At 45.0% G+C, this 72089-nt stretch overlaps 3 protein-coding genes across 3 annotated transcripts in view; 2 read left to right on the top strand and 1 right to left on the bottom strand.

Annotated features, from left to right (window-relative positions):
• The first annotated feature begins 46090 nt into the window (after window positions 1-46090).
• Window positions 46091-47657, top strand: LOC311130594 (small integral membrane protein 28-like). The gene is made up of 2 exons (XM_084163376.1): window positions 46091-46258; window positions 47125-47657. The coding sequence occupies exons 1-2, from the start codon at window positions 46148-46150 to the stop codon at window positions 47539-47541; spliced, it is 528 nt and encodes a 175-aa protein (XP_084019502.1). The 5' UTR covers window positions 46091-46147; the 3' UTR covers window positions 47542-47657.
• An 8063-nt stretch (window positions 47658-55720) lies between these two features.
• On the bottom strand, window positions 55721-58551 carry LOC311130221 (UPF0575 protein C19orf67 homolog; the record flags this gene model as incomplete). The annotated part of the gene is made up of 7 exons (XM_084162918.1): window positions 55721-55871; window positions 56059-56223; window positions 56462-56698; window positions 57378-57478; window positions 57842-57986; window positions 58195-58393; window positions 58503-58551. The coding sequence occupies 7 exons, from the start codon at window positions 58549-58551 to the stop codon at window positions 55721-55723; spliced, it is 1047 nt and encodes a 348-aa protein (XP_084019044.1).
• Window positions 58552-71932: 13381 nt separating this feature from the next.
• LOC311130338 (small integral membrane protein 28-like) overlaps window positions 71933-72089 on the top strand; it is a gene marked incomplete at its 5' end in the record, with an annotated part of 1725 nt that continues 1568 nt past the window's right edge. Inside the window, one exon of the mRNA XM_084163066.1 lies at window positions 71933-71953. Within this exon, the coding sequence (XP_084019192.1) occupies window positions 71933-71953 (21 nt within the window). The remainder of the gene's footprint in view (window positions 71954-72089) is intronic.

Here is a 72089-nt window from a genome sequence, read left to right as displayed (position 1 = left end):
AAGAGACAACACACAATATGTTAGCTCTTGGTGCAGCCACAGCTCTCGGGCACCTTGCTAGTTGAAGGTCAGGCAAAAGAGAACAGGTGCTGCATGCACACATTCAGTGCCTAACAACACACTATACAATACAAGTAAAATGATATACAACATAATTCTGACAAAATAAATGACATACCTGTACACGAAGAGACAACACACAATAGCTTAGCCCTTGGTGCAGCCACAGCTCTCGGGCACCTGCGTGAGCACATAGAAACTCACTGTCTAATCAGAGACTTCAACACATTAGTTCCCACAATGAGTTCATCAACCTGCCCATCAACAATAAGCACTGGGACTACATAACAGAAGCCATAAAGTTGAATTTTTAAGTCACACATGCCCACTGGGCTAGTTTGTTCCCACCACAACCCACCAGGATGATGTCTGAAGGAGCTAGAAAGTTCCCCTCTACCACTCCTGCCTCCCTCAACCGAGGTACAATATCTGCGCGCAGAGTAGTAGCCATGGACCCACTATCTAACATCCCCTTCAGCTCAACTTTATCCTGTACTAGCACAGTGGTGTAAAACAAACTGTCATTCTGAGTAATTCTCATTGTGTTCTGAAAAATGACTGTGTTGTTCTTGGGTACTGACTCACAAAAGTAAGAATAAACAGATTGGATATCATCATCAGTGGAGAAAAAATAAGAATGCCCCACATTGCCCTCCTCAGAACGGAGGCTTTCTAGTTTTCCTGAGACCTGCCAGTCTGTCCACATCCAGGGTTCTGTCGCTGCCCAGCCTCACTACAGTCAAAGCTCATGTGGCCCGGAAAAAAGCACTTGACGCACAGCTGGTGCATCTGACAGTGAGCTTTGGTCCAGTGATTAGTGCTTCCACAGACAGCGCACTCATGCTGACGTTTGTGGAACTGTTTACGGGGCCCTCTACATTTAACATGTTTAAGTCATTTAGCAGACGCTCTTATCCAGAGCGACTTACAGTTAGTGCATACGTTACTTTTTTTTTTCATACCCCCCGTGGGAATCGAACCCACAACCCTGGCGTTGCAAACACCATGCTCTACGAACTGAGCCGGCCATTCCCTCCACTACCCTAGGCGACGCTGGTCCAATTGTGCGCCGCCCCATGGGACTCCCGGTCGCGGCCGGCTACGACAGAGCCTGGATTCGAACCAGGATCTCTAGTGGCACAGCTAGCACTGCGATGCAGTGCCTTAGACCACTGCGCCACTCACAGACTGAGTATTGCTGAGTATTGCTGACCAGAGCCTTCTCTAACAAAGTCAAAACTTTCTTTAATGTCCCACCCTCAGATACAGATGGTGCCTGGTCTGGTTCACAGCCACATTGAGAAAAAGATGACACATTAGGTCTTTTCACAGGACCCACTCCCTCCTGAGGGCAGTCAAAAACAGCAGCAACCTGCTGTGAAAGTTGTGTTCTACATGCTTTACGTTCCCTTAACAGTTCATCCAACCGATCCTGTACCTCACTGGCTGTCCAGTCACGAATGGGTTTGCTCTTGAACACTTGGGCCAACTCTTTATCAGGACAGTTGCGTACAAACATGACTGCCAACTCTGAGCACTGATTGGGTAAGGTCCTGCCCTCACTCACAAGGTACTGTTCGGCTGCCTCTGCAGCTTTGTTAAGCCTAATCCAGAAATCTATTGGACCCTCATTAGCATATGGTTTGATTGAATAGAAATCAGCTAATGGCATACCTGAGTAGACAGTATCCCCAAAGTGTTGCTTGAAAACACTGAACACCGCCTTAACATCTGTGACAACAAGGTTGTTACGCTTCCAGACTTTGGTCACATCCCGTGCCCTCCCCATGAGCCTAGACATCACCTCCCCAACATTCCCAGACCCAGTGTAACCCCTCTTCTCTAGGTAGACTTCCATTAACTCCTCCCACTCCAGGACAGAGTACTTATCTGAGCCATCACCCCTAAAAAGAGGTGGAGCACTAACATCTGACTTCACAACCAGATTCAGCTTGGACGCATCAATAAAGGTTGACCCACACTGCTCAGGCAGGGGAAACTGCTGGGGTTGGTGAGGGGGACGGGCAGGAGAAAGACTTGAAACCCCAGGCTGCAGTAAACTCGCTCTGATAGATTCTCCAATCTCTGAACCAATCTGCTTAATAAGGTCACTAAGCTGACTCGGAGGCGTCCCATTATCACCGAGTACTGTGGATGATGGTACATCAAAAGACAGAGGTGGGATACCCTGGTCAGGTGGAACAAACAGCCTACCCCTCCCAGTGCTTGCAAACTCAGGACTAGCAAACGCTCTACTCCCAGGAGCTGACTGTACAATTGGTGTAAATGGAAGGACACCCCTCCCTCTACCCACACTAAAATCCCCAGCATAACACCTTTTATGGATTTGAGAATCTTCCATGGCTCAACAGAGCACTAAAATACAATGTAATTTAGTGCATTCAAATACCCAAAAAAATAAATGCAATAAACAAATTCATCCAAAACATACAAATAAGCACGAATACCTGTATCTAATGAATATGCTACATTCACTTTCACTGTTTACAGTATATATTCACTTACAGTAAGCCATCAACAAATTCACATGCGCAGGTCGTGCACCTCATCCACATGCACAGCTCCGGCGGTCGGCTTGAGCTGACCAGTCGGCAGGTCACGTAATTAGGACACTGCCACAACTGGAATTCTGATGGTTGGATAATTTTTATTCGACCTGCACACGAAGAGACAACACACAATATGTTAGCTCTTGGTGCAGCCACAGCTCTCGGGCACCTTGCTAGTTGAAGGTCAGGCAAAAGAGAACAGGTGCTGCATGCACACATTCAGTGCCTAACAACACACTATACAATACAAGTAAAATGATATACAACATAATTCTGACAAAATAAATGACATACCTGCACACCACGAGACAACACACAATAGCTTAGCCCTTGGTGCAGCCACAGCTCTCGGGCACCTGCGTGAGCACATAGAAACTCACTCAAACACTGCCCCAAATATTCCCGAGTTACAATAGGTACCCTAATTAGCGAGCTCGGTGAAAGTTGTTAACATACATCTTTATATTGTCCACATTGTAACAAAACCTGTAGTTGCGTAACAGCACTTTGTGTAACTTTACCACAGTTTTATATTGACAAATTACGGCGCCAAGGACAACATACCTTGCTAGTTGAAGGTCAGGCAAAGAGAACAATAAGAGGGTATATAAATACAGATAACCCGCGATGGACCAAACCAAAATATACACAACTTTTACAATTAGGTGTATTTGCAATATAGATACATAAAAATGTTTGTACACCAAAAAATAACATTAGCTATGCAGCTGTAATTAAATAAAGAAACCACATTGAATTATTATTATTATTAACTTATTAACATCCCCTCTTGACCTGGCCTACTTGAACTGTCCTTGTGTGCAATTTGGTGCATAATCTAGGGGAACAACATCACACTACTACACATATAATTCAAGTAATACCTTTATTGTCATTCATGCTCTTATTTTTAACCTAGTAATTTTGCAAAAGTGTAACCTGCGTCAATTCTAGGAAATATTGGAATAACGTGCTTAAGAGGAGCCCTGACACGCACAACAGGATAACACAACTACCACATTTTCAATTGACAATCATTGATTTAAATGGATGTGGTCAATAGATTTGTATAGGCATATATACAAATGTAATTTAACTTGTAAGCCAAGGTTGGATTAGTAGGTCTATGCAACATGCACCTGGATAACCGCGTCATGAATCGGAACGGGCTCCAACGTCCTCATATACACACTATGACAAAATAAAGATCTTAATATTTCACGAAATAAAGACATAGAAGAAAACAGGTTCTAGAAACTCAATTTCTCCATGGCAATAGAATGTAAACATGTAAATTGCGCCAAACATATCCAAATATCGCCTACAACTCAATTCTCAGCGCAGCATATTGGACGACTCCACAGGCATTGATCATTCGCGACTTTAAGTCATTCCTGTTATCTCTAGAGCATCCTGTATATTTATAGCGCTGCATTTCGTCCCCCTCTGACCATGGATAGGGTTGGGAGCATTCCTGAGTTCACTTATGGTCCCACTAAGGTAATCTTAGGAGATATTCCTTTTGGCATACTGTAAATGCCTGTGCATAATGTACCTAATAAAGCATAATTATTTTAATTATCTTCAAAGGAATTCTGTAGGAGCAGCCTTTATTTTCAGACTCTGCAGGCCTGCTGGGAGGAAGCATATTACAATAAACAGGTAAGATTCATCCCACAAAAAAAGTAACCACAGAAAAAAAGAGATAGATTTAATCCCAAAACAAGAGTTTTATTTCAAGACAGTTTAGAGAAGATGGTCATAAGAGTTTTTAATATCACTTGCAAATTGTGAGACATGAGCAGTTGTGAAATGTTGCGAGAGGCCCTTCTGAAAGCACATTATATGGTCTTTAGTGGCACGGTCTCACACCTTACCTCATCTTGCAGAAGAAGCTCATGGTCCACTATCTGCTGCTCCAGAGTCGAGGCCAGGTCTCGCCCCATGTCACCATGGAGCACATGAGCGACTGGCTGGTGTCTCAGGGCAAAAAATCCCTTAGGGAGAGGTGAGTACCACGTCAGCTCTCACCTTCACTGCCATTCTCTGTCACCAGCAGCACTCCAGGAGGTGTGGGTAAAATAAACAACAGATAAATAGGAAGCCAGGAAAGTTGAAATGCTTTGTGTTTTATTTGAAGGGTGTGGAAGGAAACCCTGGAGGAGGGGAACGAACTCGCTCGGCTGGTAAGAGAATGAGAGTTAGAGACTTAGACTATCAGTCAGTGAGCTCCTTTCTAGCCTTTCAACAACTAGTCAGTACAGCAGAATATATCTGTTGTGAAATTACACTAATGGGACTTCCTGTTTCCTACGGCAGACCTGGGAAGTAAACATCTGCCTAAAAATGATTGACATGGAGCACAAGGCTGTCTGCAAGCTCCGCCGCTCTATGCACACCACCTCTCCAGCTGGCGCTGACATGTGAGTTCCATGTACTGCCCCGCATACAGCTTGCTCCATTCATCTATACATCTGGAGCTATGCAGAAAATAACTAGGGCAGTGTTCTCTGTGTGAACATTGCACATCGTTTAGCTTTCTCTGCTGCTTTTTGTTGATTTCAGCGACCCCAAGGTCCACATCATCGTGGAGAGAGCTGTGGGGAGCATTCTGGACAAGCTGTCCAATAAGCCCTGTAGCAACCTGCTCAGCCCATCCCAGGTGGTGGTGGAGCTGGTGCCCAGGATTCTCCTGGCCCTGTGGCTTCAGCCAGAGGAAGGCCATTCAGATCACCCCATCCTCCTAAGCGGGATGGCTGTGAGTATGGTGGTGGCCGTAGGGGAGAAGCTCTCCAACACGTTGAAGGCCTCTTCTCCTCACACCCCTTTCTCCCGGGCTGCTGCTTTTGACTCTGTGAGGTCGATCCTCGGGAGAATCAGCCAGTCCTTCTCCCTGGATGACCTCAAGACCCCTTTTTTTATGAGCTCTGTCTGTGCCTTTGTGGCGGACGAGGTGAAAAGCTACTTCCAGCCTACTGCAGACACCCTGCGAGTTCCCCCTGTCCTAGTGGTGGCCTTCTCCGCCACACTACCAGCTGATATCCAAGCAGGTGAGTAGCACTCATAGAAAGCACTCTGACAGGTGCCTTTTGTCATGACATCCTGGTGCCTTGTAGTAGTAGAGCCAATCAGGATTTTAATTGTCACCCCTAACACAGATGCAGACCAGGCTTCTTCCCACCTGGAGGTTGTGGAAATCCCCCATAACACAGAGGCAGACCCAGCTTCTTCCCACCCGGAGGTTGTGGACATCACCCCTAACACAGAGAAAGACCCGGCTTCTGCCCACCTGGAGGTTGAGGGATTCACCCCTAACACAGAGTTTGACCCAGCTTCTCCCCACCTAGATGTTGTTGACATCACCCGTAGCAGAGAGGAAGACCCGGCTTCTTCCCACATAGTGGTTTTGGACATCACCCCTAACACAGAGGCACACCTGGCTTCTTCCCACCTGGAGGTTGCTGACAAAACCCGTAGCACAGAGGCAGACCCGGTATCTTCCCACCTGGAAGTTGAGGATATCACCCCTAACACAGAGGCACACCTGGCTTCTTCCCATCAGGAGCTTGTGGACATCACCCCAAACACAGAGGCAGACCCGGCTTCTTCCCACCTAGAGATTGCGGACATCAACCCTAACAAAGAGGCACACCTGGCTTCTTCCCACCTGAAGTTTGTGGACATCACCCCTAACACAGAGTCAGACCCTGCTTCTTCCCACCGTATGGTTGTTGACATCACCCATAACTCAAAGGCAGACCCAGCATCTTCCCACCTGGAGGTTGTGGACATCACCCCTAACACAGAGGCAGACCCGGCTTCTTCTCACCTGGAGGTTGTGGACATCACCCCTAACAAAGAGGCACACCTGGCTTCTTCCCACAAGGAGCTTGTGGACATCACCCCTAACACAGAGGCTGAGACGGCTTCTACCCACCTGAAGTTTGTGGTCATCACCCCTAACACAGAGTTAGACCCGGCTTCTTCCTATCAGGAGGTTGTGGAAACCACCCCTAACACAGAGGCAGACCCGGCTTCTTCCCACCTGGAGCTTGTGGACATCACCCCAAACACAGAGGCAGATCCTGCTTCTTCCCACCTGGAGTTTGTGGACATCACCCCTAACACAGATGCAGACCCGGCTTCTTCCCACCTAGAGGTTGTGGACATCACCCCAAACACAGAGGCAGATCCTGCTTCTTCCCACCTGGAGCTTGTGGACCTCACCCCTAACACAGATGCATACCCTGCTTCTTCACTCTTGGAGGTTGTGGACGTCACACCTGAAGAAAAGCCTCTCATGGTGGCCGTCTACGCCACTCTGCCATCTGACATCCAAGCAGGTGAGTAAGACTTATAGAAAGCACTCTGACAGGTGCCGTTCATCATGATAACATGTAAAGTGTTGGTCCCATGTTTCATGAGCTGAAATAAAAGATCCCATTCAACTGGCCAGTGTTTAGAACCTACGGTTTGCATTTATTTACATTCTGTCCCGCTTTTGTCCCTTTCCAGAGGATGTTGCTGTGGTCACCCTGGACGTCACCCCACACGTCACCAAGGACGTGACCCTGGATGTTCCATGCAGGGCGAGGAAAGGGGCAGTCCAGCGTTTTTTTTGCAGGCTTTGGAGGGCAGTGTGCTGCTGCGCTTGCCACAAGGAAGAGGAGGAACAATATTAATTATTCATTAGACCAGAAACAGGATTGAACCATAGACCATTAAATTCTTTGCATTATAGTTGCCTTCAATTCTGATTTTCTTCTGTTTAATTCTTAATTAATTTCAGAACATTTCTCTAAACTTTGTGGAGTAGGTTGTATAAATAAGTGGGAAACATCCCAATCCCAATTTTAATGCTTTCAATAATTAACTTATTACATTTTTTTTAGATGTATTATTTGACAAAAAAGTGGAGGGCGCGACAAAAAAACTTTAATCATCATAGAAAACTCTTGCTCACTATTAAAAATGCATTGTTTTATTCAAGCAAGGTTAAAAGATTAACGTTTCGGCCTAGTCTATGACGATATGCAAGTTGTGTTTGCCCAGTTAAAGGGGGACCCAGACTCACCCTGGTTCTTGAGGGTTGCAGACACTGAATAATTATCATTTGAAATAAATGGCACTTTTCAAGTCTTGACTAAAAATCTTTAATGAATATGAATTTAAATACAATTGACTTGAGGATCAGAGCAGGCAGGCTGACTGGCTTGCCCTGAAGGCCCTCTGCCTCTACCTCTGTGTGGTTAATCTCAGCCAAGAGGTTGTATGGGTTGTCTGTCTCTCTCTGGGTGTGAATCACTATCACTATGACCTCTCACTCCGCCTGCCCGTTGGCCTGATTAGAAAGCTTCCCCTCTCATTCCTTGTTCACAGGAGCAGGGGTGATGGTGTAGTGTATTAAAATTATGTCTTTGTTAAATGTTTTTCATGAAGAAATGGAAGGTTGATTATTGCTATCAAGAGGGAAGGTTTTAGCGTGACGTCACATATGACAGACAGGAAGTGGGTTGTAAGATACGGGGATTGAACAGTAGAGGGAGCCAGTCAACTCTTGGAAGGCTATATAAAGGGGGGAGCAACGACGGAGCGTTAGAATACAGCAAGATTTATTTGGGTCTGGTTCTCCGGACATTGTGTCCGTACTTACGCTGGAACCTCGTGGTTTGAATAAAGGCCTTTGAACACGATACAGCCTAAGCAGACTCCTTGATTGACGGTAACACCTACGAAAAACCTACACTACAATGGCATCCGGGGTAACCTCCTCCTCTCCTGTATCTAACCCATCTTTCTGGCTGTGAGTTCGACTGAGGTCACTCGTTCTCTCTCCCAGGGTGTTGGATAGTTTTCCTCCTCTGTGTCTTGTGTATTTTCTACATTGTAGAATAATAGTGAAGACATCAAAACGATTAAATAACACATATGGCATCATGTAGTAACCAAAAACGTGTTACACATATCAAAATATATTTCAGATTTGAGATTCTTCAAAGTAGCCACCCTTTGCCTTGATCACAGCTTTGTACATACAGAATAATACGAAATGTTCTGAGACCAGGTTGCGCTTTCACCTCCACCGGTAAGAGGGGAATAAGGCAACCTCAGAGTTACATTCAAGGATACTTTATTGACACACACGGATGAAATGGACATGGAAAGGTAGTGGAATGATAGTGGTCCTGTAATGGACAGATAACAGGGGTAATGAATATGCACAATAACTGATAGCACAAGTAGAGCAACAACGCTATTAACAAAGGAAGGGCTGTATTAATGGCATAATGCTACCTGCGGAGTATTACACAACACAGTAAAACACAGAGAGGCAACTTACAATAGGCAATGGTAGTAAATATAAAGAACAACAAGTAAGAATGATATACAGTGGGGGAAAAAAGTATTTAGTCAGCCACCAATTGTGCAAGTTCGCCAACTTAAAAAGATGAGAGAGGCCTGTAATTTTCATCATAGGTACACGTCAACTATGACAGACAAATTGAGGAAAAAAAATCCAGAAAATCACATTGTAGGATTTTTTATGAATTTATTTGCAAATTATGGTGGAAAATAAGTATTTGGTCACCTACAAACAAGCAAGATTTCTGGCTCTCACAGACCTGTAACTTGTTCTTTAAGAGGCTCCTCTGTCCTCCACTCGTTACCTGTATTAATGGCACCTGTTTGAACTTGTTATCAGTATAAAAGACACCTGTCCACAACCTCAAACAGTCACACTCCAAACTCCACTATGGCCAAGACCAAAGAGCTATCAAAGGACACCAGAAACAAAATTGTAGACCTGCACCAGGCTGGGAAGACTGAATCTGCAATAGGTAAGCAGCTTGGTTTGAAGAAATCAACTGTGGGAGCAATTATTAGGAAATGGAAGACATACAAGACCACTGATAATCTCCCTCGATCTGGGGCTCCACGCAAGATCTCACCCCGTGGGGTCAAAATGATCACAAGAACGGTGAGCAAAAATCCCAGAACCACACGGGGGGACCTAGTAAATGACCTGCAGAGAGCTGGGACCAAAGTAACAAAGCCTACCATCAGTAACACACTACGCCGCCAGGGACTCAAATCCTGCAGTGCCAGACGTGTCCCCCTGCTTAAGCCAGTACATGTCCAGGCCCGTCTGAAGTTTGCTAGAGTGCATTTGGATGATCCAGAAGAGGATTGGGAGAATGTCATATGGTCAGATGAAACCAAAATAGAACTTTTTGGTAAAAACTCAACTCGTCGTGTTTGGAGGACAAAGAATGCTGAGTTGCATCCAAAGAACACCATACCTACTGTGAAGCATGGGGGTGGAAACATCATGCTTTGGGGCTGTTTTTCTGCAAAGGGACCAGGACGACTGATCCGTGTAAAGGAAAGAATGAATGGGGCCATGTATCGTGAGATTTTGAGTGAAAACCTCCTTCCATTAGCAAGGGCATTGAAGATGAAACGTGGCTGGATCTTTCAGCATGACAACGATCCCAAACACACCGCCCGGGTAACGAAGGAGTGGCTTCGTAAGAAGCATTTCAAGGTCCTGGAGTGGCCTAGCCAGTCTCCAGATCTCAACCCCATAGAAAATCTTTGGAGGGAGTTGAAAGTCTGTGTTGCCCAGCGACAGACACAAAACATCACTGCTCTAGAGGAGATCTGCATGGAGGAATGGGCCAAAATACCACCAACAGTGTGTGAAAACCTTGTGAAGACTTACAGAAAACGTTTGACCTGTGTCATTGCCAACAAAGGGTATATAACAAAGTATTGAGAAACTTTTGTTATTGACCAAATACTTATTTTCCACCATCATTTGCAAATAAATTCATAAAAAATCCTACAATGTGATTTTCTGGATTTTTTTTCCTCAATTTGTCTGTCATAGTTGACGTGTACCTATGATGAAAATTACAGGCCTCTCTCATCTTTTTAAGTGGGAGAACTTGCACAATTGGTGGCTGACTAAATACTTTTTTCCCCCACTGTACATGTTACAAACTCACTTTGTGCGCGTACACTATCCCACGGTATCTCTGTGCATTCAAATTGTCATCGATAAAATGCAATTGTGTTCATTGTCCGTAGCTTATGCCTGCCCATACCATAACCCCACTGCCACCATGGAGCATTCACAACGTTGACATCAGCCAACAGCTCGCCCATACGCTGCTTTACAAGTGGTCTGAAGTCGTGAGGCCAGTTAGAAGTACTGCCAAATTCTCTAAAGCCACCTTGGCTTATGGTTGAGAAATTAACATAAACGTATCTGTTAACAGCTCTGGTGGACATTCCTGCAGTCCGTAAGCCAATTGCACGCTGCCTCAAAACTTGAAACATCTGTGCATTGTGTTGTGTGACAAAACTGCACATTTTAGAGTGGCATTTTATTGTCCTCAGCACAAGGTGCACCTGTGTAATTATCATGCTGTTTAATCAGCTTCTTGATATGCCATATTTGTCAGGTGGATGGATTATCTTGGCAAAGGAGAAATGCTCGCTTACAGGGATGTAAACAAATTTGTGTACACAATTTGAGAGAAATAAGCTTTTTGTGCGAATGGAACATTTCTGGGATTTTTATTTCAGCTCATGAAACATGGGACCAACACTTTACATGTTGCGTTTATATTTTTGTTCAGTGTAGTTATTAGGTTGGGAGATTGGGATCCTATCTGGGCTAGCTAAAGCCATCTTCATGGTTAGTAGTATGACAGAGAAAATATAACAAGACAAATTTAAACATCACAAATCTGAGGGGGCAAGTGACCCTGTGCCCCCTTTGGGCATGACGTCTCTGCTATCAACCACATCATTCTGTCTCCGTGAATATTCAAAACAGACACATTCATTCAGGTCTGGTACTGGTCCTACCATATAGATCAGGGATGGACAATTCCAGTCCTTGGGGGTCGGAGGGGTGTCACACTTTTTCCCCATCCCTAGCAAACACAGATGATTAAACTTATTGCATTCTAAACTGAAACCCATGAGTACTTGATTATTAGAGTCAAACGTGTTAGCTGGGGCTGGGGAAAAAGTGTAACACCAATCAGGTTCCGAGGACTGGAGTTGCCCATCCCTAATATAGATGCTCTGTTTGCACGCATCGAGGGATGTGGTGAGTGACAGTGGAGACAAGGGAGCACACAGAAACAGCTTTGTCCTTTTAGAAAGTCGTCATAATCCTTAAATAAATATGATATGTATGCAAGAAATGCAGAGCCACTTCCAAAAACATATTGACAGAGTCTAGTATCTAGTAATCTAATCAATTAGTTTTCAACCCCTTTGTTATGGCAAGCCTAAATAAGCTCAGGAGTAAAAATGTGCTTAACAAGTCACATAATCAGTTAGATGGACTCACTATGTGTGCAATAATAGTGATTTTTGAACGACTACATAATCTCTGTACCCCACACATGCAATTATCTATCAGGTCCCTCAGTCGAGCAGTGAATTTCAAACATAGATTCAACCATGAAGACCAGGGAGGTTTTCCAATGCCTCGCAAAGAAGGGCACCTTTTGGTAGATGGGTACAAAAAAAGCAGACATTGAATATTCCTTTGAGCATGGTGAAGGTATTAATTACGCTTTGGATGGTGTATCAATACACCCAGTCACCACAAAAATACAGGTGTCCATCCTAACTCAGCTGCCAGAGAGGAAGGAAAACGCTCAGGGATTTCACCATGAGGCCAATGGTGACTTTAAAACAGCTGCTTTGATAGGAGAAAACTGAGGATGAATCATCAACATTGTAGTTACTCCACAATACTAACCTAATTGACAGAGTATGCACTCACTAACTGTAAGTCGCTCTGGATAAGAGCGTCTGCTAAATGACTAAAATGTAAATGTAAAAGAAGGAAACCTGTACATGCATTGTGTTTGCAATCAGGCACTAAAGTAAAACTGCAAATAATGTGGCAAAGAAATGAACTTTATGCCCTGAATACAAAGCGTAATGTTTTGGGCAAATCCAACACAACACATCACTGAGTACCACTCTTCATATTTCCAAGCATGGTGGTGGCTGCATCATGTTATGGGTATGCATGTCATTGGCAAGGACTAGATACTTTTTTAGGATAAAAATAAACGGCATAGAGCTAAGTACAGGCAGATTCCTAGAGGAAAACCTGGTTCAGTCTGCTTTCCAACAGACACTGGGAGACAAATTCCCTCTTCAGCAGGACAATAACCTAAAACACAAGGCCAAATATTCACTGGAGTTGCTTACCAAGACGACATTGAATGTTTCTGAGTGGCTTAGTTACAGTTTTGACTTAATTCGGCTTGAAAACCTATGGCAAAAAAAAAATGGCTGTCTATATAATGTATATTGCATATATTTTACAATCCAGTTGTGCAAAGCTCTTGGAGATTTACCCAGAAAGACACAGCTTTAATCGACTCAGGGGGGGGGAATACTTATGTAAATGAGATATTTCTGTATGTAATTTCCAATACATTTGCAAAAATTTCAAAAGCGTGTTTTCACTTTGTCATTATGGGGTATTGTGTGTAGCTGCGTGAGAGAAAATATTATAATTGAATCCATTTTGAATTCAGGCTGTAAGAAAACAACATGTGGAATAAGTTAAGGGGTATGAATACTTTCTGAATGCACTGTATATCTGCAAGAAAGTGATAAATAAGTGACTGTTTGAAAGGGGGTCATATAAACATTGCCTTATTTATATTTGTACATATAACATAAAGTTAATTCTGTCTGAAATAGTCATGCTATAATGGGCGTCGTTTCTCAGACCAAATTTCCATTCTGGCTCAAACAAAGCAATCTGATCATGCTCCAGTCAAAAACAGCTATAGGGAATGCCTATACATTGTCCAATCTCCTTCCACACATTGATTTCATCTTTATTCAGAAAGAAACAAACTTGAAATTAAGTGTTGTTTCAGTGTCTTGTTGCAGGTTGTGCAATGTTCAAAAGTGTGTGAGAGAAAAAGCATTAACTTGTGTGTGTGGTGTCAAGTGTGGATGGTCCTATGTATGCAAATAGCCGAGATTGGATATTTCAGCACCATGGACAGCAGCGACATTGGGATAGCGAGATCTGTAATTCAGCAACACATGACACTGGATAGTCAATCAATCAATCAATTTTATTTTATATAGCCCTTCGTACATCAGCTAATATCTCGAAGTGCTGTACAGAAACCCAGCCTAAAACCCCAAACAGCTAGTAATGCAGGTGTAGAAGCACGGTGGCTAGGAAAAACTCCCTAGAAAGGCCAAAACCTAGGAAGAAACCTAGAGAGGAACCAGGCTATGAGGGGTGGCCAGTCCTCTTCTGGCTGTGCCGGGTGGAGATTATAACAGAACCATGCCAAGATGTTCAAAAATGTTCATAAGTGACAAGCATGGTCAAATAATAATCAGGAATAAATCTCAGTTGGCTTTTCATAGCCGATCATTAAGAGTTGAAAACAGCAGGTCTGGGACAGGTAGGGGTTCCATAACCGCAGGCAGAACAGTTGAAACTGGAATAGCAGCAAGGCCAAGCGGACTGGGGACAGCAAGGAGTCACCACGGCCGGTAGTCCCGACGTATGGTCCTAGGGCTCAGGTCTCTCAGTTGGCTTTTCATAGCCGATCATTAAGAGTTGAAAACAGCAGGTCTGGGACAGGTAGGGGTTTCGTAACCGCAGGCAGAACAGTTGAAACTGGAATAGCAGCAAGGCCAGGCGGACTGGGGACAGCAAGGTGTCAGCATGCCCGGTAGTCCTGACGTATGGTCCTAGGGCTCAGGTTCTCAGAGAGAAAGAGAGAACGAGAGAATTAGAGAGAGCATACTTAAATTCACACAGGACACTGGATAAGACAGGAGAAGTACTCCAGGTATAACCAACTAACCCCAGCCCCCCGACACATAAACTACTGCAGCATAAATACTGGAGGCTGAGACAGGAGCGGTCCGGAGACACTGTGGCCCCATCCGAAGAAACCCCCGGACAGGGCCAAACAGGAAGGATATAACCCCACCCACTCTGCCAAAGCACAGCCCCCGCACCACTAGAGGGATATCCTCAACCACCAACTTACAATCCTGAGACAAGGCCGAGTATAGCCCACAGAGGTCTCCACCACAGCACAAACCAAGGGGGGGCGCCAACCCAGACAGGAAGATCACGTCAGTAACTCAACCCACTCAAGTGACGCACCCCTCCTAGGGACGGCATGAAAGAGCACCAGCAAGCCAGTGACTCAGCCCCTGTAACAGGGTTAGAGGCAGAGAACCCCAGTGGAGAGAGGGGAACCGGCCTGGCAGAGACAGCAAGGGCTGTTCGTTGCTCCAGAGCCTTTCCGTTCACCTTCACACTCCTGGGCCAGACTACACTCAATCATAAGACCTACTGAAGAGATAAGTCTTCAGTAAAGACTTAAAGGTTGAGACCGAGTCTGCGTCTCTCACATGGGTAGGCAGACTGTTCCATAAAAATGGAGATCTATAGGAGAAAGCCCTGCCTCCCGCTGTTTGCTTAGAAATTCTAGGGACAATTAGGAGGCCTGCGTCTTGTGACCGTAGCGTACGTATTGGTATGTACGGCAGGACCAACTCGGAAAGATAGGTAGGAGCAAGCCCATGTAACGCTTTATAGGTTAACAGTAAAACCTTGAAATCAGCCCTTGCCTTAACAGGAAGCCAGTGTAGGGAAGCTAGCACTGGAGTAATATGATCAAATTTCTTGGTTCTAGTCAGGATTCTAGCAGCCGTATTTAGCACTAACTGAAGTTTATTTAGTGCTTTATCCGGGTAGCCGGAAAATAGAGCATTGCAGTAGTCTAACCTAGAAGTAACAAATGCATGGATTAATTTTTCTGCATCATTTTTGGACAGAAAATTTCTGATTTTTGCAATGTTACGTAGATGGAAAAAAGCTGTCCTTGAAACAGTCTTGATATGTTCGTCAAAAGAGAGATCAGGGTCAAGAGTAACGCCGAGGTCCTTCACAGTTTTATTTGAGACGACTTTACAACCATCAAGATGAATTGTCAGATTTAACAGAAGATCTCTTTGTTTCTTGGGACCTAGAACAAGCATCTCTGTTTTGTCCGAGTTTAAAAGTAGAAAGTTTTCAGCCATCCACTTCCTTATGTCTGAAACACAGGCTTCTAGCGAGGGCAATTTTGGGGCTTCACCATGTTTCATTGAAATGTACAGCTGTGTGTCATCCGCATAGCAGTGAAAGTTAACATTATGTTTTCGAATAACATCCCCAAGAGGTAAAATATATAGTGAAAACAATAGTGGTCCTAAAACGGAACCTTGAGGAACACCGAAATGTACAGTTGATTTGTCGGAGGACAGACCATTCACAGAGACAAACTGATATCTTTCCGACAGGTAAGATCTAAACCAGGCCAGAACTTGTCCGTGTAGACCAATTTGGGTTTCCAGTCTCTCCAAAAGAATGTGGTGATCGATGGTGTCAAAGGCAGCACTAAGGTCTAGTAGCACGAGGACAGATGCAGAGCCTCGGTCTGACGCCATTAAAAGGTCATTTACCACCTTCACAAGTGCAGTCTCAGTGCTATGATGGGGTCTACAACCAGACTGAAGCATTTCGTATACATTGTTTGTCTTCAGAAAGGCAGTGAGTTGCTGCGCAACAGCTTTTTCTAAAATTTTTGAGAGGAATGGAAGATTCGATATAGGCCGATAGTTTTTTATATTTTCCGGGTCAAGGTTTGGCTTTTTCAAGAGAGGCTTTATCACTGCCACTTTTAGTGAGTTTGGTACACATCCGGTGGATAGAGAGCTGTTTATTATGTTCAACATAGGAGGGCCAAGCACAGGAAGCAGCTCCTTCAGCAGTTTAGTAGGAATAGGATCTAGTATGCAGCTTGAAGGTTTAGAGGCCATGATTATTTTCATCATTGTGTCCCGAGATATAGTACTAAAACACTTAAGTGTCTCTCCCGATCACAGGCCCTCGCAGAGCTGTGCAGATCCAGGACAGCTAAGCCCTGGAGGAATACGCAGATTCAAAGAGGAGTCCGTAATTTGCTTTCTAATGGTCATGATCTTTTCCTCAAAGAAGTTCATGAATTTATTACTGCTGAAGTGAAAGCCATCCTCTCTTGGGGAATGCTGCTTTTTAGTTAGCTTTGCAACAGTATCAAAAAGAAATTTTGGATTGTTCTTATTTTCCTCGATTAAGTTGGAAAAGTAGGATGATCGAGCAGCAGTGAGGGCTCTTCGGTACTGCACGGTACTGTCTTTCCAAGCTAGTCGGAAGACTTCCAGTTTGGTGTGGCGCCATTTCCGTTCCAATTTCCTGGAAGCTTGCTTCAAAGCTCGGGTATTTTCTGTATACCAGGGAGCTAGTTTCTTATGACAAATGTTTTTCGTTTTTAGGGGTGCAACTGCATCTAGGGTATTGCGCAAGGTTAAATTGAGTTCCTCAGTTAAGTGGTTAACTGATTTTTGTCCTCTGACGTCCTTGGGTAGGCAGAAGGAGTCTGGAAGGGCATCAAGGAATTTTTGTGTTGTCTGAGAATTTATAGCACGACTTTTGATGCTCCTTGGCTGGGGTCTGAGCAGATTATTTGTTGCGATTGCAAACGTAATAAAATGGTGGTCCGATAGTCCAGGATTTTGTGGAAAAACATTAAGATCTACAACATTTATTCCATGGGACAAAACTAGGTCCAGAGTATGACTGTGGCAGTGAGTAGGTCCAGAGACATGTTGGACAAAACCCACTGAGTCGATGATGGCTCCGAAATACTTTTGGAGTGGGTCTGTGGACTTCTCCATGTGAATATTAAAATCACCAAAAATTAGAATATGATCTGCTATGACTACAAGGTCTGATAGGAATTCAGGAAACTCAGAGAGGAACGCTGTATATGGCCTAGGAGGCCTGTAAACAGTAGCTATAAAAAGTGATTGAGTAGGCTGCATAGATTTCATGACTAGAAGCTCAAAAGACGAAAACGCCATTTTTTTTTTTATTTTTTTTATTTTTTTTTGTAAATTGAAATTTGCTATCGTAAATGTTAGCAACACCTCCGCCTTTGCGGGATGCACGGGGAATATGGTCACTAGTGTAACCAGGAGGTGAGGCCTCATTTAACACAGCAAATTCATCAGGCTTAAGCCATGTTTCAGTCAGGCCAATCACATCAAGATTATGATCAGTGATTAGTTCATTGACTATGACTGCCTTTGAAGTGAGGGATAGTGGCTGTCTCAGGTGAAGTTGGCATTGGGAAAATCCCATCTAATGGGAAACAAGGCATAGGAGGCAAAAAGACTGAAGGAGAAGACTCCCACAGGAACTCTTGGCTTAACTGTTCTGCCACATTCATTTCAAATGTTACATTTTTCGATTTGTAAATAAAAGGGAACACATCTGCAAATAATGTAAACTGACTTTTCTAACTACACTGTACAGCTTTAGTGTGTCTGTGCGTCATAGGTACAACTGCAAGCAATTCGCTTCTCAAATCCTTCTCAAATGTCTGTTTAATGTGAGAAATAAAATGAAAAACAACTGTTAGACTATTACAATGCGTACTGTCATGAATTATTACTATTCCCAACAAGACAACGAAGTGATGGTCTTTACCCGCCATGGAGACTTATAAAGGCTACTTCCCCCCCACCAAAAGTTCCCACGCTGAGCGATATTGTTTCTACATCATTATGCATATAATTCAAGTCATACCTTTATTGTCATTCATGCTCTTATTTTTAACCGAGTAGCTTTGCAAAAGTGTAACCTGCGTCAATTCAGAGCTAGGAAATATTGAAATAACGTGCTTAGGAGGACCACACCCGTCGCTATGGGCGGGCCATAGGGGGCCGGGCCCGCCCCCAAAAATGCTTGGCACCCCCCACTTGAGGCACAGATCTCTTAAAAAGTGAGGTGGAACTTTCTGATGTGGAAGTTGGGAGAGTTATATTTCAGTGAAACGTAAGTGAAGGAGGCCCCGCTCTCTCGCTTTCCCAGATGTTTAGTTCATTTCATTCCAATCTCCTTTGCATTATTGTAGCCATTTTCTGTAGCCTGTCAACTATGCGTCTGTCTATCCCTGTTCTCTCCTCTCTGCACAGGCTATACAAACGCATCACACCGCATGGCTGCTGCCACTCTAACCTGGTGGTCCCTGCGCGCACGACCCACGTTGAGTTCCAGGTCTCCGGCAGCATCTGGAACTGCCGTTCTGCGGCCAACAAGGCAGAGTTCATCTCAGCCTATGCTACCCTCCAGTCCCTCGACTTCTTGGTGCTGACGGAAACATGGATTACCACTGAAAACACTGCTACTCCTACTGCTCTCTCCTCGTCTGACCATGTGTTCTTGCATACCCCGAGAGCATCTGGTCAGCGGGGTGGTGGCACAGGAATCCTCATCTCTGCCAAGTGGACATTCTCTCTTTTTCCCCTGACCCATCTGTCTATCTCCTCATTTGAATTCCATGCTGTCACAGTCACTAGCCCATTCAAGCTTAACATCCTTATCATTTATCGCCTTCCAGGTTCCCTTGGAGAGTTCATCAATGAGCTTGACGACTTGATAAGTTCCTTTCCTGAGGATGGCTCACCCCTCACAGTTCTGGGTGACTTTAACCTCCCTACGTCAACCTTTGACGCATTTCTCTCTGCCTCCTTCTTTCCACTCCTCTCCTCTTTTGACCTCACCCTCTCACCGTCCCCCCCTACTCACAAGGCAGGCAATACGCTTGACCTCATCTTTACTAGATGCTGTTCTTCTACTAATCTCACTGCAACTCCCCTCCATGTCTCCGACCACTACTTTGTATCCTTTTCTCTCTCGCTCTCCTCCAACACTACTCACTCTGCCCCTACTCAGATGGTAATGCGCCGTCGCAACCTTTGCTCTCTCTCTTCCGCTACTCTCTCCTCCTCCATCCTATCATCTCTTCCCTCTGCTCAATCCTTCTCCCTCCAATCTCCTGATTCTGCCTCCTCAACCCTCCTCTCCTCCCTTTCTGCATCCTTTGACTCTCTATGTCCCCTATCCTCCCGGCCGGCTCGGTCCTCCCCTCCAGCTCCGTGGCTTGATGACTCATTGCGAGCTCACAGAACAGAGCTCCGGGCAGCTGAGCGGAAATGGAGGAAAACTAGACTCCCTGCGGACCTGGCATCTTTTCACTCCCTCCTCTCTACATTTTCTTCATCTGTTTCTGCTGCTAAGGCCACTTTCTACCACTCTAAATTCCAAGCATCTGCCTCTAACCCTAGGAATCTCTTTGCCACATTCTCCTCCCTGCTGAATTCCCCCCCTCCCTCTCTGTGGATGACTTCGTCAACCATTTTGAAAAGAAGGTTGACGACATCCGATCCTCGTTTGTTAAGTCAAATGACACTGCTGGTCCTGCTCACACTGCCCTACCCTATGCTTTGACTTCTTTCTCCCCTCTCTCTCCAGATGAAATCTTGCGACTTGTGACGTCCGGCCGCACAACAACCTGCCCGCTTGACCCTATCCCCTCCTCTCTTCTCCAGACCATTTCCGGAGACCTTCTCCCTTACCTCACCTCGCTCATCAACTCATCCTTGACCGCTGGCTATGTCCCTTCCGTCTTCAAGAGAGCGAGAGTTGCACCCCTTCTCAAAAAACCAACACTCGATCCCTCCGATGTCAACAACTACAGACCAGTATCCCTTCTTTCTTTTCTCTCCAAAACTCTTGAGCGTGCCGTCTTTAGCCAACTCTCTTGCTATCTCTCTCAGAATGACCTTCTTGATCCAAACCAGTCAGGTTTCAAGACTGGTCATTCAACTGAGACTGCTCTTCTCTGTGTCACGGAGGCTCTCCGCACTGCCAAAGCTAACTCTCTCTCCTCTGCTCTTGTCCTTCTAGACCTGTCTGCTGCCTTTGATACTGTGAACCATCAGATCCTCCTCTCCACCCTCTCCGAGTTGGAAATCTCCGGCGCGGCTCACTCTTGGATTGCGTCCTACCTGACAGGTCGCTCCTACCAAGTGGCGTGGCGAGAAGCTGTCTCCGCACCACGTGCTCTCACCACTGGTGTCCCCCAGCGCTCAGTTCTAGGCCCTCTTCTATTCTCGCTATACACCAAGTCACTTGGCTCTGTCATATCCTCACATGGCCTCTCCTATCATTGCTACGCAGACGACACAAAACTAATCTTCTCCTTTCCCCCTTCTGATAACCAGGTTGCGAATCGCATCTCTGCATGTCTGGCAAACATATCAGTGTGGATGACGGATCACCACCTCAAGCTGAACCTCCCGGGGAAGGACTGCCTGTTCCATGATCTCGCCATCACGGTTGACAACTCCGTTGTGTCCTCCTTGGCGTGACCCTGGACAACACCCTGTCGTTCTCCGCTAACATCAAGGCGGTGACCAGATCCTGTAGGTTCATGCTCTACTACATTCGGAGAGTATGACCCTGCCTTACACAGGAAGCGGCACAGGTCCTAATCCAGGCACTTGTCATCTCTCGTCTGGATTACTGCAACTCGCTGTTGGCTGGGCTCCCTGCCTGTGCCATTAAACCCCTACAAATCATCCAGAATGCCGCAGCCCATCTGGTGTTCAACCTTCCCAAGTTCTCTCACGTCACCCCGCTCCTCCGCACACTCCACTGGCTTCCAGTTGAAGCTCGCATCTGCTACAAGACCATGGTGCTTGCCTACGGAGCTGTGAGGGGAACGGCAACTCTGTACCTTCAGGCTCTGATCAGTCCCTACACCCAAACGAGGGCATTGCGTTCATCCACCTCTGGCCTGCTGGCTCCCCTACCTCTGCGGAAGCATAGTTCCCGCTCAGCCCAGTCAAAACTGTCCGCTGCTCTGGCACCCCAATGGTGGAACAAGCTCCCTCACGACGCCAGGACGGCGGAGTCACTCACCACCTTCCGGAGACACTTGAAACCCCACCTCTTTAAGGAATACCTGGGATAGGATAAAGTAATCCTTCTACCCCCCCTTACCTCACCCCACAAAAAAAATAAAAAATAAAAAATGTGTTGTAAAGTGGTTATCCCACTGGCTGTAAGGTGAATGCACCAATTTTGTAAGTCGCTCTGGATAAGAGCGTCTGCTAAATGACGTAAATGTAAATGTAAATGTCAAAAAAAATATATATATATATATTATAATAGTTGCTAATTTTGTGTTGCATTAATGTTGCATTCTTTATCATTAAAACATTAAAAATATAAAGAAACAATGGTGTGATTTTGTTTGATTGATGGGAATCTACACTGCAACAGCCTATCACGGCCTTAATAAAAAGAAAGTTAGGCTACGTACGTGACGTATCCTACGTCAGTGTAGCCGCTCAACAGTTACCGTGCATTTTTGAAAGCTGGATGAGTTTTCGCCGGCTTACTCGCTTCAGTTCGTCATATATATCCGTAAGTGGTTGAAAAGCCCACCAACAGTCTCCTCTGCCAAATTGGATACGACACCGACGCCTCCTGATGTTGTAGTTGGAGAAGGAGACCCTGGACGACAGTCTGAGCCTGATGCTAGTAGCTCCGTGGAGTCCGGGGCAGCATTTGGGCCACAACTGCCTGTTGAATCAGTGGGTATGAGTGACCTCGGCATGGACAAACCCAAACAGGTTGTGTTGAGGAAATATTCAGTCAAAATGTTTGGTTAAAAAAAACGATCATTTTCCTCTAGCTGGTATTTGAACAGGGACTGGCTTGAGTACTTGGTGGAAAAGGACTCCGCATTTTGTTATGCGTGCAGGAAATTCAAATCTGTATCATCGGACGCGAACTTCTCCATTAAGGGATTTAATGATTGGAAGCATGCAATTGGAACAGGCAAGGGCTTAAATAAGCATGCAGCTTCAAAAGAACATTTAGCCTGTGAAGCAATGTGGAGAGATTCAGAAAAACGTAGAGAGACAGGAAAAGAGATTTCAGGCAAGGGCTTAAATAAGCATTCAGCTTCAAAATAACATTTAGCCTGTGAAGCAATGTGGAGAGATTCAGAAAAACGTAGAGCAGGGGTGTCAAATGTCCGGCCCGCGGGCCGGATCAGGCCCGCAAACGGGTTTAATCCGGCCCGCGAGATGATTTTGTAAAGTATAAAAATGAGCTGCAATTTTTCAATAAAATAAACTGCTGTTCCAATTGTGTCCACTGGATGGCGCAATAGCAATTGTGTTAAGCAAGCAAACTGTTTATACCGGGGCAGAGCAAATAGGTCAAGCAAGTGCAGCCAGTCCGGATGAGCTACTTTGTTTTGCCCGCGATATTTATTACGGCTTCTACTTTTAACATTATGTGCTTTGGCACCCTCATTGCCCCAATATGTCTCTGTCAAAAAAGAGAAAAGTGGACGCAGAGTGCAGAGTGTTCCAAGAAAAATTGTCATCCTTCTATTTATTCACGGAATTGAATGGGAAAGCTGTATGTTTGGTGTGTTCACAGCATGTTGCAGTGCTGAAAGAATATAACCTTCGTCGCCACTATGTGAGTCTTCATGCCGACAAATATGACAACTTTCAAGGACAGCGGAGAAGAGAGAAGGTGAATGAACTGTTGGTGGGTCTGAAGAAACAGCAGTCTGTGTTTACTCACTGCCGAGACATCAGTGACGCTGCAGTGAAAGCTAGCTACCTCATTGCTAATGAAATCACAGTGGCTTCAAAACCATTTAGTGAGGGTGAATTTGTAAAAACATGCATGATGAAGGCAGCAGAGATTGTGTGCCCTAAAAAGCACCAGGCTTTTGCAAATATCAGCCTGACAAGAAACACAGTTGCAGACAGGATTTCCGATCTTTCAGTGGATTTGGACAGCCAGTTTGTCACACCCTGGCTCTGGGGACTCTATATGTTGAGCCAGGGTGTGTAGTTTCTATGTGTTTTGTTCTATGTTCACTGTCTAGTTCTTGTATTTCTATGTTGGCCAGAGTGGTTCCCAATCAGAGGCAACGAGTGTCAGCTGTTGCTGGTTGTCTCTGTTTGGGAGCCATATTTAAACAGTCTGTTTTCCCTTAGTGTTTGTGGGATCTTGTTCCTTGTGGTTTGTTCCGTGTTGGTTGTGTTAAACCTAGGACGTCACGTTATCGTTTATTGTTTTGTTTATTGTTCGTGCATTCATTAAATAAATATAATATGTTCGCTCATCACGCTGCGCCTTGGTCTACTCCATTCAACGATCGTGACAGAAGATCCCACCATACCAGGACCAAGCAGCGTGTCCAGGAGCAGGCAGCCTGGACATGGGAGGAAGCGCCGGGAAAGGAGCTGGAGAGGTTGGCGATGGCCCAGGTGGGCAAAGTGTGGTCCTGGGAGGACATGCTCGGGGGAAAAGGGCCATGGGCTAAGATTAAGGCCCTGGCGAGAGAGGAGCAACGGCGTCAACAGTGTCGTCGTCGGACGGACGAGAGGCAACCCCAAACATTTTTTAGGGGGGGGCACACGGCATGGGCGACTGGGCAGCAGGAGGCTGCCACAGGGCGAATTGGGAGGTTGGCAGAGGAGGCCGCCAGGTTACGGGGGCCACTGGTCAAAGAGGGGAAGGAAGGTGTAGAGGCACGGCGAGAGGTACTGGGGTGTGTTACCAGTCCGGTCCGGCCCGTTCCAGATCCCTGCGTAGGGCCAGTGGTGTGTGTCCCCAGTACGGTCCGGTCTGTTCCTGCTCCCAGCACCAAGGTAATGGTGCGCGTCGCCAGCCCGGCCCGGCCTGTTCCTGCCACTCGCACCAAGCCTACGGTGCGCGTCGCCAGCCCGGCCCGGTTGTTCCTGCCACTCGCACCAAGCCTACGGTGCACGTCGCCAGCCCGGCTCGGTCTGTTCCTGCTCCTCGCAACAAGCCTACAGTGCGCGTCGCCAGCCCAGCCCGGCCTGTTCCTGCTCCCCGCACCAAGCCTACGGTGCGCGTCGCCAGCCCAGCCCGGCCTGTTCCTGCTCCCCGCACCAAGCTAACGGTGCGCGTCGCCAATCCAGCCCGGCCTGTTCCTGCTCCCCGCACCAAGCTAATGGTGCGCGGCGCCAGCCCGGCCCGGCCTGTTCCTGCCACTCGCACCAAGCCTACGGTGCACGTCGCCAGCCCGGCCCGGCCTGTTCCTGCCACTCGCACCAAGCCTACGGTGCGCGTCACCAGCCCGGCCCGGCGTGTTCCTGCCACTCGCACCAAGCCTACGGTGCGCGTCGCCAGCCCGGTCCGGCCCGTTCCTGCTCCACGCACCAAGCCAGGGGTGCGAGTCGTCAGCCCGGTCCGGCCCGTTCCTGCTCCACGCACCAAGCCAGGGGTGCGAGTCGTCAGTCTGGTCCGGCCCGTTCCTGCTCCACGCACCAAGCCAGGGGTGCGCATCGTCAGCCCGGTAAGGCCCGTTCCGGCTCCACGCACCAAGCCAGGGGTGCGCATCGTCAGCCCGGTCCGGCCCGTAGCTGCTCCACGCACCAAGCCAGGGGTGCGCATCGTCAGCCCGGTCCGGCCCGTAGCTGCTCCACGCACCAAGCCAGGGGTGCGCATCGTCAGCCCGGTCCGGCCCGTTGCTGCTCCACGCACCAAGCCAGGGGTGCGCATCGTCAGCCCGGTCCGGCCCGTAGCTGCTCCACGCACCAAGCCAGGGGTGCGCATCGTCAGCCCGGTCCGGCCCGTTGCTGCTCCACGCACCAAGCCAGGGGTGTGCATCGTCAGCCCGGTCCGGCCCGTTTCTGCTCCACGCACCAAGCCAGGGGTGTGAGTCGTCAGTCCGGCACAACCCGTGCCTGGGTCACCGGTGCCTGGTCAGGTACCGGTCAGCTGCTCCACACCGGAGCTGAAGCAATCCGCTCCTACGATGTCCAGTCCAGCTCCAGCCAGCGGGGCCAGACCGGACCAGGGGCGCTACGGGGGGATTATTGGAAGGTGGTGGGCAAGCCCGGAGCCGGAACCGCCTCCGAGGAGGAATGCCCACCCAGCCCTCCCCTGTTTGGTTTATGTTGAGGCGCGGTCGCAGTCCGCGCCTTTGGGGGGGGGTACTGTCACACCCTGGCTCTGGGGACTCTATATGTTGAGCCAGGGTGTGTAGTTTCTATGTGTTTTGTTCTATGTTCACTGTCTAGTTCTTGTATTTCTATGTTGGCCAGAGTGGTTCCCAATCAGAGGCAACGAGTGTCAGCTGTTGCTGGTTGTCTCTGATTGGGAGCCATATTTAAACAGTCTGTTTTCCCTTAGTGTTTGTGGGATCTTGTTCCTTGTGGTTTGTTCCGTGTTGGTTGTGTTAAACCTAGGACGTCACGTTATCGTTTATTGTTTTGTTTATTGTTCGTGCATTCATTAAATAAATATAATATGTTCGCTCATCACGCTGCGCCTTGGTCTACTCCATTCAACGATCGTGACACAGTTGAAGCAAAAAGTAAAGTAATTTATTGCGTTTTCGGTTGCAATTGATGAAAGCACGGACATTACAGATGTTGCACAACTGGCCATTTTCATCCGCGGACTTGATAACACATTGACCGTCACCGAGGAGTTCGTGGAGTTGGTGCCGATGACAGATACAACGACAGCAGCTGATATTTTCACTGCACTCGTCGGCGCGCTGGACAGTGTCGGAGTGGACTGGTCCCGCGCTGTCAGCCTGGCTACAGATGGTGCGCCCTCAATTATCGGGAAAAAAGCAGGCGTTGTGACAAAGTTCAGAGAGAAAGTGCAATCTGCAAATGGAGGACGTGATTTTTGGACTTTTCACTGTATTTTTCACCAGGAGGCTTTGTGTTGCAAGTCATTAAAGATGGATAACGTCATGAAGGTGGTCATCCAAACTGTTAATTTCATCCGATCCAGAAGCCTGAATCACCGTCAGTTTGACAGCCTTCTCAGAGAGAAAGACCACATCTATGGCCTGCCATACCACACTGAGGTAAGATGGTTAAGCCGAGGTGCTGTGCTGAGGCGTTTCTTTGATTTACGAGAAGAAATTGAACAGTTCATGGAAGAAAAGGGCAAACCAGTGTTAGAATTTAATTCCGCAGAATGGATGCAGGACCTTGCATTTATGGTGGATGTTACAGAGCACCTGAATAACTTGAACAAACAGCTGCAAGGGCGCAACAAAGTTGCCACGCAGTATTATGACAGCATACGTTCTTTCAAGTTGAAGCTGTCATTGTGGGAGACGCAACTCGCCGGTGGTGATGCAGCTCACTTCCCCTGTCTGAAAAATGTGTGCGCGACCCAACATGTGGCAGACATGAAGCGGTTCAAAGATAAAATAACGGGACTGTTAAGGGAGTTTGAGCAACGCTTTCAGATTTTTGGTGAACTGGAGAAAGACTTCAAAGTTTTTTGTTCGCCATTCACCGTGAATCCCTCTGATCTGCCCGTCAGCATCCAACTTGAAATAATAGACTTGCAGTGTGACTCGGATTTGAAGGGCAAATTTGCCGCAGCTGGCTTGGACACATTTTATCAGAATCTCTTGCCAGGTTACCCCAACTTGACAGCCCTCGCTGCAAAACTGTTGTGCATGTTTGGAACCACATATCTTTGTGAGCAAGTTCTCTGTAATGAGCATAAATAAAACAAAGCTGCGCTCAAGGCTCACGCACAAGCACTTGAATCACATCCTGAAGTTGGCTGCCACTCAGGATGTGACGCCTGATATTGATGCGCTGGTGAAAGCTAAAAGATGCCAGGTATCAGGAGTCAAATAAACTATGCAACCCCACTTAAAGTGCTGCATGAGACACCCTGATATAGTTCTGTGATCTGTGATATACTTCTGTGAATCACTGAGGCATTGTGTGTTGTTTGTCCTCAGAATTTCAAATAACTTGAGGTGTTTTATGATTAATAGTGATGTTGTGCTTTTGGACACACTGTCCTCAGGCTCCAGCTTTATGTTGATATGTTTTTATGTTGATGTGCTATTGTTTTTAATTGATTTTATTTTATTTGTATATTTAACCTATTCTTGACTCTGTGGTTCTTGCACTTGTTTGGGGAACAGGATTTCATTATTTGTATCTACATTTCTGCCTGAGAAATGACACCCTGATATAGTTCTGTGATCTGTGAAACAGTTATGTGAATCACTGAGGCATTGTGTGTTTGTGTGTTCTTTTTCTTTAGAATTTTCAAATAAACTTCAGGTGTTTTATGATTAATAGTGATGTTGTGCTTGTACTATTTTGGACACACTGTCCTCAGGCTCCAGCTTTATGTTTTATGTTGATAGTATTAAAACAAAGAAAACAATCTGAAGTTGTTGTTTTTAAGTTAAATATACCATGATTTTACCGGTCCGGCCCACTTGGGAATAGATTTTCCTCCATGTGGCCCCTGAGCTAAAATGAGTTTGACACCCCTGACGTAGAGAGACAGGAAAAGAGATTTCCACTCTTAAATTTAGAGCAACTGGCTCGCAACAGATACTACATGTCAGCGGTAATTTATATGCTGGAGTTTTTAGTGGTGAATCAATTGCCGTTACGTGGAGATAATGCTGGTTTTGCCAGTGTACTAGATGATAATAGCTCAATGGGGCTGTTTTTGTCTCTCTTTGAGTACACCATGCGCAAAGATCCTGAACTGACACGGATTACAAAAACAATCCCACAGAATGCACGCTATACCAGCCCACAGATACAAAACGAGATTCTCGAAATGATGAGCAAACTCGTGACAGAGGAGATAGTGAGACATGTCGGCGATAGCTGGTATTTAATTAAAGTGGATGGCACACGGGATCCTTTAAGCCAAGAAAACATATCTGTAGTTGTGCGTTTTGTTGACAAAAACTATGGTCTGTGTGAGCGCCTCTTGGTAATACCACATCTGAGAAAAGTGATGCAGAGGCTCTGACAGGTGTCATCATTGATGAGCTCACCAGCGCCGGACTCAGCACGGACAAAATCCTGAGTCAAGTTTATGATGGCGCATCACTCATGTCTGGCAGGCATGGTGGTGTGCAGAAATTGCTCCAAAACAAGCTGGATCGTAACATACCATATATTCACTGCTTTAATCACCAACTTCATCTGGTTGTGATTCATGCCATGTCCAGTGAAGCAGCTGTCGATGATTATTTTGGAGTATGCAACATGCTGTACAACTTCATCAGGAAGCCAACCGTGGCTATTCTGTACAAAGGCGATACCCTGAAACGTCTCTTGAACCAGAGATGGACTGGCCACTTGGCAACGGTCAAAGTTGTGGTGAAGAGTTTACACGACATATCCACATTACTGACCGAGGTGGAAAACACACGAGGCCTTGGAGCGGAGGTGCGCGTCGAGGCTCCTGGGCTGCTTCGTGCCATTACGCAGCGCAGTTTTCTTTTCATTGCGCACCTTGTTATGAAACTGTTGTCACTTTTCGAGCCGCCTAACAGACTACTACAGGCCGAAAATATGGACTTGTTCACTGCGGTGACACTTGTGAACATCGCTTCTGACTGCGTGAAGACAATGCGCGCAGAAAACGAGTTTTCTGCACTGTGGGATCTCTGCGCTCCTCCAGCATCGGCCACCGAGGCTGTGTCGGTGACCGACCCTGGTCCAATCAAGAGAATACGCACAATTAATAAGAACCTCCGCGGATTTGCAGTTGAAGAAACAGTTGGTCAGCCACAAAGTGACATAGATGAAAAGACTGAGTTCATGAGATTGTTTTACAGTGTTGTCGATGCTGTGCAAGGAGAGATGAATGCGCGTTTTGGAGAGCGCAGTAGCGAGCTCATTGGCGCACTGGCTGCTTTGAACCCAGAGGCCGAGGATAATTTCCTGGACCCATCAAAGGTAACCCCTCTCCTGGTATTAGCTGGAACTGATGTGGTTGCATCTGAATATACTGTGGCTCATTAGTGCCTGGTGAAGAAAATAACTGACACCCCGGTTCCCCCCGAAGATGGAAAATGGACAATAGCCAACATCCTCAGCACATTCAACTGTTGACTCCAGGCTATGTCGACTGTTTTCACAGCCTACACACTTGCCCTAACCTTAGGAGCTTCCACAGCAATGTGTGAAAACTCATTTTCCACGCTCAAAAGCGTCTTCTCAGAGCATCGGCGCAGTATGCTGCACAGACGCAAGGCCCAGCTGATTCAGCTTGCTTTTGAAAAGGACCTCACTCACAAGTTTAAGTCCGAGTGGAAGGATACTTTGATGAGGAGGTTCTGCTCGGAGAAACGCCGCCTCCCGCTGTACTGACAGGAGGGACTGGAGAGAGGACAGCGCTGCCTCCACTCAAAGTACCGGTAGGTTCAAAGTCTCTGTGTGTGTGTGTGTATATGTGTGTGTGTGTGTGTGTGTCTCATGGCAATGCATATCCCTCTGTTGACTGCTTTAAAATGCAATGTTTGAGAGATGCTTCTGGTGTTACATCTAATATGTTGTATAGTCAAGTGTTTTATGGATACTCATAACATTGCTTCTATGTAATGTGGTGTAGGCTATAGGCTACCTGGTCATATTGCTATTGGTTATGTTTAATGTGATGATTAGGTGTTGCGCAAATAGAGTATAAGATTATTATAAATATACGTACTGTAGGCTAATAATAATTGTGCCCTGCCCTCCCATGCATTTCATATGCCCCCCTTAAGACTGAGGTCTGGCGACGGGTCTGAAGAGGACCCCTGACACGCACAACAAGATAACACAACAACCACATTTTCAATTGACAATCATTGATTTAACCCTCCCGTTGTCCTAGGGTCAAAATGACCCGCCACTGTGTTGAACCAACTTTATTTAATTGTTATATTTTTCGGATCATTTGTGAGAAGGAGGCAGTGATACTTTCTTTAAAGTCTCACTGCCTCCTTCTCACAAATGATCCCAAAAATATAAAAATTAAATAAAGTTGGTTCAACACAGTGGCGGGTCATTTTGACCCTAGGACAACGGGTGGGTTAAATGGATGTGGTCAATAGATTTGTATAGGCATATATACTCATTTAATTTAACTTGTAAGCCAAGGTTGGATTAGTAGGTCTATGTAACATGCACCTGGATAACCGCGTCATGAATCGGAACGGGCTCCAACGTCCTCATATACACATTATGACAAAATAAAGAGCTTAATCTTTCACGAAATAAAGACATAGAAGAAAACAGGTTCTAGAAACTCAATTTCTCCATGGCAATAGAATGTAAACATGTATGTTGCGCCAAACATAACCAAATATCGCCTACAACTCAATTCTCAGTGCAGCATATTGGACGACTCCACAGGCATTGATCATTCGCGACTTTAAGTAATTCCTGTTATCTCTAGAGCATCCCGTATATTTATAGCGCTGCATTTCGTCCCCCTCTGACCATGGATAGGGTTGGGAGCATTCCTGAGTTCACTTATGGTCCCACTAAGGTAATCTTAGGAGATATTCCTTTTGGCATACTGTAAATGCCTGTGCATAATGTACCTAATAAAGCATAATTGTTTTAATTATCTTCAAAGGAATTCTGTAGAAGCAGCCTTTATTTTCAGACTCTGCAGGCCTGCTGGGAGGAAGTATATTACAATAAACAGGTAAGATTCATCCCACAAAAACAGTAACCACTGAAAAAAAGAGAGAGATTTAATCCCAAAACAAGAGTTTTATTTCAAGATAGTTTAGAGAAGATGGTCATAAGATCACTTGCAAATTGTGAGACATGAGCAGTTGTGAAATGTTGCGAGAAGCCCTTCTGAAAGCACATTATATGGTCTTTAGTGGCACGGTCTCACACCTTACCTCATCTTGCAGAAGAAGCTCATGGTCCACTATCTGCTGCTCCAGAGTCGAGGCCAGGTCTCGCCCCATGTCACCATGGAGCACATGGCGACTGGCTGGTGTCTCAGGGCAAAAAATCCCTTAGGGAGAGGTGAGTACCACGTCAGCTCTCACCTTCACTGCCATTCTCTGTCACCAGCAGCACTCCAGGAGGTGTGGGTAAAATAAACAACAAAAAATAGGAAGCCAGGAAAGTTGAAATGCTTTGTGTTTTATTTGAAGGGTGTGGAAGGAAACCCTGGAGGAGGGGAACGAACTCGCTCGGCTGGTAAGAGAATGAGAGTTAGAGACTTAGACTATCAGTCAGTGAGCTCCTTTCTAGCCTTTCAACAACTAGTCAGTACAGCAGAATATATCTGTTGTGAAATTACACTAATGGGACTTCCTGTTTCCTACGGCAGACCTGGGAAGTAAACACCTGCCTAAAAATGATAGACATGGAGCACAAGGCTGTCTGCAAGCTCCGCCGCTCTATGCACCCCACCTCTCCAGCTGGCGCTGACATGTGAGTTCCATGTACTGCCCTGCATACAGCTTGCTCCATTCATCTACACATCTGGAGCTATGCAGAAAGAAACTAGGGCAGTGTTCTCTGTGTGAACATTGCACATCGTTTAGCTTTCTCTGCTGCTTTTTGTTGATTTCAGCGACCCTAAGGTCCACAGCATCGTGGAGAGAGCTGTGAGGAGCATTCTGGACAAGCTGTCCAATAAGCCCTGTAGCAACCTGCTCAGCCCATCCCAGGTGGTGGTGGAGGTGGTGCCCAGGATCCTTCTGGCCCTGTGGCTTCAGCCAGAGGAAGGCCATTCAGATCACCCCATCCTCCTAAGCGGGATGGCTGTGAGTATGGTGGTGGCCGTAGGGGAGAAGCTCTCCAACACGTTGAAGGCCTCTTCTCCTCAAACCCCTTTCTCCCGGGCTGCTGCTTTTGACTCTGTGAGGTCGATCCTCGGGAGAATCAGCCAGTCCTTCTCCCTGGATGACCTCACAACCCCTTTTTTTATGAGCTCTGTCTGTGCCTTTGTGGCGGACGAGGTGAAAAGCTACTTCCAGCCTACTGCAGACACCCTGCGAGTTCCCCCTGTCCTAGTGGTGGCCGTCTCCGCCACACTACCAGCTGACATCCAAGCAGGTGAGTAGCACTCATAGAGAGCACTCTGACAGATGCCTTTTGTCATGACATCCTGGTGCCTTGTAGTAGTAAAGCCAATCAGGATTTTAATTGTCACCCCAAACACAGATGCAGACCTGGCTTCTTCGCACCTGGAGGTTGTGGACATCACCCCTAACACAGAGTTAGACCCGGCTTCTTCCTATCAGAAGGTTGTGGAAACCACCCCTAACACAGAGGCAGACCCGGCTTCTTCCCACCTGGAGCTTATGGACATCCCCCCTAACACAGAGGCAGACCGGGCTTCTTCTCACCTGGAGGTTGTGGACATCCCCCCTAACACAGAGGCAGACCCGGCTTCTTCCCACCTGGAGCTTATGGACATCCCCCCTAACACAGAGATGCAGACCGGGCTTCTTCTCACCTGGAGGTTGTGGACATCACCCTTTACACAGAGGCAGACCCGGCTTCTATCCACCTAGAGGTTGCGGACATCACCCCTAACACAGAGGCAGACCTGGCTTCTTTCCACCTAGTTGTTGTGGACATCACTTTTGACACAGAGGCAGACCCGGCTTATTCCCAGCTGGAGGTTGTGGAAGTCACCCCTAATATAGAGGTAGAACCTGTCTCTTCCCACTTGGAAGTTGTGGACATCACACCTTACACAGAGGCAGACCCGGCTTCTACCCACCTGAAGGTTGTGGACATCACCCCTAACACAGAGGCAGACCCGGCTTGTTCTCAGCTGGAGGTTTTGGACCTCTCCCCTAACACAAATGCATACCCGGCTTCTTCACTCTTGGAGGTTGTGGACGTCACACTTGAAGAAAAGCCTCTCATGGTGGCCGTCTCCGCCACTCTGCCATCTGCCATCCAAGCAGGTGAGTAAGACTTATAGAAAGCACTCTGACAGGTGCCATTTGTCATGATAACATGTAAAGTGTTGGTCCCATGTTTCATGAGCTGAAATAAAAGATCCCATTCAACTGGCCAGTGTTTAGAACCTACGGTTTGCATTTATTTACGTTCTGTCCCGCTTTTGTCCTTTTCCAGAGGATGTTGCTGTGGTCACCCCGGACGTCACCCCACACGTCACCAAGGACGTGACCCTGGATGTTCCATGCAGGGCGAGGAAAGGGGCAGTCCGGCGTTTTTTTTGCAGGCTTTGGAGGGCAGTGTGCTGCTGCGCTTGCCACAAGGAAGAGGAGGAACAATATTAACTATTCATTAGACCAGAAACAGGATTGAACCATATACCATTAAATTCTTTGCATTATAGTTGCCTTCAATTCTGATTTTCTTCTGTTTAATTCTTAATTAATTTCAGAACATTTCTCTAAACTTTGTGGAGTAGGTTGTATAAATAAGTGGGAAACATCCCAATCCCAATTTTAATGCTTTTAATAATTTACCTATGACATTTTTTTTAGATGTATTATTTGACGAAAAAGTGGAGGGCGCTCAACCAACGTTGAGTCGAGGTGCAACCAAAAACCTTAATCATAATCTAAAAGGAAAAGCGCAACTCTTTCTCACTATTAAAAATGCATTGTTTTATTCAAGCAAGGTTAAAAGATTAACGTTTAGGCCTAGTCTATGACGATATGCAAGTTGTGTTTGCCCAGTTAAAGGGGGACCCAGACTCACCCTGGTTCTTGAGGGTTGCAGACACTGAATAATTATCATTTGAAATAAATGGCACTTTTCAAGTCTTGACTAAATATCTTTAATGAATATGAATTAAACATTTTATTTCATTTTTTTATTTAACCTTTATTTAACCAGGTAGGCCAGTTTAGAACAAGTTCTCATTTACAACTGCGACCTGGCCAAGATAAAGCAAAGTAGTGCGATAAAAACAACAACAACACAGAGTTACACATGAGATAAACAAAACATACAGTCAATAACACAATAGAAAATCTATATACAGTGTTTGCAAATGTAATAAGTTATGGAGGTAAGGCAATAAATAGGCCATAGTGCAAAATAATTACAATTTAGTATTAACACTGGAGTGATAGATGTGCAGAAGATGATGTACAAATAGAGATACTGCGGTGCAAAATAAATAACAATATGGGGATGAGGTAGTTGGGTGGGCTAATTACAGATGGGTTGTGTACAGGTGCAGTGATCGGTAAGCTGCTCTGACAACTGATGCTTAAAGTTAGTGAGGGAGATAAGAGTCTCCAGCTTCAGAGATTTTTGCAGTTCTTTCCAGTCATTAGCAGCAGAGAACTGGAAGGAATGGTGGCCAAAGGAGGGGTGATATACCTGCTGGAGCGCATACCACGGGTGGGTGTTGCTATGGTGACCAATGACTTCAGATAAGGCTGGGATTGATGACCTGGAGCCAGTGGGATTGGCGACGAATATGTAGTGAGGGCCAACCAACGAAAGCGTACAGGTCACAATGGTGGGTAGTATATGGGGCTTTGGTGACAAAACGGATGGGACTGTGATAGACTACATCAAATTTGCTGAGTAGAGTGTTGGAGGCTATTTTGTAAATGACATCGCCGAAGTCAAGGATCGGTAGGATAGTCAGTTTTACGAGGGCATGTTTGGCAGCATGAGTGAAGGAGGCTTTGTTGTGAAATAAGAAGTCGATTCTAGATTTAACATTGGATTGGAGATGCTTAATATGAGTCTGGAAGGAGAATTTACGGTCTAACCAGACACCTAGGTATTTGTAGTTGTCCACATATTCTAAGTCAGACCCGCCAAGAGTAGTTGTAGAAAATATATTCAAAATAGCTTCTGAAATTTCGAAATTGTAAGTTCGTTAAAAATAGTCTAATATGGGAGTTTTTTTTTAAATTTCCTGAAAAGTGTCTGTTTTGGAGATGAGGTTTTCACCCGACAGCGGCGCTATGCGTCTGTATGTGCCTATGTGTGTGTTTAGTGGCTCACTGCCTTCAGATGTTATGGTGTAAGTACCAGAGGAGGCTGGTGGGAGGTGCTATGAGGACGGGCTCATTGTAATGGCTGGAATGGAATAAATTAAATGGTATCAAACACATCAAACATATGAAAACCACATGTTTGACTCCATTTACTCTACTCCAGACATTACAATGAGGCCGTCCTATAGCTCCTCCCACCAGCCTCTTCTGGTAAGCACAGCACCTGGCCGGCTCAGCCTCCTCCAGAGAGAGAAAGTCAAAGGAGGTGTAGGTCAAGACCAGCTGCTCCAGCCTCGCACACAGCTGCTGGGAGAAGTCTAACAACTGGAGAGATGGACAAACACATAAATACAGACAGACAGACAGACAAATACACACAATTACTCAATACACACCACTCTCAGTTTACAGCATCTCTTGATTTTTCTCTATTATTTCTCAAACCTCTCATAAGCCTTTATTCTTGACCAGAGTTGATTCACAGAGATATTTATGTTTGTGTGAAGTGTAGAATACATTTAATATCAATAAACAGTGCAAAGGGAAGGGATCACTGCCGCTACCTCACTTTCCAACCAAGGTGCATGAATTGAGGATAGAGAGGCGATTCAGCAACACTTGTCAATAAAGAGGGACAGTTTTGTCCTACCCGGATTCAGGTGAGTAGGATTGTGTTTCGAAAGGCTCTTACTCGTGAGCGGATGTACACGGGCAGAGGCGTGCGCTGGGGCAGGGAGCTGCGAGCGGTCGACTCCAGGTAAGTGAAGTAGGGCTGACAGGTCCGCAGGAAAGTAGGCACCACACAAGCAAAGTTTTCCTTTTGCAGATTGTCACGTCTGCAGACAACACACACACATGGTTATGTCACAGGACAGGGATTCATTATGTATTACTTTAATCCTTTTGATAAATAATAAACAATAACTTGAAACACCACTAGATGCAATTGTATAGTTTAGGTGCACTAATCATTGACTCACCTAACCTTTACCTATCATTATCTTAGACTACATTAACAACTTTCCTAACTGACTCTAACGTTACCTGTATAAAATATGTGCCTGAAACTCATCCGCCTTATTCAGCAGGTACTGGAGTTGCTGTTCAATGGGTCTGAGCTTCTGATCCATCATGTTGATGTCATAGCATGAGGACGTGGACTTCCAAGCCGCATCCCCTGTGCTGTCCCTTTGATCGCCACATGAGGGCGCCAAAGCACGATCCTCTAAATGCTCCACATTTTCTGAGAAATTGCGGGAAATAATTTGCTGATTTGAGTTTGACTAGCAGAGTTAGCACGTTTTTCGTCTACATAATTATTAAGCTACCTATGCATTTTGACAGAAAGTCACCTGTGTCTGGTGATGATTCAGGATTATTTTTCGTCTCCCCCCGTTCCATGCTTTCTTCCTATGTGACCTGGCTTTCTGGTGAGTTTGCTTAGGTTGACACCTCCTCGAAATCCTTCATTAGTTAGCTAGCTTTAGCTTGTCAGCTAGCTAGCAACTGCACTATAAGACACGGGTTTCTTGTGTGTTGTGTATTAATTGAACACTTTACAAGTTACAACTTTCTGAGCCAGTATTTTCATGAATTGAGGATAGTTAGCTATTAGCTAACTAAGCGACACCTACCCCACTTTCCCCAATCCTCTGAATGCTTGTGAAGAGCTCATGTGCAGCGCCATGGACGTTCCGGTCCCAAGGTCAGTCCAGGACTTGACAAGTACGGTTCTCAATCTCTCTCCGTCTCCAGCCTCCTCTCTTTCCCTTGGCGTCTATATCTGACGCTCGGTCCCGTCTCAACTGATTTAGTCTGTCTGCAGGCTAGCCTAGCGCGAGAACTACTACTAAGAGAGCGTGAGAAGCAGCTCTTTCTTTAGGTGTCCTGCCAGCTATCAAGAACACTAAAGTGACGAAGGTGGAGACAACAGGTGGGTGTTGGTGACACAGTGGTTATTCAATAGAATCGTTGCCATGGTTACGAGCTTGTTCAGTGGTAATTCTGATTCTCTTCTCTTTCAGTGCCACCAGGCCCCATGACACCTGAGGATGAGGTGAGAATGAACTCATCTCCATCTGTTGATGACCCCCTTACCCCAGAGACCCCAGAGAGTGATGTCACCTCCGATGCCACTTCTCTGGCGGACACACCCCGTGTGATGACACCTGAGAACGTAGAGGAGGCGTCTTCTCTAGAGGACTTCCTGAAGTCTCACCCGTGAGTTCTGCTCTGAACCGTGTTATGTGCAGTAGAAAAAATTGAATCTAGTTGCCAGTCTACTAACCAATGATTCCTGGTGTTTGTTTGTTTTCCAGTCAGAGAAAGCGCATCAGGAAGTTCCTCAAACAAATGGTAAGTCCCCCATTTTTTCTTCTTTACCCCATTTCTACTTCTTTACCGACTAATCATGCTAACAACAACAAAAACGTGTAACTTAAAGACTAAGAGGAAATGCTGTCATTTAAAAATGGTTGTTTTCCGTATTTCTTTCTAAGAATGTGACCATAGAGGACCTGGAGGACATGTCCTATGCGTTCCTCCTGCCAGCGATAGCTCTGCTCAGGATCTCCAGTCCAGAATCATCCAACTGCTCCTTCCGGGGGTCAGGGGTGCTGAAGATCGTCTCGGAGACGTTCCACCGGCGGAGCTCTGAGCCAAAGGGGAGGCTCAGGGGCGGGCAGCCCCCCACGCCCAATTCTGAGACAGACAAGGAGCTTCAGGGTACAGCAGACATGGTTGTGAGTAATATCCTGAGGAATGCCCAGGAGGACCTCTTCTCCTCTGGTATGAATGACCTGGAGACCACCAATCCAGGCATCGCTCTGACCGAAGAGAGGCTCTCCAGTATCTTCTCAGAGCTGTTTAGGGACGCCTGTGAGAGTGCCCAGGAGGCCGCCAGACGGATCCACCACACGAGGTCCGGAAGAGGCAACAAAAGCCGGAGTGGGAGTTGCTCTGGGTCATCACAGGGATCGAGCCGGTCCAACATGCCAGAGCTGGTAGAGTGTGTGGATGCTCAGCCACTATCTCTGGAACATCCAAGTGTGTCCTGCTCCAACAGAAGCTCTGGGTCCTCACAGGGATCGAGACGGTTCGACCTCTGTCATCAGGCAGTGGAGATGGAGAGGGTTTATCTCCAGAGAGACACACCCCACTCCAGTGTCAGTGTGAGAGAACTGGGGCCAGTGAGGAGGGCCAAGAGAAGGGATGTCCATAAAGCCCTCAGTGAGGGGTCCCTCAATGTCTTTGCCCTGTTCAGGGAGAGGGCAGGGGAGATTTGGCAGACCAGCACATGGGACATGGAGCAGACCCAGCCTCCCAGCACCCCCACATCCAGCGAGGAGGATTTGTGGGACAGCGACTCCAGCTTGTCTCATGGGGTTGGGGAGGAGGAGAGGGGCAGCTCCCTGATCCTGACCCCCCAGGCCTCCACCTCACTCTCTGATCAAGACAAGAGGGCACTAGGTTAGTTATTATGTAGTCTTGTCTCCTTTTGCTCCCTTGTTATTATTGTTATTGCCATTTACAATGTGACCAAGATGTTTTGGGGTGGGGGTGCTGTCGATGGGGGGAGGGAGTATTTTTCTCCGCTCTGCTGACAAGTCATTTTCTCCGCTCATACAGGAGTCATAAAGGCCTAGTTCACTAATTTTGTGAAGAAAATCATCTATAAAAAATAATAATGATATATCTATATATACATTTTAAATAAATGTTGATTTGACTAGAGGACGTCTGCCAGATCCTGACCACCTGGGTGGAAAAGATGCTGAACAGGACCTGCAACGACAATTACAGGGCCAGTGTCATCATCCAGAAAGGTCCATTTATAACCTGTTTTACCAATATGACCAGTATTAACCCTGTTATAACCAGTGTAATAACCAGTGTATTATCATTATAGTAAATGTACTAGATACTGCATAGTGCTATACATGGATGTGGCTTTGAATCAGTTCAGAGTATTAGTGTGTTTTCTTAGGATTGGATTCTGGTGCCAGGGACAGGTTCCCTTACACTCAGTGTCCTTCTTCATCAGAGGAAGAAGAGGAGTTGGTCACGAGTGTCATGACTGTCTTACACTCAGAGCCCTCCACCTCAACCAAGGCAGCACGGGCAGCTCCTGCACAGACCCTGGAGTTCAACCCCTGTCTGGATGAAGATGAGGTGGTCCCCAGCACCTCCATGGGTGCGGGATTCCTGACGACCACTCAGGCAGCATGGGCAGCTCCTGCCCAGACCTTGGAAGAAGAGGTCGGGGGAGCTGATGTCTCTGAGGTGAGTACCAGCTCCCTGACCCCCACTGAGGCCAGGCAGGGCCTCCTGGGGAAGATTCCCTCTCTCCTTCCGGGTGAGATCCTCATCGAGGAGGACATCTCCTTTCGCAGCACTCCCAGGGACACCGTCATGAGCCCCCAGACCCTGAAGCTTATCCTCCAGGGCATCATGCGCCGACTGGAGGCCTCAGAGTTCCCCCTGGCCATGATGGCCAACGACCCCTTCAGGCTGATGAAGAATCTCTTTGTGGAGGTCCAGCATGCCCTGAAGTATGCTGACATCTCTGTCCTCTTCAGCCTGGAGGAGAGCATACAATTCAGGGGGGAAGATGCAATGAAGGCCATCGTGAAGGCTGCGGCTAAAAGGTTGGATTCCAACCAGGCTCAACTGCGTGCCGCACGCTATGGTGGCGAGGTAGCCGTCTGTTGCATGGCAGATACCATCGCGCACGTCATAGGCGACTACGCCCAGGACTGGAGTTCTGACGGCCATTTTGGAGCGAGGAGGAGCCTTGGTAGTGGGAGGTCACGCACCTCCTCAAGCTCCTCAAAGAGTGACATCACCCTCACAGAGGAACTCTTGGCCCAGGGGGAAACCCTAGAAGAGGTCCAAGAGGAGGTGGCTGCGATCGACGACAACAAGAAATGTGACTCCGCTAGCTTGGAGAAGGCCAGCAGCAGCTCCCTCTCCGCAGACCTTGTGGACAGCACCTCCACACAGGTAAGGAGTCTACCATTAACCAGTATGTTGTTTAGTTATTGGGGCTGTTTGATTGTGAGGCACCAACTCATATCTGTTTGTCTCTCTACTAAGAAGACAGTGAAGGATGAGGCTGTGAAGGAAGGAGTGAGGAAGTCAGGAGAGGAGAAGCGAGGTCGCAAGAAGACCCTGAAGAAGAACAAGGTGTCTCCCCTTGGCACTGATGGTAAGTCCTCCCTTCTGTCAGTCCACATGTCTATTTGTCTTCAACAAAATTATATTATTTCACCACATTGTAATGTTAGGGGAAGAGACTATGATGAAGTTATCAGGGTCTTATTCATTAAACGGAAGTAACAGGGTGTCACGTTCGCTTAAGGAGGAGGACCAATGCGCAGCGTTGAATGCGTACATATTATTTATTAAACAGATCACCCGATCAAAACAACGAACGAAACGTGAAGTCCTTCGATACACACAAACCAAAAGGAACAAGAAACCACAACACAAAGTGAAAAGACCGATAGTTAAATATGGCTCCCAATCAGAGACAACCAGCTGACACTCGTTGCCTCTGATTGGGAGTCACTCAGGCCAACATAGATATACAAAACATAGACTTACACACCCTGGCTCAACCTAACATAGTCCCCAGAGCCAGGGCGTGACAGTACCCCCCCCCAAAGGCGCGGACTCCGGCCGCGCCAAACAACCACAACAGGGGAGGGACCGGGTGGGCACTCCGCCTCGGCGGCGGATCCGGCTCCGGACATGACCCAGGCACGGGTTGTGCTGGACTGACGACGCACACCCCTGGCTTGATGCGTGGAGGAGGAACGGGCCGGACCGGGCTGACGAAGCGCACCCCTGACTTGGTGCGGGGAGCAGGAATGAGCCGGACCGGGCTGACGACGCGCACCACTGGCCTGGTGCGGGGAGCTTGGATGGGCCGGACTGGGCTGGCGACGCGCACCACAGACTTGGTGCGGAGAGCAGGAACGGGCCAGACAGGGCTGACGAAACGCACCATAGACTTGGTGCGGAGAGCAGGCACGGGCTGTGCCGGACTGACGACGCACACCACTGGCTTGGTGCGGGAAGCTTGGATGGGCCGGACTGGGCTGGCGACGCGCACCACAGACTTGGTGCGGAGAGCAGGAACGGGCCGTGCCGGACTGACGACGCACACCACTGGCTTGGTGCGGGAAGCTTGGATGGACCGGACTGGGCTGGCGACGCGCACCACAGACTTGGTGCGGAGAGCAGGAATGGGCCGGACCGGGCTGGCGACGCGCACCACCGACTTGGTACGGAGAGCAGGAACGGGCCGGACAGGGCTGACGACGCGCACCACAGGCTCGGTGCGAGAGGCAGGAACAGGCCGAACCGTACTGGGGACACATGCCACTGGCCCTATGCAGGGATCAGGAACGGGCCGGACCGGACTGGTAATAAACCCCAGTACCTCTCGCCGTGCCTCCACACTTTCCCTCTCCTCTGTGACCAGTGGCCCCCTTAACCTGGCGGCCTCCTCTGCACACCCGCTGGACCGCTCCATCGCGGCCTCCGGCTGCCCCGTCGTCCACGTCGTGAGCCCCCCCTAAAAATTTTCTGGGGTTCTCTCCTCCCCGTGGACCAGGCCTCCCTAGTTCTCGCCAGACTCTCACTCCACTGCTTCAAAGTCCAACCTTTCTGCTCTTCGCTTGGCTGGGCCCAGTTGAGACTCCTACTCCACTGATCCCAGGTCCATCCACTCTCCTCTTCACGCTGCTTGGTCCTGTCTTGGTGGTTTCTTCTGTCACGTTCGCTTAAGGAGGAGGACCAATGCGCAGCGTTGAATGCGTACATATTATTTATTAAACAGATCACCCGATCAAAACAACGAACGAAACGTGAAGTCCTTCGATACACACAAACCAAAAGGAACAAGAAACCACAACACAAAGTGAAAAGACCGATAGTTAAATATGGCTCCCAATCAGAGACAACCAGCTGACACTCGTTGCCTCTGATTGGGAGTCACTCAGGCCAACATAGATATACAAAACATAGACTTACACACCCTGGCTCAACCTAACATAGTCCCCAGAGCCAGGGCGTGACACAGGGAGGAACTTCCTTGAACAAAAAAAAAGGTGTTTTTGTTTTCCATTGCAAAAGTTTTTTTCACGGTTTGTCCTAATGATGTCATGCCATGTTCTCTGTCACCTGTTCAGATACCGTGGCTGATGAGCCGGGGAAAAAACGATCTCTCCTCCTGAGGATTACAGCTGCCCTGGCAAAACTATTTTGCTTCCCCTGCAAAAAGAGAAGCGGCAAAAAGTAGTTGTGTGGGTATACCCACTTAGAGCACTTCAGTGCACTTGCCTCCTCTCCACAAACCCAGAGTCAACTCACAACCCATTTGATGATTCCAACCATACCCCCACGCTATTGTGGCGAGGGAGCCATCTGTTGCATGGCAGACACCATCGCACACGTCATAGATGACCATGCTGAAGATTGGAGCTCTGACGGCCATTTTGGAGCCAGGAGGTAGTAGTGACATCACCCTCACCAAGGAGCTCTTGGCTGAAAGGGCCAAGGAAGCGGACCAAGACGACGTGGCTGATGATGAAACTGGCATGACTACACCCCCCCCCCCCCCCCCCCCCCCCCCCAAAAATAAAATAAAAATAAAAACATGATGATTCCTCCCATAGCCCGGCCCGGACCTATTTCATTCAATAAACATGTACTTGCATCTATTTTGAACCTCTTTTTTTGTTTTTAACAGGCCTACTGTAGACTACAAATTATTAAGTGCAAATTGATGTGTGTACTGCATCAATATTATGAGTTCACTGTGCCAGTCATTATGAGTTCACTATGCCAGTCATTATAGTTAATCTAGGCTTTAACACTCTTAACTGTATTGGTATTGACACAATAAGAGTTACATTTGAGTATTTTCTCAATTTGTGTTTCTGAGGGAATACATCTGCAATATACTGCTAATAATGTTAATCGAGAGGGAAAAATACTTCTGGAAATGTACAAAAAATAATAGATCATATTCTTGCCTTTGACAGTTTAGATCATTCAAATGTAATAGCTTCAGGGTTGTGGAGGTCATAGTCTCTTATGACGGCTACCAAAGTCCATCCTGCTTTCACCACTCGCTCGCACCAGTCCAATATCTTAACCTCTCCCTACCGGAACCTAATCGAGTAGCTGGCCCGGCACTCACGCAAGATTTGGTTCTGGGTTGCAGAGATTATGGAGGTCAAAACAAGGTCTATGGCTGCGTTTACACAGGCAGCCCAATTCTGATCTTTTCCACTAATTGGTATTTTGACCAATCAGATCAGCTCTTTTTCCAAGAATTGGGCAAACGATCATAATTGGACTGCCTGTGCAAACACAGCCTGTCATGCAGGACCTGACCAGGAAAAACTCTATTCTGATAAACTGTCAAAGGCAAGAACATGATCTATACTACTATTTCCAAAAGTATTTTTCAATAAAGTTTAACATTATTAGCAGTATATTGCAGATGTATTCCCCATAATATACTCCAGCAAGCAAAAGCCTGGAAACGGAACAAGGTAAAATCAAATAAACTCCTGCCCTATACCCCACAAGGAAATAGGATGAAAGACTTGATGATGTGTATGTAGGCTATGTTTATTTAGCCTGCTCATTACTGCTATCAGATGTAAGCAGGCTGTTTCTGGTGTGCATTTTCACAGCCTTTGTGTGATGTGTTTCACCTAACAGCACCTATGACCAGGTGCTCCTTTGCTCTTCCGTCTCAGTCTACCTCTGGCAGTATCAAATTCTCGGTAAGCAAATCTCCCATTTGCATGCCCTGCGATTTGTTTTCGTTTTTTTCAGCTATAGTTTGAGTTTCTGCTTATGTAGGGATAAGGAGGTCAATAGGGAAAGGGGATACCTAGTCAGTTGCACAGCTGAATGCATTCAACCGAAATGTGTCTTCCGCATTTAACCCAAGAGAGGTGCGGGGGGCTGCCTTAATCGACGTCCATGGCTCCCAGGGAGCAGTTGTTGTTGGGGGTTAACTGCCTTGCTCAAGGGCAGAACGGCATATTTTCCCACCTTGCCGGCTCGGGAAATCGAACCAGCAACCTTTAGGTCATTGGCCCAACGCTCTTAACCACTAGGCTACCTGCTGCCCAATAGAGTGCATAGTCTCTCTCTCTCTCTCTTTCTCTCTCTCTCTCTCTCTCTCTCTCTCTCTCTCTCTCTCTCTCTCTCTCTCTCTCTCTCTCTCTCTCTCTCTCTCTCTCTCTCTCGTGTGTGTCTCTGTCTTTGTCTCTCTCTTCTGCACAACACTGTACCTCAGTTAGTCTTTGGTACTATTGTTATGTATTGACCTAATGGCTTGTAGACTTTAGAAAAGTGGCATTTGCTTAATGTAGGCTAGTATGTATCCACTATATATTTGGGCTTGCTTTCAATATTAGATAATGAGTTTAACTTGTAGATTTCTGATATTAAATGCTGTACAGTTATATACTTTTTATTCTACTGTAACTGTACTCCATTTACAATCTTGTGGTTGTGATTGTATGGGCACATTATTACTTGTAAGCAGAGTAATAACAATAGCAGTTGTTTTGTGTGTGGCGAAATTGCAAATCTGGAATAGGGGAAAGAGATAAGCAACAGTTTGTTCATTAGGAGAAGATGGAAATGACAAATCCATGGTCTGGACATGGTCACATGATACATTGGGCGCGCTCCTGCTACCTACCATACACATTGCGCCAGCGCAACCGCGCGCAGCTCCACCAGAAAAAAAAAGTGTAGCCTCCCGCTCAAGCCATCATCGGCAATGCGCGGACAGACAAGGCGATATTCCTCTGCCCTCCAAAACCAAACGAAGAGCAAACAACAACGCTTTTACCGGTGACACTCTTCGGTCATTCGGTAATATAAGGTAGTCCGTTTGTAACGCAAAATGGCTCAAAGCGGATTAAAAGAAGGCTTTTGTGTAATGTGATACCGGGAGACTGACGCTTGTTCATGTTTCACGGATGTTACAGTTTTTTTGCCTCTGTAGCGTTGTATGTTAGCAATGGATCTCTATCCCTCTTCGGAGTCTGTTATGCGGATAGGGAGGGAGTCGTGCCGTTTGTTCCCCTTGTGCTCTAGCTGTTGATAGCTAGCCTCCAAAGAAAATAACAATGAACTGAATCAAACAGTTTTGTTTTAGGCTTTTACCCTGCTGATATTTTAAAGACACACCCGGGAACATTTTGTATTTGTTGAACGAACCTTTTGTTGAAACTAGACAAACAGTTTGGGATCACCAGCTTCTTTGGGCAGTGGTGCATTGAGGCGACACAACAATTGGATTATCTTTGACCATTGACTGAGAATTGTTTTTAAAAGTTAATTTATCTCAGAGAATATAGTGGTGAGTTTTTGGACAGAGCGCATATTTGCGCGAAATTTGGATGACTTGACAATCTACCTGCCTACATTTGTGGAGAAGACCATTGTGAGGACTCGCCGGGCAATCGCATGTGTCCAGTCTAGTTGGTCTGGTCTAGAACGGCTTCATCACTGGAACACGACCACACAAAGCCTGCTAGAAAAACGATGGCGAATGACTCGATGCAAGTAAGTGTCCCCTGTAGCTCAGTTGTGGGTTCGTTTCCCACGGGGGGCCAGTATGAAAAATGTATGCACTCACTAACTGTAAGTCGCTCTGGATAAGCGCTTAGTAGTCGGACGTGTTTGTCTCGAGTTCTGCTACTCAGTTTAGCCGTTTGCCTACAACGACACCACGGCAGCATGCGAACGCTACTGGACAGCAGCTGGATAAAGTTTGGGCCAGCCGGCAGAGGGTCCATCGATTGGGTGACTGGGTCACCTTCTCCCCCCACGGTAGAGAGACAGTTACAGGTAAGGGATCATCAGCTTGTTGTTACTGAGTGAGTCTGATTCAGCAGTAGTCTTTACATGTAGACTACTGTGAGACCCAGAGATGTAACTTTTTGGTAGGCCCAGGAGGTAGGCAACCTGAGTCCTGGAGAGCTGCAGCAGTTTTTGAGTTGACTTTTTTGCTTTACACCTGGGAGGAGGTAGGTGGCATACTGGCTTAACAATCTAAAGAACTGACCGAAAATTATTCTGAACACTACTTTTTTAGGTGTATTATTTTTTATTTTATATTATCTTTTATTTTTCCTCACTGGAGGAGCGCTGTCCAAGGTACTTGGGCCAGCCTGTGGCTACACAGACTTCTGCAGGCTACACACTCTTGTTGTTGTTAGTTGAGTGCCTTAGCCTCTTGGAATAGTCTTGGATATCACGACTATGATGAGAGCTTGTGAGTGCAGTTCATGTCAGGGAAATGGCAAAGGAAAGCTTTTCGGGACTTTCAGCAGAGCGGAGTGATGTTGACGGGTCTTTAGTCAGTCATCCAGATGAGGATCAGCATTATCTGAGCACTGAAACCGATTGGTCGGGTGAATTTGGGACACTGATTGTGTCAACAGGGGAATAGAACACTCAGGCAATATCAAATGGCATAAGCTCTATTGAGCCTCTGTAGGATATCTTGATTTCACAACCATGTATGTTCAGTTTTGAGAAGATGGAAGAGGATCAACACTGATCCAGTGGAACATTGCCGTTTTGAGGCAAAACCCATTACTGATTTTCAGATTTCATATCTTTAACATAGTCCTGAATGTATTTTATGGGAATCTTTTTTCTGTCCTTTGAATGATGTGGTTTATTAACCCTTTCCCCTCCAAAACCACCAGGGCTACAACTGGAATGAGCTGAACCTCGACCAGGAGGGGAGGTCAGAGCTGCTCCTCTATGTGGTCCTCCCCGTCGCCTCCCTCCTCATTCTGGGCCTCCTGGTACTCCTGGCCTACTGGAGGTGCTCCTCTCCCAAGCTCAGCCTGGCCCAAATCATCGCCCTGGACCTCCAGGACGCCGAGAGCAGCGCTGAGTTCCTCTCCTCGCTCACCGGCCAACGCGAACGCCACACCAGCACCAGCTCTGACATGTCGGACAGTGTGTTCGTCATGGTCTACCTGCCGCCGCCCTACGAGGAGACGCTGACCAAGATCACACGCGCCGCCAGTCTGACCAGTCGGAAAGAGTCCATGAAGATAGAGGACCTGGAGGCCTGGCTGTGTCCGGAGATCAAGTCCAGTGGACGCTACGTGTGACTGGGGAACACTGGGACTGTCTCTCAAATGGCACCCAATTCCCTATATAGCCCACATAGGGCTCTGGTTAAAAGTAGTGCACTTTGTAGGGAGTAGGGTATAACTAGCAAGCTCTTTAGAATAAGGGGTTTTCAGTGGACTAAGAAAAACATCAGACCTGAGTTAATCTTTTGTGGGTACCAGCTTTCTACACAGAGGAGTGTGCAATTGTATGAAAGCTGGAAGCTGGAAATTGCATTGACTGGCTGTACAGCATACAGTACATCTAGATTCTCTACAGAGGACATACGCTGACTATGTACAAACCGTAGGTCACAGTAGGCAAATAAAACTCTTTCAACGATACAAAAAAGAATATACAATTAATTTGTGTTGTTTTTATCTCCTAAATGAAACCCATTTTTACTTCCACACTACAACCCTCCTGTACCTGTGTTGTTTTACAGTTTGTTCCTTATTTGGAGACTTAAGAATGTCAATGTGCAAAGTACAAGAATGTTAGTCTTATATGTAATACTGTATGTTATTTTATTGTAATTGTATTTATATGTAAGAAGGTACAAAGACCTAGCCTGGGTACCATGCCTTTGACAGGAGTGGCAAGGGGTGGAATGTTAGCTAGACTGGTACCTGGACTTACAAAGACCTAGTCCAGGTTAATAATTCCCTTCATTCCTTGGAATCACATCATGAATGTACTCCTAAAAACCTCAGACCTGATACGTTTTATAGACTACATAACAGATATGCAGTATAATTTACAAGTAATATGTTTGTACAAAGTGTTATATTGTTTTTAAATAAATAATAAGAAAAGCATGGTTAGCATGGTTATGATTGACAGAGTTCCGTCATCATCACTTATGCACTTTGGCTGCAAAGTTATAATCACATGCTGCCCCACTATGGTACATCTTGGTCATATCATGTAGACTATGTAGAGGTGAGCTCTCCTTTCCAAACGCATGCCTTACATTACAGCTATGGTCTTGCTGCGTTTCTGAGCAAGATTGTCAAGAAGTGTTAGAAATGTCCAGGGGTCCAACTAGATCTAGCAGCTACAGCATTTCATATTCTACTCTTTGTACCATTTATTCTTGTAAATGATCAGTTTCAGATAACTAGACTTCATGGAAGCATTTTTATTTAAAGCGTATTTATTCACCAAATGTTAATTGTTGTTAATTAACCAATTAATTTGAATAGTCTACTGTCTACATTATCGCAGAAGCCCAAAATTCAAAACATAATGTATTTTCAGCAAAATAAATGTGTTTATCTAATCAAAACCACATATTAAAACACAGATTTTCAGGCTACACCATAGAACAATAAAATGGATGGTTATTGGTTACATTGAGCATCAGGCTTCTCTATATGGAATATTTGTTTATATCATGTAAAAGTAAGAAAAGTCACAAAAGTCATGTCTTTAGAATATAAAAGTCATACAAAATACATAAAAATAAACTATAGCCTCTGGTAAGATGTAAATACACATCCTGTAGCCCAAAATGGAAAATAAGACATGCTATTACATGTTGTCTGTTTGGGATCTGCGGTAGGCTTCGTTGTTATATCTGTCTCCGTGTAAATGTGTGTGCGTCCATACATTCGGTTTGTGTGGATGTCATTTCTAGTATCCGCGCCTGCGACAAACCTCCATCCACAATTCCTGTTTTTTTCTTTCGGCCAAACAAACCCCAGAACCAGCCGCAACACTTCTCCTTCTCCTTCTCCTTTTTATTACTTTCCTCCTCCATCATTGCCATCCATCCCTTCATCCAGAAGGGTTCGGGTTCCTGTGAACAAACAGAGTTGGTGAGTCGAAACTACAGGCACCTTAATTGGGGAGGACGGGCTCATAGTAATGGCTGGAACGGAATCAATGGAATGGTATCGAACACATCAAACACATGGTTTCCATGTGTTTGATACCATTCCAGTGACTCCATTCCAGATATTGTTATTAGCCGCCCTCCCCTCAGCAGCCTCCTGTGGTGGAAACAAACCGCAGGAAGCCATCAGCATCAGCAACCTGGCAAAGATGAAGCTGCAGCTCAGTACAGGACAGACAACATTCAAATTGACTGATATTATCAATGAGACAACACAGAATACAGTGTAGCTTACATTCTCAAGGAGGAGTTCCTTCATTCTGTCAGCACTGGCTTTCTCAATGCAAAGCTCCAGCTTGGTCTTGTCTAGGGAAAATGGTGATAGGACAAGATAGGACATTTGAACGGAAGTGAAGAGTTCAAGTTGTTATTGTCCAACTGGTTAGCTGACTGTTACATGTAGCTGTTTACTCTACATCGGATATTGTTGTGAAGTTGTGAATGAAAGAACATTGTGGAATACAAGTAATTTACAAGAGACTAGGCCTGATTCTGAATGTAGCACACCAACAGTAACAGTGTTCTACCTGTATTATCTGGAGAGCTGGTCTCTCTCTTGACCGGGATGTTGATGCAGTATGGCCGGTCATCACCCTTGTTGGTGTCCTTGGCGAAGGTCAAGGTAGGCCTCAGTTGAGCCATGATCTCTCGGACCATGATATCGCAGACCAGCAGAGACCGTATGTCTGGGTATAGCTGGGCTTTAACCAATGGCCACTCATGGAAAGTCCTGAAGTACTTGCTCCTGATAGAGAGTGAGACGTCTTCTAAGAATGTGGCCATCTTGTCTGGCTCATCGTTGAGCTTCTTCAGAGTGCGTAAGAACAGTCTTTGGTTTTGGTATTTCAGTGCCTCTTTCTGAACCTGGATATCTATGTGCTCTACCATATCATTGCAAAGTGGGACGTCTTCCCATGAACCGTACTGCTGCTTGATTGTGCATGAATCTGGGAAGACAGAGTCAAAGACTTTCCTGACAAGACTAACAGGAACAATATCAAGGTTTGTCACCTTTGGTTTGTTCCTCTCTGCCTCCTTCGGAGGCTGGTCATGCACAGGCTTTCCACAGTCCTTTGTGGTTGACTCGAAAACATCAGTCTGTGGGAACTGCTTCAAAAAGGCAGCCTGACTGACGTCGAGAGCAAGAGGATTAACGGGGACTGTGTTGCTTGATGTTACAACCTCCTCATCGTCGTCCCCGACAAAGTATTTGGGGTCGATCCAGACTGCATCTTTGTTGGAGGAACGAGGCAGAGAAACAGGGTGGATGTAGTCCAACTTGATGTGGTCATTCAAAGGGAAAGCCTTCTGGAACAGTGCCAGTTTCCCGACCTGGGACCCGTAGTGATTGTAGATGGTCTTCCTAAGGTCCTCGGGTAGGGCTACTGCAAAGAGCTTGCTCTCCATTGCCTCTTCGCAGCTCCTGGCAATTGGACGCTGTGGGCCGAGGACTTGAAGCGGATAGGTGTCACTAATGCCCTTGTACACCATTAGGATCCCCTCACAGATAGCACTGGGGATGGTGGAGATGATCACCGGGTCCTTCATGGAAACCAGTTTTTTATCTTGATTGTTGTGCCAAACTGATGTATCATGGCACTCTGCATGTGTAACACTGTCTGCCTCATGTTGCAGAAGGGGGGGCACAGCTTTTCATCCACAGAAATACCTGGAATCTTCCTGAAGATGTTAAAAGCTACTGAGGCCATTTTAACAACCAGTAAGAGCAGAGCCTGTTGGTCAAGCTGTTTAGTACCGTGTCCGTTCATTGGATGAAGTTTTAGAATAAACTTCACTACGAAGTCATTGAATAGTTCTCCGCTAATGATCAATCTAGCAGGTAGAGGACAGATGTTCACCATATCCTGACTAATATGTCTCTCCTCTTCGTTGGCAGCATAAACATCAGGCACTGTCTTAGAAATGCATAGACCTACGAGATGAACAATGTACCTTGTCAAGATGTGTGACCTGATTCCCAGTGCTCTCGCCAACACAGGTTTTGGGCCTAGCACCTCCTCCAGGTTGTTGATAACAGTCTTGGCCACCTCATAAGCATCAATGGACTGCTGAGTGTTAGACATCTCCTCATCCTCAGTTACTTGAACCCAGGGAATAGACCACAGAAGAGCTTTGGTGTTGTTGATGATAACAGGTGTCTCCAAATAGACTCCCTCCTGAAAGGCTTGGGGATCTACTTGAAGAAGCACCTGGGTGATGATATGCTTAATGGTAGAACCAAGTACCACAATCTGCTTTGGCATGGTCTTGTATGCAGTCTTCATCGTGGTCTCAATGTCTGTAAGGGCCGTTTGGAGTATGGGACAGGTGCTAAGGTCAAGGACCTCAACCTTCTTCTCCTTCACATGGAAGAGAAAGAGAGGCATTGTAATGTTAGTTCTATGTACACCTCTGGTGTCTTTACTGCCTATCACATGTCTTGTAGAGTATTTCTTATTACATGTACAGGTATAGTACTACACTGAGAAAAAAATGTGCTATCTAGAACTTTAAAGGGTTCTTCAGCTGTCCCCATAGGAGAACCCTTTGAAGAACCCTTTTTGGTTGCAGGTAGAACCCTTTTGGTTCCAGGTAGAATACCTTTTCGGTTCCATGTAGAACCCTTTCTACAGAGGGTTCTACATCGAACCCAAAAGGGTTCTTTCTACCTGGAACCAAAAAGGGTTCTACGTGGAACCAAAAAGGGTTATCCTATGGGGACAGCCGAAGAACCCCTTTGGAACCCTTTTTTCTAAGAGTGTAGTATACAACAAATGCACAAATAAAGGATCCAATCATACCTTGTCTACCTGGCTCTCCAGGACCTTCATGACATTGACTGTTGAGGATGAGGAGTGATAGGGGATCAGGTTTGCCTTGAAGACCTCAGCCTTCTTCTCCTGGGCTTCTCCATCCGCCACCTTGTCCAGCAGGCTGTCCATGACCTCCCTGACCTCCTGTGGAATCTCCACCTGGGTCTGGCTGAGGAACTCCACCTGGAGCATCTCATCTGACCTGATCTCAGGTTGGGCCTGTTTCTCTGAGAGCATACCTGCTGTGTCGCCATTCATCAGAGCTGCAGAACCAAGATGCTCATGGGAAGTAACCCATGGCTTGGCCTTGTCAGTCAGGAGCTGCTGCCCCTCCATGGCTACCTTCAGACGGAAGAGAGGAAGACATTTGTTCATACTGTTCCTTTGTGAACTTAAGGTGCAATAACAGGTAAATAAACAGTCTATGTGGATGGTAGCAATGGTGTACTATAGTTTAGGGAATGGAAAAGTATGAATATACCTCTCCTGGGGACTGGTGACATTGGCTTAGTGTCACGCTCAGCTCTCTATGAACTTCCTGCTCGATCTCATGGAGTCTCTGGCGACCCTTCACCTTCAACATCTGTACGCACAGTAGGAGTTTAATATTAGCAGTGGTATCACACAGGACATTTTATTTTATGGCCTTGACAATGTCATTTTGTTCAGGATATCACAGATTTATCATGGATGTGGTCAGTCCAAAATGTATTAAAAACTAAAGGAGAACATCAAAATAGATGCTTATACACATGAGAGCTATTGAATAATTAATGGAAAATTAATTAATTAAATACCTGCTCATCAAGGTAACAATCGACCCAAGAAGACCCTTGGATGGATGTAGAGTCATCCATATTTGCTCCAAGGTATCACCAAGAGACCAGTATAACAGCTAGAAAAGATTTATTTACAGAAAACTCAACTAAAAACTGCTAAACTGTGCTAGAAAACTTCTGTAAATCCTAAATAAGAACTAAACAATCGAGCAATGTAACCAAGTAGTGTATTATAGCAGTCTGAATTCAGAATGTATGTGTATAAAAATAGAACTATAGAATGCTCAAATATAGAACTTTAGCAAACATAAGACATTGTGATCACCACTAGATGGTACAAGTGAACTAAAAATAACTGCGGCAAGGACAGCGCTAGAAAGTATTCTGAAACAGAACGCTTTTCATTCTGAACTGCCTAGATGTCACAGTAGGCTATTTTGCGCTGCAAACGTGAAATATTATCAATAAAGAAAAAATCTTAACTCTATCTTTACCATATGGAAAAATGTAATGTTTAATTACTCCATTGTTTACAAACAAATAATTTACAATTTAAGTACAGTACTGAGACCCCATGTTTTGAAAATATTCAATTATTTTTTGTTCTCTGAAACACAATGATTTATTTTCAATAAATTGTTTTCTTTCATAAAATAACACTCCCATACAAATGAATGACAGGTCAATAATTTTATTCTTAACATCATACAAAATGATTTCCAACAACCACACAATACAGTAACATACATACGTGCTCAATATAACCTTGAATATGAACATACAGTGGGGAAAAAAAGTATTTAGTCAGCCACCAATTGTGCAAGTTCTCCCACTTAAAAAGATGAGAGAGGCCTGTAATTTTCATCATAGGTACACGTCAACTATGACAGACAAAATGAGGAAAAAAAATCCAGAAAATCACATTGTAGGATTTTTAATGAATTTATTGGCATATGATGGTGGAAAATAAGTATTTGGTCAATAACAAAAGTTTCTCAATACTTTGTTATATACCCTTTGTTGGCAATGACACAGGTCAAACGTTTTCTGTAAGTCTTCACAAGGTTTTCACACACTGTTGCTGGTATTTTGGCCCATTCCTCCATGCAGATCTCCTCTAGAGCAGTGATGTTTTGGGGCTGTCGCTGGGCAGCACAGACTTTCAACTCCCTCCAAAGATTTTCTATGGGGTTGAGATCTGGAGACTGGCTAGGCCACTCCAGGACCTTGAAATGCTTCTTACGAAGCCACTCCTTCGTTGCCCGGGCGGTGTGTTTGGGATCATTGTCATGCTGAAAGACCCAGCCACGTTTCATCTTCAATGCCCTTGCTGATGGAAGGAGGTTTTCATTCAAAATCTCACGATACATGGCCCCATTCATTCTTTCCTTTACACGGATCAGTCGTCCTGGTCCCTTTGCAGAAAAACAGCCCCAAAGCATGATGTTTCCAACCCCATGCTTCACAGTAGGTATGGTGTTCTTTGGATGCAACTCAGCATTCTTTGTCCTCCAAACATGACGAGTTGAGTTTTTACCAAAAAGTGATATTTTGGTTTCATCTGACCATATGACATTCTCCCAATCCTCTTCTGGATCATCCAAATGCACTTCAGACGGGCCTGGACATGTACTGGCTTAAGCAGGGGGACACGTCTCGCACTGCAGGATTTGAGTCCCTGGCGGCGTAGTGTGTTACTGATGGTTGGCTTTGTTACTTTGGTCCCAGCTCTCTGCAGGTCATTCACTAGGTCCCCCCGTGTGGTTCTGGGATTTTTGCTCACCATTCTTGTGATCATTTTGACCCCACGGGGTGAGATCTTGCGTGGAGCCCCAGATCGAGGGAGATTATCAGTGGTCTTGTATGTCTTCCATTTCCTAATAATTGCTCCCACAGTTGATTTCTTCAAACCAAGCTGCTTACCTATTGCAGATTCAGTCTTCCCAGCCTGGTGCAGGTCTACAATTTTGTTTTTGGTGTCCTTTGACAGCTCTTTGGTCTTGGCCATTGTGAAGTTTGGAGTGTGACTGTTTGAGGTTGTGGACAGGTGTCTTTTATACTGATAACAAGTTCAAACAGGTGCCATTAATACAGGTAACGAGTGGAGGACAGAGGAGCCTCTTAAAGAAGAAGTTACAGGTCTGTAAGAGCCAGAAATCTTGCTTGTTTGTAGGTGACCAAATACTTATTTTCCACCATAATTTGCAAATAAATTCATTAAAAATCCTACAATGGGATTTTCTGATTTTTTTTTTCTCAATTTGTCTGTCATAGTTGACCTGTACCTATGATGAAAATTACAGGCCTCTCTCATCTTTTTAAGTGGGAGAACTTGCACAATTGGTGGCTGACTAAATACTTTTTTTCCCCACTGTACATCAGATACAGTTCAAATGTATCACTAGCTGGTAAGGAATTGGTAATAAAACTTGCTATCTTTAGAAATTATATTTATTTTTATACAATATGTAAGGAACCATAAGAAAAACATTTGTCATGGATGACTGGCTAGTTGGAACCAGAGCTATTTCAGTGTTCAGTCCTTAATGTCCTTCCCAATAGTTACTTAGATTTGGAAACATTAGCCGAACATAACACAATGTAAAACTAACAATAAGTAATGTTAAATCCTTTAATCAATGGGAACATGTTATGGTCAAAGATAGTTCTAGAACAGTGGCTTGTCTCTTTATGTTGTTTCAGGACTGGGGCTTTCCACTGGGCTCTGTTGAGAGAACAACGCCCCCAGTAGACAGTCAGTAGCACTGCAGGCAGTGGGCTCCTCTCCTCCCAGACACAAAAGCCTGTGGTACTGAGCCTGTGGAAGCCAGCACAGCACCCTGGAACACACACACACACACACAGAGACGCACAAACACACACGCACCAGGCACACACAGTGTGAGCTATATTAACATGGTACTTGTAAGGTACTTAGTCTTAAGTAGAGTTTGTGCAAAAAAAATCATATTTAAACAAGTCAAAGATGAAAGAGTGTTGTGTAGCGATCTGAGTGTGACTTTGTACCATTCGTAGATGTCGTCTGTCACAGGTTCAGGCTGCGTTTGGACCCACTGACCGATTGACCACATCCTGACCACGTTGCCTATAGCAACCGTCTCCCCTTTACCCTCTCCATCGCCCCCCTCAGCAGGCTCCTCAGGGACGTCCTCGTAGCACAGGAAGTAGCTGCTCGAGAAACACACACAGTCACACACAAATACAGACACAGACACAGGCAGTGAGATGCCATCTGATCAACTGTTCTTAGGCCTGAATTCCAAAATGTACATTGTCATCCAACATCTCAGTTCAAAAGAGTCCCAAAGTATTCTTGGCACTAATATTGTACTACAATTATTGTTTATTGACATGTTATGCCTTACTTTAACCCTTTCTCTACCTCCCCCTCTCTCTCGCTCTCACTCACTAATCTGTCTTGGTAGCTCTCTCTTTCCCTGCCACTGGCTTGTCCTTCTCTGTCTCTCCCTCCATCTCGCCATCAGTTTCCTGCTGTAGGCTCTCTCTGGGTCTCTCCACATTCCAGCGCATGCGTTTGTACAGGCCAGTGTCGACCCCAGCCAGGTACGGGGCTGGACAACAGTACCGGTATATGGACAGCCTCACACTGTCTATCTGACACTTGCCTATGTAGAAATGGGAGATACTGGAATGGAGAGAGGGGAGAATGATAGATACATAAATGGCTAGATGAAGGATTGTGGAATGAATGTCAGACGAATGAGAATAAGGATTGACAAGTCCAAGCAGCTGTCCTCTAAAATATTTGGCTTATACTCCAGAATGTTCCATTTGTGGATCTAAATACAGGTATTCAAGTAGTGTTGGTACATATCGTCGCTGTCTGATGAAAACCTTGTAACTCAAATTTTGTGTTGAAAGCACTAAGTTTCCTCAGTGTACTCTGAACATTTCATAACTCTAGGACCAAGAAAATATATTCAAAATAGCTTCTGAAATTTCGAAATTGTAAGTTCGTTAAAAATAGTCTAATATGGGAGTTTTTTTCAATTTCCTGAAAAGTGTCTGTTTTGGAGATGAGGTTTTCACCCGACAGCGGCGCTATGCGTCTGTATGTGCCTATGTGTGTGTTTAGTGGCTCACTGCCTTCAGATGTTATGGTGTAAGTACCAGAGGTGGCTGGTGGGAGGTGCTATGAGGACGGGCTCATTGTAATGGCTGGAATTGAATAAATTAAATGGTATCAAACACATCAAACATATGAAAACCACATGTTTGACTCCATTCCATTTACTCTACTCCAGACATTACAATGAGGCCGTCCTATAGCTCCTCCCACCAGCCTCTTCTGGTAAGCACAGCACCTGGCCGGCTCAGCCTCCTCCAGAGAGAGAAAGTCAAAGGAGGCGTAGGTCAAGACCAGCTGCTCCAGCCTCGCACACAGCTGCTGGGAGAAGTCTAACAACTGGAGAGATGGACAAACACATAAATACAGACAGACAGACAAATACACACAATTACTCAATACACACCACTCTCAGTTTACAGCATCTCTTGATTTTTCTCTATTATTTCTCAAACCTCTCATAAGCCTTTATTCTTGACCAGAGTTGATTCACAGAGACATTTATGTTTGTGTGAAGTGTAGAATACATTTAATATCAATAAACAGTGCAAAGGGAAGGGATCACTGCCGCTACCTCACTTTCCAACCAAGGTGCATGAATTGAGGATAAAGAGGCGATTCAGCAACACTTGTCAATAAAGAGGGACAGTTTTGTCCTACCCGGATTCAGGTGAGTAGGATTGTGTTTCGAAAGGCTCTTACTCGTGAGCGGATGTACACGGGCAGAGGCGTGCGCTGGGGCAGGGAGCTGCGAGCGGTCGACTCCAGGTAAGTGAAGTAGGGCTGACAGGTCCGCAGGAAAGTAGGCACCACACGAGCAAAGTTTTCCTTTTGCAGATTGTCACGTCTGCAGACAACACACACACATGGTTATGTCACAGGACAGGGATTCATTATGTATTACTTTAATCCTTTTGATAAATAATAAACAATAACTTGAAACACCACTAGATGCAATTGTATAGTTTAGGTGCACTAATCATTGACTCACCTAACCTTTACCTATCATTATCTTAGACTACATTAACAACTTTCCTAACTGACTCTAACGTTACCTGTATAAAATATGTGCCTGAAACTCATCCGCCTTATTCAGCAGGTACTGGAGTTGCTGTTCAATGGGTCTGAGCTTCTGATCCATCATGTTGATGTCATGGCTTGAGGACGTGGACTTCCAAGCCGCATCCCCTGTGCTGTCCCTTTGATCGCCACATGAGGGCGCCAAAGCACGATCCTCTAAATGCTCCACATTTTCTGAGAAATTGCGGGAAATAATTTGCTGATTTGAGTTTGACTAGCAGAGTTAGCACGTTTTTCGTCTACATAATTATTAAGCTACCTATGCATTTTGACAGAAAGTCACCTGTGTCTGGTGATGATTCAGCATTATTTTTCGTCTCCCCCCGTTCCATGCTTTCTTCCTGTGTGACCTGGCTTTATGGTGAGTTTGCTTAGGTTGACACCTCCTCGAAATCCTTCATTAGCTAGCTAGCTTTAGCTTGTCAGCTAGCTAGCAACTGCACTATAAGACACGGGTTTCTTGTGTGTTGTGTATTAATTGAACACTTTACAAGTTACAACTTTCTGAGCCAGTATTTTCATGAATTGAGGATAGTTAGCTATTAGCTAACTAAGCGACACCTACCCCACTTTCCCCAATCCTCTGAATGCTTGTGAAGAGCTCATGTGCAGCGCCATGGACGTTCCGGTCCCACGGTCAGTCCAGGACTTGACAAGTACGGTTCTCAACCTCTCTCCGTCTCCTCTTTCCCTTGGCGTCTATATCTGACGCTCGGTCCCGTCTCAACTGATTTAGTCTGTCTGCAGGCTAGCCTAGCGCGAGAACTACTACTACGAGAGCGTGAGAAGCAACCACTAGAGCGAGCGGACCCCTCTGCTGGCCGAAACATGCACAAAACCTCTTGACAATTATGTGGGCTTATTTATATACATAATTGGAGATAGACAACCCTTCTGCCTAGGAAGACTAATAAATAAATGATTGCAAAATGTTTAAAAAATGACCATATATCTTACACCATTGTCATTGTCAAGCCAAATATTATCGTTTGTTTGACAACACTGGTATGAAAAAATATATGCTTTGATTTGTCAATATTAGTATCCCCAGTAGCTATATGAATAGAGTTATACTAACTAACTCTAACAAAAGTCTAGAAGTGAGTGTGCGGAGTGCAGACTGATGATGACCACCGGCTCCACGCTTCGATTCATGGCTCTTTCAGTTCTTGCAACCAGAGGGCAACATTGATACATAAAACCCCACTGAATCGAAGTGAATTGGGTTACATTACATTTTAAACTTTTTAGAGATTTCGAATGTGATCAGAACATGTATTAATCTCTCGGCGTGGTCGCTGTGCGCTGTTGTAGTTGACATAATCGTGTATAAATAAATAAAATAAATTGGTCATTTAGCAGACGCTCTTATCCAGAGCGACTTACAGGAGCAATTAGGGTTAAGTGCCTTGCTCAAGGGCACATCGACAGATTTTTCACCTAGTCAGCTTGGGGATTAGAACCAGCGACCTTTCGGTTACTGGCACAACGCTCTTACCACAAAGCTACCTGCCGCCCTATGACGTAAACGCAGTCCTTGGAAGACCTTGGACCTTGGAAGAAGAGGTCGGGGGAGCTGATGTCTCTGAGGTGAGTACCAGCTCCCTGACCCCTACTGAGGCCAGGCAGGGCCTCCTGGGGAAGATTCCCCCCCATCCTTCCGGGTGAGATCCTCATCGAGTACTGCAGGGCAGATACCATCGCGCACGTCATTGGCGACTACGCCCAGGACTGGAGTTCTGACGGCCATTTTGGAGCGAGGAGGAGCCTTGGTAGTGGGAGGTCACGCTCCTCCTCAAGCTCCTCAAAGAGTGACATCACCCTCACAGAGGAACTCTTGGCCCAGGGGGAAACCCTAGAAGAGGACCAAGAGGAGGTGGCTGCGATCGACGACAACAAGAAATGTGACTCTGCTAGCTTGGAGAAGGCCAGCAGCAGCTCCCTCTCCGCAGACCTTGTGGACAGCACCTCCACACAGGTAAGGAGTCTATCATTAACCAGTATGTTGTTTAGTTATAGGGGCTGTTTGATTGTGAGGCACCAACTCATATTTGTTTCTCTCTCTACTAAGAAGACAGTGAAGGATGAGGCTGTGAAGGAAGGAGTGAGGAAGTCAGGAGAAGGGAAGCGAGGTCGCAAGAAGACCCTGAAGAAGAACAAGGTGTCTCCCCTTGGCACTGATGGTAAGTCCTCCCTTCTGTCAGTCCACATGTCTATTTGTCTTCAACAAAATTATATTATTTCACCACATTGTAATGTTAGGGGAAGAGACTATGATGAAGTTATCAGGGTCTTATTCATTAAATGGAAGTAACAGGGAGGAACTTCCTTGAACAAAAAAAAAGGTGTTTTTGTTTTCCATTGCAAAAGTTTTTTTTACGGTTTGTCCTAATGATGTCATGCCATGTTCTCTGTCACCTATTCAGATACCGTGGCTGATGAGCCGGGGAAAAAACGATCTCTCCTCCTGAGGATTACAGCTGCCCTGGCAAAACTATTTTGCTTCCCCTGCAAAAAGAGAAGCGGCAAAAAGTAGTTGTGTGGGTATACCCACTTAGAGCACTTCAGTGCACTTGCCTCCTCTCCACAAACCCAGAGTCAACAGAAGAGGGAGACAAACCCCCCTACTCACAACCCATTTGATGATTCCAACCATACCCCCACGCTATTGTGGCGAGGGAGCCATCTGTTGCATGGCGGACACCATCGCACACGTCATAGATGACCATGCTGAAGATTGGAGCTCTGACGGCCATTTTGGAGCCAGGAGGTAGTAGTGACATCACCCTCACCAAGGAGCTCTTGGCTGAAAGGGCCAAGGAAGCGGACCAAGACGACGTGGCTGATGATGAAACTGGCATGACAATAACCCCCCCCCCCAAAAAAAAAAAAAAAAAACATGATGATTCCTCCCATAGCCCGGCCCGGACCTATTTCATTCAATAAACATGTACTTGCATCTATTTTGAACCTCTTTTTTTGTTTTTAACAGGCCTACTGTAGACTACAAATGATTAAGTGCAAATTGATGTGTGTACTGCATCAATATTATGAGTTCACTGTTTCAGTCATTATGAGTTCACTATGCCAGTCATTATAGTTAATCTAGGCTTTAACACTCTTAACTGTATTGGTATTGACAAAATAAGAGTTACATTTGAGTGTTTTCTCAATTTGTGTTTCTGAGGGAATACATCTGCAATATACTGCTAATAATGTTAATCGAGAGGGAAAAATACTTCTGGAAATCTACAAAAAAGAATAGATCATATTCTTGCCTTTGACAGTTTAGATCATTCAAATGTAATAGCTTCAGGGTTGTGGAGGTCATAGTCTCTTATGACGGCTACCAAAGTCCATCCTGCTTTCACCACTCGCTCGCACTAGTCCAATATCTTAACCTCTCCCTACCGGAACCTAATCGAGTAGCTGGCCCGGCACTCACGCAAGATTTGGTTCTGGGTTGCAGAGATTATGGAGGTCAAAACAAGGTTTATGGCTGCGTTTACACAGGCAGCCCAATTCTGATCTTTTCCACTAATTGGTATTTTGACCAATCAGATCAGCTCTTTTTCCAAGAATTGGGCAAACGATCATAATTGGACTGCCTGTGCAAACACAGCCTGTCATGCAGGACCTGACCAGGAAAAACTCATCTGATAAACTGTCAAAGGCAAGAACATGATCTATACTACTATTTCCAAAAGCATTTTTCAATAAAGTTTAACATTATTAGCAGTATATTGCAGATGTATTCCCCATAATATACTCCAGCAAGCAAAAGCCTGGAAACGGAACAAGGTAAAATCAAATAAACTCCTGCCCTATACCCCACAAGGAAATAGGATGAAAGACTTGATGATGTGTATGTAGGCTATGTTTATTCAGCCTGCTCATTGCTGCTATCAGATGTAAGCAGGCTATTTCTGGTGTGCATTTTCACAGCCTTTGTGTGATGTGTTTCACCTATCAGCACTGACCAGGTGCTCCTTTGCTCTTCCGTCTCAGTCTACCTCTGGCAGTATCAAATTCTCGGTAAGCAAATCTCCCATTTGCATGCCCTGCGATTTGTTTTCGTTTTATTCAGCTATAGTTTGAGTTTCTGCTTATGTAGGGATAAGGAGGTCAATAGGGAAAGGGGATACCTAGTCAGTTGCACAGCTGAATGCATTCAACCGAAATGTGTCTTCCGCATTTAACCCAAGAGAGGTGCGGGGGGCTGCCTTAATCGACGTCCATGGCGCCCAGGGAGCAGTTGTTGTTGGGGGTTAACTGCCTTGCTCAAGGGCAGAACGGCATATTTTCCCACCTTGCCGGCTCGGGAAATCGAACCAGCAACCTTTAGGTCATTGGCCCAACGCTCTTAACCACTAGGCTACCTGCTGCCCAATAGAGTGCATAGTCTCTCTCTCTCTCTCTCTCTCTCTCTCTCTCTCTCTCTCTCTCTCTCTCTCTCTCTCTCTCTCTCTCTCTCTCTCTCTCTCTCTCTCTCTCTCTCTCTCTCTCTCTCTCTCTCTCTCTCTCTCTCTCTCTCTCTCTCTCTCTCTCTCTCTCTCTCTCTCTGTGTCTCTGTCTCTGTCTCTCTCTTCTGCACAACACTGTACCTCAGTTAGTCTTTGGTACTATTGTTATGTATTGACCTAATGGCTTGTAGACTTTAGAGAAGTGGCATTTGCTTAATGTAGGCTAGTATGTATCCACTATATATTTGGGCTTGCTTTCAATATTAGATAATGAGTTTAACTTGTAGATTTCTGATATTAAATGCTGTACAGTCATATACTTTTTATTCTACTGTAACTGTACTCCATTTACAATCTTGTGGTTGTGATTGTATGGGCACATTATAATAATAATAATTAGTCATTTAGCAGACGCTCTTATCCAGAGCGACTTACAGGAGCAATTAGGGTTAAGTGCCTTGCTCAAGGGCACATCGACAGATTTTTTATTACTTGTAAGCAGAGTAATAACAATAGCAGTTGTTTTGTGTGTGGCGAAATTGCAAATCTGGAATAGCGGAAAGAGATAAGCAACAGTTTGTTCATTAGGAGAAGATGGAAATGACAAATCCATGGTCTGGACATGGTCACATGATACATTGGGCTCGCTCCTGCTACCTACCATACACATTGCGCCAGCGCAACCGCGCGCAGCTCCACCAGAAAAAAAAAGTGTAGCCTCCCGCTCAAGCCATCATCCGCAATGCGCGGACAGACAAGGCGATATTCCTCTGCCCTCCAAAACCAAACGAAGACCAAACAACAACGCTTTTACCGGTGACACTCTTCGGTCATTCGGTAATATAAGGTAGTCCGTTTGTAACGTGTCGTATCGAGTGAGTGGTGGCAATTATTGCTGATGAACAAAAGGAGTCTGCTCAAACTGAACGTTGATCATAAGGTTTATTCAGATCACAAGCTTCCGCATGAGTGACAGGTGACATGACACCCGGAGAGTGACGCCTCAGAATGGCTGCTCGTTCTGCCCTCTCCTTCGTTTTCCCCCCTATTTATAAACAATGATGCTCCCTCTTCTGGCCAATCACCAGTCTCCCCTGTCCACAACACACTTCCTATCTGTTGTATGCGGCGTTACACTAAAAACATTCCCTCTTGATACTAACATAAACAACATTCCATTTCTTCATGAAAAACATTTAACAAAGACATAATCTTAATACACTACATATTCCCCCCTTCGAGACGAACTAAACGTCTCGAAAACAAACAGAATAGGATTATGACTAGTAACAATTTATCTTATTGAGTATCTTTAACATTAAACCAAAAACATTCTTCTCTAGAGTGTAAATACCTTTCTATGAAATAACTGTTTATGAAGTGTGAATACATTACTATGAAATATGAACAAATCTCTATGGAGTGTAAGAGCGAAAAACTGTCCGGCAACCTTCCATCCATCAATCAAGACAGTAAAATTCTCTCACGGTCCCTCTGCCCCAGGCAACCACCTCGGTACTCCAGATAACCTCATAAACCATGTAAATGCATTTGAAACTATGATGCAATTAAATACACATGTAAGCCCCTGCAAACAAAATCCTATCCAATAAATATCCATTGTAAGGCTGGTCAACCCATTGGACCCTACAGTGAACCTCTCCCTGCCTAGACTTTCTCTGTCCCTAAGCATCACCGAAATAAACAAAAACATCTAAGTTCCTCACATGTATTCAATAACATCAAACATCATTCTACAAAAATTAATCCCTAAGAATATGACACAATTATGTATTACACATGTCTATATTTCATTGCCGACACTGGAATGTAGTCCACTACACTTCATCTCCCTGTAGTCTCCTCTTCCAATGGATTGTTGATGATGGAATCGGAATCTTTCCACACCCTCCTTGTTTCATCTCCTCCAGTCATATTGTCCCTTCATATTGTCTTTGTTTGAGTATTTCAATCTCCATATGTTCCCCCAAATGCTTCTGAAAGAAAAAGAAACGACCAAACAGTATCTTTTCCAAAACAACACTTTCAAATTGAACATCAATATCAACTAAGAATATAGAAATGATATATAAATGATGCATGAATCACATAAACCCATTCCCCCCTTTGATTCATAAATCATACTACAAATCACACTAATATTGGAAAAAAATTGAAAAATGATCAAAACATCAAAAATGATATTTATCCATTCAGTTCCACTTGTCCATCTTCCTCCAGATCAGGAACAGTCAACACCGGCATCTGAGTGTTGTCTCCAGGCATCACTCTCCAACCTACCTCAATATCATAGCTTTCTCAAAGGTCAGTAACAAATTGCAAACATCACACAGTGTTATCAAAGCTGAAACTAAAATCTGACCCATCACTGCCCCTACTGGCCTACCTGATCTTGCAACCAAGTCTTCTCAGATCTCCCAAATGCATCCCTTATATTCTTCAATGCATATATAACTATCTGAACTATCTGGACTCAAAGTATAACTATTATCATCAATAGGATCTTCCCAAATGTTACACCATACCATGGAAAAAATCCCCCCTTCTCCCTTAGATTTATCCTTCAACGATAGGCTTGAAGACTATGACATGTAGCCATGTCACCCTTTTAACCCTAGATTTAGCTGTGTCCGGTGCTATCCCTCTTATAATGGTAAAAACCTCATATGGAAGCTTCAACGTTGACATGTAACAACATCCTGTCTATCCATAGGGTAAGAATATATATGCTTTATCACCACAACCCCTCTAAATATCTCTAAAATTCCCCATAGTCACATTGTCAGGCAAAAGCTAATCTTTTAACCATCAAAGTCCTGTTGTTCCTACTACCTGGTACATAAAAATTAACATATTTCTCATTACTACCCTTAAGGTCATGCATTCCCAAAGTTATCATATAATCATCACAATCTGATATTCCCATAAACATACCCCTTACCTCATATGTTTTATTAGAACAAAAACAACTTTTAGCCCTCCATGGTTACACCTCAAATGCTTCAGTTACGCTGTTACCTGATTTTCTTTACCATCCAACAAATTCACACAAGTTAATTCACTTAATCCAATAACACCTAAACCTAGGCTTAAACAAATGTTTTGACAATGACATTATTTTATCTGTTACTGACTGTTGTTGATACCACAGTCATGACAAAGCATAATACTGACACATACTTGATAGAGGTCGAACGACCGTCTCTAACATGTTTGATTCTGGAATTCTCAACAGACATGGACCCTCAAGATTCCTCCCTGATCTTACAGAATGAGCTGCTGGAACCAAAGATTCCTACCTTCCCATCTCTAATTTTCACAACAGAAGAATCAAACCACATGCATATAGTTTCTCTCTTCCCTAACGAGCGGTACTGATCAGATACCTCTCCCTGTCTGTCATTAAAATCAAAGACCTCATCCTGTACCTCCATGATGAATCTATATTCTCTCTACTACTATCTGTTCTCCTATTTTAATCGTATTCGTCTTGCTACCCCCTTTAATTTCAGAAAAGTTGTTGTCGGTGTCATACTTCCTATATTTGCTATTGCCATCGTATCATTAATCCCTTCCAAAGTTACCATTAAAGTAGTTGACTTAATTGCTGCATCAACCCTAATTACTTCTAGTGCAAAAGTTCCCATTATCCTCTGTGTATTATCTACTGTTGGAGTGACTACTGTAACATATTCTTCCTGAACTCCCTTGATGACTGTGGAACTTCAACAGATTTCAAATCTTCCATCATAAGCGTTACTTTATGAATTACATAGCCTTTTAACCAATAATTCTTAACCGGAACAAATTCTAATGCTTGCACTGGATAAGTATACTTCTTCTCCATAATTATCTCTCCATATGGGAGGAACGTCCCCATCCTAACCCTAATAAGTATTCTTTCCCCTAAAATTGGTACTGGAGCTATTGACTCCCTTATAATCAAATGCGATATATTTATGGCTTTAATAACTATCAATGTTGAAAGAGTTAAATTGCTTCTCACTGTTGTTATAATAGACTGAAGTGTTAATGTCCTTAGTTACTTCTAGTTTTCCAAAGAAAAGTTGTCTTTGCTTGTACTTCCATCTATCACCACTAGTGTCACTTTTTCACACTCTCAATCCTATCTCTAATCCCTGACTTTCAAACTTTTGATTATAAAAAATACACCTACAATTACCTTGATCTTCCTACTCTAAAGTGTCATTCACCATTGTTCTCTCTCTTACTACTAACTTTGAAACTTAGCTTACTGTCTTAGAGTTCCTTCAACCTAGTCCTCCTAACTTATTTTAATCTAATCTTTTCCTCCTAACCTTTAAAACTTTTTCCACTGATTTATTCACAACATCCCTTTACCACCAAATTTTTAGAACATGTGATTGGGAAGGTCCCCACCTGCCTTTGACTTCTTCACACACAGACTTGGCAAACGTCTAAACACCTTTTAGCCTAGCCTGAAATCCCCTGGTGTAAGAATGTAACCCAGACTCTTTAAAATCCTCTACCAGACAGCCGTCTAGTGTACATCTTATTGTACAATTAAATTTAAACAATGCATCTCTTCCCAACCCTGCAACAGATTTATGTCCTAATATTAGTAGGTCTATTTTAATTTCTATTTGATTTTTATAGCAGAGCTCCATTGGTTCCCTAAGAGTACTTAACTGTTTTACTACCTCAAATCCCTATCCTAATTAGTCAATTTTACATAGTGATATGTTTAACCTCTTTAGGCTGAACACAGATACGTTTTTCCACTATTCACCATCACTTCTCATAGTCCTCTGGTTTTACTTCAATTGTTAGCTATTTTCTCTTCTTCTCTAATCGATGCTATCAACTGGCACCCCCCTTCCGGATCTTCTAGGCACTCTAGAATCTTTAGGGTTCACCTGGAGAACAGGTGATCTTGAATTGCCCCTGTATCTTCCTTAAAAATGTTCTCTGTTTTTCCTCCTGACTTGTTGCACTCACAGGTAAAGTACCCAATCTGTCCACAATTATAACAGTCTTCTGAAAGTTGCTGGAAGTGTAGCTGAAATCTTCCTCCTCCTTCTAAGCCTTCTTGTCCTCTTCCGCTCCAATTCTGTAATTCTGTGTCTGTCCAGAAACTGGCTGTGGATATGGAACATTTGGTACCCCCCTTGGCTGGTACAATTGCATTTGATATTGTTCAGTTGAAGCTGTAACAGTGATTGTTGATTTGGTTCACTCTGATTCTTCATAACCAAAGCTTCTCTTCTCCACCAGTTGTATGATTGAGTTTTCTCAGAATTTCTTCGTCCTGTTCTTTCTTGTTGACATATCAGGATTCTTCAACAGCTTATATTCTAAGTTCTCTCCTCGAAATATCATCTTCTTACTTTTCTTCCTTTTCTTCAGCATCTTGGCCTCAATGTATTCTTCTTCTCCTCCAATTATTGGGATTAAAAATGTTCTCAGCAGGTTTTCTCCTTGTCTCTTCAACGTCTCGAGCTGTTCCTCTAGCTCTCTTACCTCTCCCAAAGTCCTCGCTTCCTCCAGGCCTGATAAGCCTCGGTCTATATCTCCTTCTATTTCTTCTGTGCCAGTCCTTGTAGGATAAAATCCTCTTGAACATAAAGCACCTTTAATCTCCAAATCTTCATCACTTTCTTCATCTTTGCTTTCATCAGAGATCAAATCTCTAGTATCCTTCTTCTTTCCTCTCTTGCCAACTTCCTTCTGATCACAGAGTCATATCCACCCATGATCTCTTCTCCATCACTCATCTTCATCATCCTCATCTTCTTTAAGTTCCATCCTCCTTAACCTCCCTCTTTTCTTCCAGACATCACATTTTCTTCCTTCTGGAGTTTTGATTCATCTTCATCGTCATTTCTGCTTGTCCTCTATCTATTATTCATCTTCATCTCTGATGCAACAATCACCCCCTGGATGATCACCGGAAGCTGAGGATAAACATCCCTAAGCTGTACTTCCCTTAGCCTTATCTCTATAGCTTTGTTTATCTTATCGCTGGAATCTTTTATCAGTTTTTGTTTGAGAATGAAGGGCAACTTTTGTTTCACTTGCCGGATAACCTCGCAATACTTTACTTAAAGGATTACCATTTTATACCATATCAATCGGTGTAATCACCCTCATATAGCCTTACTGTCCTTTCTCCCCATTGTAACTACTCTTTTATATTCCTTTATCGTGAATTATTTTATTTTAGACTGTATAGCCTCTGGCTTCCCCCCTCTAATTATTAATATAACCTAACAACTCCCCCCCCAAAAAAAAAAAAATCAAATCAACTAAAATATGAATCTTAAAAAATTCAATCAAATGTTTTATTCAAAAACCATTTAATTAAAAATAAAAACCAATTAAAAAATCAATTAAAAATTATGAATAATTTAAAACCAATTCCTTATTTCTATATTCTATGTCACCAATTTATCAATTAGTGTTGGCTATCTTACCACAACCCATCAAATGCAAGTAAGTTAGTCAACTTCAAAGCAATCCCAAAAACAAAGCCTGTAACCCTACCATTACTCCAATTCCCATAACCCCTTGCTCTATCAGCACCTAATTATCTTAAATTTACAGAATAATGTCAGTCCTTGATTCCCAACACAACTCCAATCAAACCCCAGTGATGCACATAGCCTCCAAAATGCAATTTTTAATGAAATAGTATTTGCCAAGCCTATGTGAAATTGTCATCAAATATTTTGTAAGGGATGATTTTGTGAACTAGCCTGATATCTGATCCGATCGTCTGCTGCGTCACGTGATGTCACGTCAGCACTTCCTGTATCTCCTCTCTCTCTCTCTCCTGTCTCTCATGACAAGGGAACAAAGACACAGAAACAGCTTTTAGTAGTTAATGCAATCACTGAGTTATTTCAACCATATTCAATATTCGTTCGTTCTACATTCGCTCTAAGAATTAACTCAGGAATAATTATCGATCACTCAAAAACATTTTTATTCAATTTTAATCCGTCATTTAATTCAATTCATTATACTTCGCCAACATATATTTAATTTATAAATTCAATAGGTCACAAAACAAGTTTCATCTTTAACCAGCCGCCGATGTAACAACTAGAATACTCGTGTTAAAATTTCTCCTATGTCTGTCTATTTCTGTCTCCCCCTGCAGCCCCCAGATGGGACCTATGACCTTTATCCATAATGCAGTGTTTTGTAGGCTTAGCACAACCTCATGTCGTAGTTTTAGCGCTGTAAAATCATGCACATGCGCACATCCATTCAAAAATACTTCACCGTGGAAGGGAAATTTTCTACTCTCTCCCCAAACAGACAGAATAACAGTCCAGCTGTACCTCCGTTTCCCCTCATAGTCAAACAACATTTAACAGCGCTCACAAAACATATAACCTGACTTACACACACAGAGACAAGTTTAAGAGACTTTAATCCATCGCAATGGGGTCTCTAAGGATATCCGTTAGCATGTAGCACGCAACACAATTAGCATTTAGCATTATCATTAGCAGCTATGTATCATGTAGCATGACCCATACTCTAGCATTTAGAATTAGCCTTAGCCGCTATGTACCACGTGGCCTGAACCACAATCAAGCATTTAGAATTAGCCTTAGCCTTTAGCTAACTGCGGCCTACCACGCAAATAAATATCCTGCATTGTGCCCAAATCATTATCCATCATTATCCATATCTCCGCCTAACTTTATGCTGCCTTGAATGATGAATATCATATCGAGAGGTTATCCCCAACATATCTCCCGTCGGCCTATAGGAGGAGTATAACATAGATACAATCGTTCACCTCATGGTTCCTAGAACCAACCTGACCAAGTCTAATACTTCGCCCGGATTTGTAGCCCACTCCTGCGAGTCGCCCCCCCTGGGGGTCTTTCCAGATTCACAATGCCCTAAATATGTATACGTATATCTGCCTTTATTCACTACCAATCCATTTGTTCTAGACTTTACCATTTACACATCAACCAAATTTAGAATATTTTACTTCAGCCTCCTAGTCAACAGCAATAACGCCACCCAAGGCACGGTCGTAATGGTACATTCCTCCAGTGTACACAAGCAGTAACAAAACTAACAACTTAGCTGTGAGGAACACTCACCCTTGGTCGGGTCATGACTCCAGACCGAAGTTAGCTTGAGTTAGCTTGGCGGCTGCAAATGCAGCAGAGGAGGATTGCAGACCACTCCTGGCAAGCTCGCCATTTGTCGTATCGAGTGAGTGGTGGCAATTATTGCTGATGAACAAAAGGAGTCTGCTCATACTGAACGTTGATCATAAGGTTTATTCAGATCACAAGCTTCCGCATGAGTGACAGGTGACATGACACCCGGAGAGTGACGCCTCAGAATGGCTGCTCGTTCTGCCCTCTCCTTCGTTTTCCCCCCTATTTATAAACAATGATGCTCCCTCTTCTGGCCAATCACCAGTCTCCCCTGTCCACAACACACTTCCTGTCTGTTGTATGCGGCGTTACACTAAAAACATTCCCTCTTGATACTAACATAAACAACATTCCATTTCTTCATGAAAAACATTTAACAAAGACATAATCTTAATACACTACAAACACAAAATGGCTCAAAGCGGATTAAAAGAAGGCTTTTGTGGCATGTGATACTGGGAGACGGACGCTTGTTCATGTTTCACGGATGTTACAGTTTTTTTGCCTCTGTAGCGTTGTATGTTAGCAATGGATCTCTATCCCTCTTCGGAGTCTGTTATGCGGATAGGGAGGGAGTCGTGCCGTTTGTTCCCCTTGTGCTCTAGCTGTTGATAGCTAGCCTCCAAAGAAAATAACAATGAACTGAATCAAACAGTTTTGTTTTAGGCTTTTACCCTGCTGATATTTTAAAGACACACCCGGGAACATTTTGTATTTGTTGAACAAACCTTTTGTTGAAACTAGACAAACATTTTGGGATCACCAGCTTCTTTGGGCAGTGGTGCATTGAGGCGACACAACAATGGGATTATCTTTGACCATTGACTGAGAATTGTTTTTAAAAGTTAATTTATCTCAGAGAATATAGTGGTGAGTTTTTGGACAGAGCGCATATTTGCGCGAAATTTGGATGACTTGACAATCTACCTGCCTAAATTTGTGGAGAAGACCATTGTGAGGACTCGCCGGGCAATCGCATGTGTCCAGTCTAGTTGGTCTGGTCTAGAACGGCTTTATCACTGGAACACGACCACACAAAGCCTGCTAGAAAAACGATGGCGAATGACTCGATGCAAGTAAGTGTCCCCTGTAGCTCAGTTGGTAGAGCATGGGGCTTGCATCGCCAGGGTTGTGGGTTCGTTTCCCACGGGGGGGCAGTATGAAAAATGTATGCACTCACTAACTGTAAGTCGCTCTGATTAAGCGCTTAGT

This window comes from Coregonus lavaretus (assembly GCF_964263955.1).
Source record: "Coregonus lavaretus genome assembly, chromosome: 6".
Lineage (NCBI taxonomy): Eukaryota > Metazoa > Chordata > Actinopteri > Salmoniformes > Salmonidae > Coregonus > Coregonus lavaretus.
Note: the sequence above shows the minus strand (reverse complement) of the source record. Positions and strands in the feature narration are given on the sequence as shown.

Excerpts from the sequence above, each read along its gene's own strand:
- LOC311130594 (XM_084163376.1), top strand. The coding sequence starts at position 46,148 with ATGCGAACGCTACTGGACAGCAGCTGGATAAAGTTTGGGCCAGCCGGC. Across the intron at positions 46,259-47,124 it reads CGGTAGAGAGACAGTTACAG|GGCTACAACTGGAATGAGCT; the intron begins GTAAGGGATCAT and ends CAAAACCACCAG.